The following is a 60,948-nucleotide window of genomic DNA, read 5'->3' as shown; positions in this document are numbered from 1 at the left end:
ACAGATAAATAGTAAACGTGGATGATACACAGATAAGTGGGGAAGGCCCAAGCTTGCTCACATGGAGTGCCGAGTGCCGACTGGCAGGCATGGGGGCACCACCAGAGACTGGCCTCGCAGGAATCGTCAGTGGGTGCCGAGTCCGGAGAGGTGGGGGACGCCCTCCTGGTCTGAAGGTGTCCGTGTAGAGTGCCTGTCAGCTGCACTGGAAAAACAGGAACTACAAGTTGCAAAAGGCTATCTCCCTCCTGGGACACTGAGGTGCTCGGGCCAAGGCCACGCTGTCAGCAACTCACTCTCAAATGGCTCAGAAAAAACAGCCTGTCTTTATGCATGTGTGGGGTATGTGTGCATGTGTGTAGTGTGTGTGCATGGTGTGGGTGCACGTGGTATGTGTGCACGTGTGTGTGGTGTGGGTGCACGTATGTGTGCACACGCGTGTGCGGGTATTGTGCATCCGTGTAGTGTGCATATGTGCGCATGGTGTGGGTGCATGTGGTATGTGTGCATGTGTGGGGGGGTATTGTACATGCATGTAGTATATGTGCATGGTGTGGGTGCACGTGTGCATGGTGTGGGTGCATATGTGTGCGTGTAGTATGTGTGCACGTATGCACGTGCGTGGTGGGTGCACGTGGTAAGTGTGCGTGTGTGTGTGGTGTGGGTGCACGTGGTATGTGTGCGTGTGTGGTGTGGGTGCACATGGTATGTGTGCGTGTGTGCAGCCACACCCAGTTCTCTGCGTCGTCTTCAGTGCCTAGCGGTACTTAATAAATGCTTGCTCAGTAAAGTGTACAAGTGCCAAAATTATCACTTAAAAATAAAGGCAGTCTCTGGAAATATCACACAAGATTGCTAATAAGAAAACATTAAAAAACTTTATTCCCATTCTTTTTTGAACATGTCTGTCTCCTAAAATTTCATCTGAAGTGGAAATGGCCTGCCTGGTACTACAAAGGAGGACGCGTCCGGCAGCTCAGGACGAGGGTGGGGGACGTCGTCCAGCAGAGGCCAAGGTTTACCAAGACCTGATCTTCCCCCAAGGGTCTTCTTTAGGTGCTCCTGAGGACCACGGGCAGCAAACATGGTGTGCCACCCAGAGCAGCTCCGTGGGGCAAGGCCCACCGTCCCCGCTGTTGTGAACAGTGATAAACCATTTTGTCGCCCAGTCACCTTGGCAGTGGTGCTGGGCCCCTCATTCTCAAAGCGGAGTGCAGCATGGACGTGGGCCCGCCCCTGGTGTGTCTGTGGATGGGCCCGGCCTGCTTCCCAGGGGCATGTCTGTGGTTCTTTGATTGTTTCTCTGAACTGTCTCAGTTGTCACAATGTTGGAGGAGCTCCGAGGTTCTTGGAGGGACTGTGGTTCCTTCTCAGGAGGGGAGGAGTCTCTCCAGAAGCACCAGCTTTGTCTGCAGGTTGATGTCAAAGGGAGGCAGTCTGGTCAGGTTCAGACTCACCCCAGTGGTGCCTGCGATGCTGGCCAGGACCCGGTGTGTGTCCCTGTAGAGGGCCAGGTGCCCAGGGGCTGCCTCCATGAGGAGGTGCGTGTAGGCCAGCATGCGCTCTGACCCGGGCTGCAGATCTTCCCTCTTCTCGTACCTGCAGGAGAAGAGCACAGCCGTGCACCTGTGGCCCCTGCGCTAGCCCTTGGCTCCTGGGTGCCCAAGGGAGCCCGCGCACGGCCTCTGGGAGGAGCACTGCCACCTGCCATCACATCATAACAGGAATATACCTCCAGGCGCTGTTGACTTCCAAAAACCGAGACACGCCTGTCTGTGCAGCAGCCACGTCGATGTGCAGAACGACATCTGTGGAAAACCACGTCTGCCTGGTCAGAACCATGAGCCGCGCACCTCTGGCCAAGGCTGCAGCTGGCCCCTGCACGGCCCAAGCACCTACCTGTCCGGGGGGGCACAAGCTCGTGCAGCCTCTGCATCGCCATGCCACCAGGATAGTTGAAGTGGGACACATACAGAGCCGTGGCCGAGTACGTGGCATTCACCACGAGGTGCCCTATCACGAGGAGGGACCCCACTTTATACAGCCAAGACTTCTTATAATTATTCAGCCTGGAAAAAAACCAGTCCATTTCAAGGAAAGGGTATGGCAGCAATAAAGTGGAAAATATATCATTAGGCACATACACCTGTTGCTCACCTTCCCCGAGTCGTAACAATAATTAATCACCAAATAGATCATCATTAGAGAAAGTGGGTAAAATACTACCTTGAGAATTTTCTCCATGAAATTCCACCCAGATGCCAATTTAAAATTTATATTAGACTCTCAAACATCCTGAGTTGTTACTTAGATCAGAACACAGCCTGTGGGACAAACTCCATGCACTGCCCTGTTTGTAAGTGAAGCCAACGGAGCTCAGCTGCCGTCATATCTCAGTGGCAGAGCTGGAAGCTGCAACAGAGACCGTGAGGCTGCAGAGACAATATTTACTATCTGACCCTCACAGGAAGGTTTGCTGGCCCCTGAAAACTCAGGGTGGACCCTCGACCAAACTCTGGGCAGGCCCCGCTGAGCCCTTCTCGACCAGGCCATGGCCTCGGCCTCTGAGGACTGCAGACCCTCAGCACAAAGGATGTCACCCACCCCACACTAAGACACTTGAGGAGGAGCAAACTCCAGCATCTTTCCTTTTTTTTTTTTTGTGAGGAAGATCAGCCCTGAGCGAACATCCATGCTAATCCTCCTCTTTTTGCTGAGGAAGACTGGCTCTGAGCTAACATCTATTGCCAATCCTCCTCCTTTTTCTCCCCAAAGCCCCAGTAGATAGTTGTATGTCATAGCTGCACATCCTTCTAGTTGCTGTATGTGGGACGCGGCCTCAGCATGGCCGGAGAAGCGGTGTGTAGGTGCGCGCCCAGGATCCGAACCCGGGCCGCCAGTAGCGGAGCGCGTGCACTTAACCACTAAGCCACGGGGCCGGCCCCTCCAGCATCTTTTCAAAGCCGCACCCCTAGCGTGGCCGCAGCCCCTAAGTGCCTGCCGGAGAAAGCTCCAGACTGCCAGGAGAATTGACCACACGTTCCCACCAAAACGTGGGGATGGGCAGGTGGCCCTGGACCCCTCAAGAGCAGTGACTTTAGAAAGCTCGCAATTATAATCCTTTCTCTGCCCTTTAAGATGCAAATCTACCACCCAAATGCGTTTCCTCAAGGACCCAGGAGCCATCTCTCTGAAAGGCCAACACTTAGGGAGGAACTCTGCTCCCAGTGCCCACCTGCGGGAGCTAAGGGCCCCTGTGCACCCCTGCTTCCTGCCCTAAAGACACCAATCTGTCTGCTTCTCCGGGGCGGGAGGGGGGGGCGCGGGGGGGGGGGGGCAATGGGCAGGCCCAGGAGGCCATCACACCACCTCCTCCCCGCCCCCAAGCATACCCGGCCTCTGGGGTCTCCTGACTCGGGTTCCAGGGAAGTTGAGTGCAGCTCACGCAGGACCTGCTTCCACTCAACAGTTTATCACTGGATAAAATCTGTCCTTGTTGGTCTCACCAGGGCCCATAGTTTCCACGAACAAGGTCCTTCTCTCTCTCAGGACCCTGAGGTCAGTCTGCCTGCTGCCTTGGATCGGGGTCTGCAGCCCATGGATCCCCAGGCGAGAACACAGCAGCAGTGAGCTGGGGATGAGCTGTGAGCACCTTCACCCAGGTCCTGGGGCGGCATGGGGACAAGCCGCCTCCCACCCTTAACAGGGGTCCCTCGGAAAGAGGTACATGAAGGGGTGACCTGCCCCCTTCCTGGGCTCACAGGGCCGTCCGCAGGGGCTGCCTCTCCCAGCTGTGGCCCTCGCGCCCCCAGCCCAGCCAAGGGGCTGCCATCGGCCTCCTGTTCCCACCACAGGCAGTGACAAAAGTGCTGCTTCAGCCCCAGAGCTCTGCTCCCTGGTGAGCAGCAGCACCGCTCGGACCACCCCCCCACAGCCCAGGGGCCCCCTCCTCAGGGGCTGCCCATGCCCCTTCATTCTGCTGCTGGCCGGTCTCCCTGCCTCGGTAACCCCCACACCACCCGCCCTCGTGCCCCCGAGCCTCAGCCTCCACATGGGGAGCTCCTCTCCTTCACCTGACTGTTCACCTCAGAGCCTCCCCACCCTGCCCCTTGGCTCTCGTAAGGGTCCTTCCCCTGAGTGACCGAGCCCTGAATGGCTAGCACAGCCCTGTGCAGACAGGCCCGAGACACCCATCTAGATTAACTGAAGACGGAGACAGACCAAGCAGAACCATCGGTTGGCATGTGGCCAGTCCCCTCCTGGCCTCAGCCCAGCGGCCGTCTCATCTCCACGGCTGGGCTGGCCACTTCTGACACGGGCGCCCAAGTAGACACGTCTGTTTACTCTCAACATCCTCCCCTCTATGAATCCGTAAGGAGCACCCACAGGGGAGCACTCACACGCAGGCACAGCCCCTGGCAGCCACGACATTGAGCACAGGGAAGGTATAGATGATGAACCGCAGCTCCTTGTGTGGGAGGAGCGAGTACAGAGCCACGAAGCCCAGCGATGGCAGAAGCAGCACCAGGGCCCTTCTGTCCATAAGGCCCAGGGGCACGAAGAGCAGGCTGCAGCCCAGGCCGCGGGGCAGCGCCGAGTAGAAGTACCACAGGAGTGGGGAGGTCTGGAGGCAGGGTTAAGGAGGCCACACGTCAGTGACAGTCAGCCGTCCACTCAGCTGAGCTCAGGCAATGAGACAGCCCTGCGGTGCCCCTGCCTGCAGCCTCATCCCCACGGTGACGCCCTCCACACACGGACAGAGGCCAGGACTCGGGCATCGGCGCCAACACCGCAGCCAGCGGATGGCAAGCAGGCCTGCATCGTGCTTTCCCCTTTCCCTCCTTTTTTCACTGTATAAGGGGTTGTCCTGGGTGAAGGGTGCACTGGGGACTCATCATGCTATTCTTTCTATTTGTGTGTGTGTTTAAATATTCCACAATAAAACGTTTACACAGGCAGACTATCCTGAGGACTGAAGGAGAAGTTGGGGCCACAAAAGCAAGGTGGTGTTTCCACAGGAGGCAGAAGCTGGGGCCTGGGGAAACCTGCCCCGCCCAGCACCACAGCAGCTGCAGCAGCCCACCCCGAGCTTGGGCCACCAGGTGTGCTCCCCCGGTCAGGTGCGACAGCAGGAGGAAAGCAGCCCCTGGAGTCTCGCCCGAGCGAGGCGAGGCCAGGGGCGCCGGCTGTCCTGCCCCGCGGGCCGCCTGAGGGAGACTCCTGAAGGATACTCCCCAGTTGGAACTTCTGTTCAGGATGGTGTTGTACCAAAGCACTTTTCCTTCTGGCCACACGAGATAGCGCCAAAAATAGGAGTCCACGGCGACCGTCAGTCCTGGTAAGATAAAACAGAGCTCCTCAGGAGAGCACACAGCCACCAGAACAGCTCAGACGTCGACGCTGCCGGGTGAACAGCAGCCCCAGAGTCCCGGGTCCCAGGTAAACATCCCCACGAAGCAGCCCCGTTGGCACAGAAGCCACGAGCCAGCAGCAGCTTCACAGGAGGGAGCTGACGCATCGGGGCCTCCGCCCCGAGTGAGCATCTTCACGCCAATTCCCTCGTGCGCTGGTTACAGGGGCTGGCCGACGGAGGCCCCGGGCAGCAGGGGAAGGCCTCGTGGGGGACGCTCGGGCAGAACAGCAAGGAGAACCACATTAAGATGTTTTACTACTGCTGAAAGTTAAGGTAATTTTATTTAATGAAAAAGAAAAAACGAAGAAAACTCCCGAATTTCTCTTCATCTTAGTAAAACAAGACAAAGCCCAGCCTCCAGCCAGAAGAGCCCCCGGCCACCCCGACTCACCCAGGCAGAGAATCCCAGCCGGGATGGCGCAGCGCAGGGCCTTCGCCACTGAGACCCTCCTGGTGCCCAGCAGCAGCAGCAGCACGAGGCCCAGGAACAGGCTCAGCTCGGCTCTGAAGACGAGGATGGCAAACGCCGAGAGCCGGATGAAGCGAGCCCACTTCTGCTGCAGCCAGGCCGTGAGCGCCAGCAGGACTGCAAGACACAGAGGCACGAGATGCCAATTCACTTTCTCGTTACGAAAGCCACACACTCCAGAAGATAGCAAACAGCACTCAGAACCAGATCCCCCAACACAGGGCCCAGGCTCCATCTGTGGACGGCCTGCCCCTGGCCACGGGCCCCGCGTCTTGCACCGCCACACAGCTCAGGGCCACTTCCAGTGGGCCTGACCATGCCAGACCCCAGACACCCGAGTCCAGCAACTTGCTTCGTATCTTCTCCAGAACCTCAGGCTCTGCAAGTCTAGCGCCAACCCTGGCCACCCTCCACTCCTCTCCTGCCGTTTGGTCCCAGGCACTCAGCACATCCTGCTGGTTCCACTCAGGGTTCATTCAGAACGGCACCCTGCTCGTCACCTCCCCTGCCATGTCCCGCAGAGGTCGCCCCCCTGGGCGTGGTGAGGGCCAGGCCACACCTCTGCCCTGGTTGGCACAGACCCCCACGCCCACGCCATCCACAGCCTCCCCTCCTACCCACACTCAGCCTCCCTGTGGCTCCCAGAGTGCGGCGGCTCTCCGTCTGCCTGGGGCACCCCCTGAACACCAGAACAGTTCCCCCATCTGAACCACATGAGGCTTTCTCTCCTCCCAGCACTCGCTGTCCTCAGACCAGGTCCACTCCCTCTCGGCCCAGTCACCTCAGGTCCTGCACAAGACTTGCATCCCCGGGCCATTTGCTGGAGAGCACACCTCCATCCAGCACTGAGAATAGAGACCCTGCTGTCCGTCACAGGCTATCCTGTCGCAGAGCGCTTCTGAGACACCCAGTGGGGAGCAGCTTTCGTCGGGCAGGCACACCTCGGATGGACACCCACTCACCCGTCCCCTGGCGGGCGTGCCCTGAGTCCAGCAAGAGGCCTGGGGGGCCATCGTGGGGTCTGACGACACAGCCCGGCAGCTACGTACCCACGGGCAGGGCCAGCACGTTGGGGAGCGTCCGTGTGCAGTAGAACATCAGGTGGAACTGCGAGGCTGTCACCCAGCAGAACATGGCAGCCACCGTGGTCCCAAACTGCCGTCTCACTTCCTTTTGCAAAGTCCAGAGTCCAAAAATCACGCTGAGTCCGAGAACAGCTCTGACTAAACAAGACAGCAACACGTGTGTGACCAGCAGTGCGACAGGTGCCGGGCAAAGTGGGTCTTCGAAGTGGTTATGTGCAGCGGTCAGTGAATGACCAGGTGACAGAAGAACAGCCCTGAGATAGGGAGTTGTCTTTGGTAGTAAAAATGGACTGGGCATGGGGAATGGACAGCCTGGATCCTGGCACCCTGACCCTAAAGCCTCACTGTGACCACGGGCTCTGGGGGACACGGCCACCGGTAAGGGCAGTGTCCGTACAACAGTGTGACGAGTCCTGCACTAACACCAGAGGCCCCATCACACAGCTGTGACACCTCTGGGGCCACATTTACTGAGGGCCTGATGGCCAGACGTGGCCCAGTCTCTTGTCCGGGGCTCCCTGATGCCCCCACACAACCAGCACAGCCTGTCTAGCTACCCTGTGCGATGGTGGATTTCCATTTCCTAATCTCCCCTTTCAAGAAGCAGAACTGCTTCTTCCCCAGAATCTGTACTTTCTTAAAGCTTCCACACAGGCCAGATCCACGAGCTGTGAGAATGTGTTTCAGTCAGTTTGGGTAATCAGAATACAGTCTACGTAGAGATGCAATAAACATTTATTGAAATGGCAAGATGGTAACTGTTGCCTGAAAAATGAGGTCGCAGAGCAATATGTACAGAATGTTCTAAACGTGTTTTAAAAAAATATTCGTATGGGCACGGAAAAAGGTCCAGAAGGCCGAGCACAAAGGCCTATCAGTGGTGACCCCTGGGTAGTGGGAATCTGTGGCCTCCGACGCAGGTGTGCGGCTCTGTAGTAGTAAAGGGCTGCTCAGAGTATGGGCCCGCCAGGCGGGGCTGGTGGCTCCCCTGCAGCCCAGGCGCGGGCCCCATGGGAGGCACCTCACTCCCACCTCATTTCCTCCTGTGCAGCCTGGGGAGGAAGGCACCATCGAGAAAGCGGAAGCAAGAGGCGCTCAGCTACCTGTCCCAGGTCACAGCCCAGAAAGGGCTGAAGCCTGACCTCGACTTGAGCTCTGAACCGTCAGGCTGAGCGGCCAGGGACAGCCGAGACACCGACAGACGGACGCTCCTGAATGAGGTAGCTCAGCCTGGCTGACTGAGCTCACCAATTATACTATGGTCCTTCGTTTTGTCCTCAGAGGAAGATCCCCTTACCTACTAGCTGAGCGTAAGACTTGGACATTTCTAACAGCGAGAGCACACAAACGGCAGGGCTGGACAGCACCGCGATCAGCACCGGCCCGAGGAACGTCCTGGGGACCACGCCGGGGAACTCAAGATGGTCATACTGCAGGGAGAAGAGGAGGCCAGTCAGAGGGGGCCCAGGAGCCGGGGACAACGCTCAGTCCCAGGCACGGGTCCTCACCTTCTCCACGTCCAGCCTGTGGTAGAGCAGGTCGTGCATGGCCTGCAGGCTGAAGCTCTCCTCCACTTTGGCATAGGGGCAGGCGATGAGGTGGACAGCGGCAACAGCAACCAGCAGGCCCAGCAGCTGGCGCTGCCTGCCAGGGCCCGACGGCCTCTTCCCGGTCATCCTGCACCTCAACTTTACGTGCCCTCATCGACCATCAGCGCCGCCACTCTGTAAGCATTCTGAAAGAATGAAAATGTAGACCCCAAGTTTCAAAAATCACATTTGCGTTAGCGTCTGGGAGATGTGGGTGAAGGGTAAGTGGGAGCTCTCCGAACTACCGTCATAACTTTGTAAATCTGAAAACACATCAAAATAGAAAGTCTGGAGGAAAATCATGCTCGAGAAGCTTTCGTATTTCAACCAGCTATCTTACACTTTAGGTTGTGTGAATATTCCTCCAGGAAGAAAGACCTGAGTTGCAGAACCCTGAGTTTAGTCCGTGCAGCCAGGGCCTGGGCTGGCCTGGTCTCTGGAGGGCAGTAGGGCGGCTCCCGCACCACAGAAGCTCAAATCTGGCAGGAGAGTTGGGTAAAACCTGGGCTCAGCCCCTATGGTACCAGCCGAGAGACGGGACCAGAGGCTGAGAGGTGGGAGGGTGAAAGGGGCGCACCTGGAGGACGACAGAGGGGCAGCCACGGGAGAGCAGGATGCAGGGCTCAGGGCAGCCAGCAAAGCCCCTGGGCCCCAGGGACAGCGACGTGGGGCTGCGAACGCCCACCCTGCTGCATTCTGAACTTCACCCCAGGAGCCACGCAGAGCCCCAGGGTGGCACCACACTGGTCATGAACACGAATACATAGGTGGCAACAAGCACGAGTGTGTCCTTGAGGGGTTCAGATACATGTGCCTGCAATGCATCTCCCAAACACCAACAGGACGATTTGGGGGGACCTATGGCACGAAGCTTCCTGAGAAAACCACAAGAGTGTCCAGTCCAGTTCCTACTCACAAATGACTAGATCTTTCAGTTTGGAGGTGGACGTAAGATGGCAGATTCTTCTTCATGTTTCTGGCTTCTCTTAAGACAGGTTTGACTTCATTTGATCAAAACCAGCAGGGCCAGAAGCAAAACGAGAGAGGCACGGTGCTTACTGCTTATTAAAACCACTTTCTGATTAGAGGGAGGTTTAAGAAGTCTGTCCTCTCCAAAGACGGCAAGTGGGGAGTCAACAAGTGGGGGAGAATCTGTGGGTCAGAAGGAGCAGGTCTTCTGTCCAGACGGTGGTCAGGGGGAGATGGAGGAAACGGCTTTTAAAATTAAGAATTACCAAAATAATATGCAGTTCTCCTTAGAAGTTACCTAACTTTTTCCCTTCCCAAATATAAAAACCACTGGATGGAGACAGGTGCTTCTAGTTTGTCTTCTTCCTTCTAAAACGTAAGCTCCTTGAGGGCGGGAGTTTTCCATTTGTCTGTCTGTGTTTTCCCCACCATTGTAACCTCAGCTAGAGGATGGACTCTGGTCATCACAGGAGGCACTCAAGCATGCTGAAGGAAAGACGCATCTGCCTGTCTCCCGGGCTGGGCTCCCACCCTGAGGGCAGGCCCGCTCCCCACCCGCAGCGGCCTCTGCAGAGCCTGGCGCACAGTAGGTGCTCAGCAAACCAGCTGAAGAAAAAAGTGGGTAAAAGCTCCAGCATGGCTCTCACACTAGCTTATCTTTTCATTCAAAATACGTTAACGCTGTAGTTTCCAGTAAAGCCGAAGAGACCACAGAACGTTCATGCACTACTCTCTGTTCCCCTTACTGACATGAGACAAAAATAAGAGTTTAAACAAATAGGAAGCATGTATGCCGCCAGGCTGCTGAAGCAGCTGCACAAGAGCTGCTTGGCGGGAACCGGACACGGGCTCACAGCTGTCCCTGGTCAGCTAAGAACAGGCTGTCCCCACAGACCCCACTCTACACCTCTGCCCAGGAGTTCCCCTGCAGAAAAATCCACTCTTATCTCGCAAGCCGTGGGGTGAAAATGCATGTGCAGGACGCGGACCCCCCTCCGGGCCCCAGGGGCTTCTCACCCAGAGAAGGGTGTGCTCGCTGCTGATGACAAGGGCAGAGACCGACTGGCAGAGCAGCTTCTCCTGGAAGGCAGGGGCCCCAGCGGGTGCAAGCAGAATGCTCCCCCAGGACGGCGGGAAGACCACAGGACATAAGCAAGAACAGAAACCACGGGCACCCCACCACGGGGCTCCAGGGGGCGCGTGGGCTTTTCTCTGCACCCGGCCATCCCTGCTTGCAGCTGCTGGGGTTGTTAGTCTGAGGTACCAAACAGGCCATGACTGAAAAAACACAGTTTATAGAATGGTGGCATCTCAGATCAGGAACAACCTACAAAGGCCCCTTGTCCCCATCAACTTAGAGTCTACGGTCTCTATGAAACTGGTCAAATCAGACGTCCAAATTATTAATGCCTTGGCTGGAAACAAATGATCTGGTGCAAACTGGGCGGCTAAAGGCCAGAGAAAACCTGGCGTCGTTGTATTTCCTCCTTTGGCAGTTACGTCCTCCTACACTCTAGACGATGCTCCTCTTAGTTCTCCTCGTGCAACCCCGGCTCCCTGCCCATGGCCTCGGGCACGGGGGCAAATGTAGATTCCCGAGCCCCACAGACACTGATCAGCCCCCCGGTGAGGAGCGCGGCCCCCAGGTGAGCAGCCCGAAGGCCGACCCGCGTGGACACGCTCGGCGAGGGCAGAGGAGCGCTGCAGCAGCGCTGGCTCCGCGTCCCCGCTGCCCGCCCCGCAAGCCGGGCTCGCCATCCTCCCGCCGCCCGCCCCGAGAGCCCCGGACTCGGCTGCGCGCGCTGACCTCCCCGCCCGCGACGCCGTCCCTCGGAGCGCGGCCGGCTGGGTGCCCTCGGCCGGAAGCAGGGCAGCGGAAGCCGAGAACGGAGGCGGAGCCCTTGCCCGAACCTAACTTGGCCACCAAACCCAACCACCGCGGCCGGCGCCCCGCTGCCCAGAGTAAAGATGGCCGCCGTGGGCAGCGCGCACGAGAGATGTGCTCGGATCGCCACGCCCCCGGCCCCACCCCCTCGCGGCAGGTCGCTGACCCGGGGCCTTCCTATTGGTCGCTTCTCGTGGCGAGCCCGGATTGGGCCCCGTGGGGACGGGGGTGGTCCCCCTGACCAATAGCGACGCCAGGGCTGGCGGGGGCGGGGCCCCGGCGGACGCCGTCAAGTAGCCCCGGGAACGGCCGGCGCGGCGGAGCCGGTGGGCGCGCGGAGGCCGGATCCTCGGCCGGTTTTCGCTGGGCCTCGGCCCGTGCTCGAGCGGCCGTGTCCTCGCAGCGCTGCCCGCCTCGGCCCGCCATGCGCCCGCCGGCCCCGGCCGCGCTGGGGCTGCTGCTGCTGCTGCTGCCGCCGCCGCCGCCCGTCCAGGCCGCCAAGAAGCCGACGCCCTGCCAGCGCTGCCGGGAGCTGGTGGACAAGTTCAACCAGGTGGGACGGGGGACGGAGGACCGGGGGCGGGGGGTCCAGGGGGCGGAGGGCCGGGGGGGCGGGGAACACGGGGCGGGGGGCCCATGGGGTGGAGGGCCGGGGATCGGGGGACACGGGGCCGGGGGGCCCGGGGGCCGAGGGCCGGGGGCACGGGGGGGTCCAGGGGGCAGAGGGCCGGGGACACGGGGCGGGGGACACAGGGTAGGGGGGCCGGGGGCGCCCCGCGATGGAGGGCGTCACCCCACCGTGGACCAGTTACCCCCGCGATGGATGGGGTTGAGGGCAGCAGCTCTGAGCTCCATGCCCACCGTCTTCCCACAGGGAATGGTGGACACAGCGAAGAAGAACTTCGGCGGCGGGAACACGGCTTGGGAGGAAAAGACGCTGTCCAAGTATGAATTCAGGTGGGTGCCAGCCCCTGCTCTGAGAGCCCAGCGGCCTGACTTTAGTACTTGACGTGTTCCTGTGAATGTTGTCACCACGTTGATGACAGAAGGGTCCCTTTGGTGCAGTCACCTGTTTTGTGGCCTGGGACTAATGCGCTGGCCCCTGACTGACCTTTTGGCTTCCATACTTGTGCCTACATCCACTCTCCACGCAAAAGACACGGTGGTCTTTTAAAAATGCACACTGAAATATTGCTGGCTTCCCCTGTGGGTGGGATAAACCCCCTTCCCCTCTGCCCAGAGCTCCAGCTCCTCCTGCCCTGCTTCAGGGTTTCCCCTGGTGGACCCCACACCTGACCACCCTCGTCTCGCTGAGTTTAATCCTCTGCATAGCACCAGCTACCACCATCCCCAGATGATGTGTTTGTTGAGGGTCTTTTTTCACTAAGTGGCACCAGGTGGGGCCCAGGACATCCCTATAGCATGGGCGCTGACCGCCAGGGCGCGTTCCCCTCGTCGCCTTGTGGTGCTGATGGGCCTTGTGTTTCAGTGAGGTCCGCCTACTGGAGATTATGGAGAGCCTGTGTGGGAGCAGCGACTTCGAGTGCAACAGGCTGCTGGAGGAGCAGGAGGAGCACCTGGAGGCCTGGTGGCTCCGGCTGTGAGTGCCCGCCCCCGCCGCTCTTCCTGAGCGTTCGCTGAAAGCGTCACAAATGATTTCTTGTCTTAACTTATAATTTTGAAATAACTTCAGACTTGGAAAAGTTACAAGAATGGCGCAGGTGTTTCCACATACCTGCCTGCCTTCTTAGCCACGTGGCACCATCTGTTATTAGCATAGTGCCACCGTCAAAGCGAGGCAGTCAGCCAGGAGAGGTTCATACCTGGACTCCTCTAACCCAGCCCTTATAATATGCTGGCACACGTATGATAGTAAACTGCTTTTTATTTTGAAGAAATCTGTCCGGTGAGATTTAATGAACATTTTTTTAAATCCCTAGGAAGAAGGAGCATCCGGACTTATTTGAATGGTTTTGTGTGAAAACACTGAAAGTTTGCTGTTATCCGGGAACTTATGGGCCGGACTGCCTCCGTATGTTTCTCTCCTGACACCCTTGCAGGCTCGCGTGTTCCTCAGATAGAGCCCTACTTGCAGTAGGGGTAAAGTAGAGCTGGGGTTTTAGTGAGAAATCCAGAAGCTGTTTTGGTTGTGAGCGTGCTAGTGAGTGAAGTGACATTTTCTCTGTGTGAAAATGTGCCCCGGCTGCCTCCTGGGGTCCACTCTGAGCAGCACATCTGTGTCCCCCACAGCGTGCCAGGGTGGGTCCGAGAGGCCCTGCAGCGGGAATGGCCACTGCAAGGGAGATGGCAGCCGACAAGGAGACGGGTCCTGCCAGTGCCACATAGGGTACCAGGGAGCTCTGTGCGACGACTGCATGGACGGCTACTTCAGCTCGCTGAGGAATGAGACGCACAGCATCTGCACAGGTACTAAGGACACCAGCATCCAGGGCCGCGTCCTCGGTCCATGAGGCGTACAGAGGCAGCCTTTCCTGGAGCTGCCTGCACAGATGCAGCAGGGGACCTGCCGACTTCTCACCCCAGACGTTCTGGGGGCTTAGGAGGCCCAGAGAATGCTGGCCCTTGTAAAACGTGTAAAGGGAAACAACAGGACCATGGATGGTCTCGCTCCTGTCCCTAAATAACCCCCAGAAAGGCAGAGCGAGTCACTTTTCTCCTCACACCTTCCTGGAGTGTCCTGGCACAAGGCTGCCCCCCGCTGTGGCTCTCCTGGCACAATCGCCGGCCCTCAAGTGCCCCGCCGGTGTCCGTGGGCGCATTCGGTGTGGGGCTCCCTCGGGGTGCGGGCTCGGTGTTTGGGAGCTGCCTTTGCTGGGTTATAAAAACCCCCTCGGAGTCCTCTTTGCTAAGAATTTCATCATGAATGGGCATGGAAAGCCGTGTATTGTGTTTCTTAACTCTGGGAATACGATGAAGCACACAAATGGATTTTTCTGTTGTTGAGCGAATCTTGCTTTGCTGGGATTTTTTGCTTCTTTGCTTTGTTTTTATTTTCACCTGCTGAATGTAAATCCCTAATTTCTGAAATGACCTCCGTGTGACTTTCATTACTGAGAATGGGATGCACACGTTTTGATGGATGTCGCCCCTGCCTTCCAGCCTGTGACGAGTCGTGTAAGATGTGCACTGGCCCTACCAACAAAGACTGCAACCAGTGCGAAGTGGGCTGGGTGCGCGAGGATGGCACCTGCGTGGGTAAGGTGGCGGGTCTGCCCCCCGACCCCAGCGTTTCCTCCTCCCCAACCTCCCCCCATCCTCCTTCTCCTCCCCCTCCCTCCCCTCCTTCCCCCTCTCCCCTCCACTCCCCTGGGGGATCTGCATGGCCCCCAGCCATCCTCAGGCCCCTTCCCGAGCGGGCAGGCTCCCTTCAGCACCCTGTCCACATCTGTGCTCTCTGCCCCATTCTGGACTCGCAGGGAAGGTGACTGTAGTGTTCCAGGTTATGTTTTCACGGGTCACAGCACGGAGGCCTAGATTTAGACCCATGTGATTTCGCCTGTGGGCTGGTTGCTGAGTGCGGCATGCAGATTTCAAGAGGGATCCTGTGTGGTTTCCTTTGTACCCTCTGCAGCCTAAACCCTGTGCTGGGAAGGTGGCCCCCACACCAACTGTCCTTGCCATCAGGTGGCCCAGCGTGGTCCGTTGGCTCAGGCCCCGAGAGGGACACCTGGGATTATGTGCCCAGTCGTATCCTCTTGTGACCTGATTTCATAAAATAGACAGATGGGGAGAGTAGGGGGGCTTCTGGCCAGTAAGCGGGCTGGTGGAGACTGCAGAGAGCGGGCGACCGGTGGGGTGGGCACAGGGACGAGTGGCACAGGCAAGGTGAAAGCAGGTCCTGCTGGTGTGCAGTCAGGGGGGGAAACTGAGGCACAGACCTCCCCTCTACCTGGACAGTCTCACAGGCGAGCCTGGCAGCCATGCTGTCTGCCTGGTCTGGCTCGGCTGCAGAGGAGGCACACCTGCCCTGGGCTCCACACAGCCATGTGGACTTGAGGCCTTGGCCTCGGCACCGTGTCTGCAGCTCTCCCCGTCCATCCCTGCCCGGCAGTCTGGTGGCCACCGCCTGCTTCTGGTGCATCGTTTCCTTTGAGCTCCAGTCTCTGTGAGCTTACAAACCCAGCCCTGCAGCGGCTCAGAGCCCTGGATCCGTGGGCCAACTGGAGCCCGGGCAGGGTCTGGTACCGCTGAGGTGCTTTTCCACAGGCCCAGGTGCTGGCGGGCAGGCAGGAGGGTGGCTGGCGGAGGCCGGGCTGCCCTCCTCCCACCACAGCATCGGTTTTGGTTTCACCCCTCACAGCTGCTTGGCCCTAGGCACATTAGGGCCTCAGCCTCGGGCCTCAGGCCCTGGGCCCCACCTTGAGTGGGGCGGGCAGCAGCCCTCCATGACCTGGACTTGAGGTTTGTGGAGGCCATGTGGAAGCACAGGGTGCTCACATGTCAGCCGTTGGTCCCTCGCAGCGGCCCCTCCCTGGTGGCACTAAGCGTCCCTCGTCCCCAGCCTTGCACACAAGATGCCTTGAAGGGCAACCGTCAAAATGTGTCCTCCACAGAGGGTCACTGTCCTCTGCAGGCCCGCCCTGGCCACGGGTTGTGTCAGGTAGCCAGCTGTCATCTCAGAGGTCCAGGCCACCGCTCATGGCTGTGCTGTTGTGTTCCAGATGTGGACGAGTGTGCGGCGGAGACGCCCCCCTGCAGCGACCAGCAGTACTGCGAGAACGTCAACGGCTCGTTCCTGTGCGAAGGTGTCTGGGCCCGGGCCCCCTGGGGCACCTCCGGAGTCCCACTTGGCTCCTCTTCTCCCCTTTGAACATTTGTTTGTGGTTTGTCAGCATGACTTCTATAAATTCTGCCTACTTAAAATATTTAAGGTGGAGCACAAGTAATGGATATTTGCTGCAGAAAAATCAGAAAATTCAAATAGGGTCGGCCCCGTGGCTTAGTGGTTAAGTGTGCGTGCTCCGCTACTGGCAGCCTGGGTTCGGATCCTGGGTGCGCACCGATGCACCGCCTCCCTGGCCATGCTGAGGCCGCGTCCCACATACAGCAACTAGAAGGTGCAACTATGACATACAACTATCTACTGGGGCTTTAGGGAAAAAAAAAAAAGGGGAGGATTGGCAATAGATGTTAGCTCAGAGCCGGTCCTCCTCAGCAAAAAGAGGAGGATTAGCACGGATGTTAGCTCAGGGCTGGTCTTCCTCACACAAAAAAAAAAAAAAAAAAAAAAGAACATTCAAATAAGTTGAAAAGAAGATAACGAAATCTATCACTTCTACGGAGAGGGAACTTCTGTTCACGTTTTTTTGTGTCTGAGGAAGATCAGCCCTGAGCTAACATCTGCCAATCCTTCTCTTTTTGCTGAGGAGGACTGGCCCTGGACTAACATCTGTGCCCATCTTCCTCCACTTTATATGGGACGCCGCCACAGCATGGCCTGACAAGTGGTGCATAGGTCTGTGCCTGGGCCACAGAATCGGAGTGTGTGAACTTAACTGCTACACCACCGGGCCGGCCCCTGTTCACGTTCTTAACGCACTCCTGTAGACCCCTGAACGCCCATGCCAATTTGACGTGGTGCCTTGTCATCTGTTTTGTTCGTACAACGATGTTGTGACCACCTTGGTATATCACATTTTTCCACATCATGTTAATGATTTTGGAGCATGCCATCATTTCATAATTTTCTTCAACAGTCCATATTGTTGAATATTTAAATTACACCAATTTTTCCACAGTTATAAACTTTGAAGACCCTCATAGGTAAAGCTTTTCACATTCTTCATTATTTTCTTTTATTAGTTTCCAAATTACGGTCAAGAGAACGTGGATTTGAGGGCCACCCCCTTGCCCCCTAGAAAGGTTGCCCGTCCATCATCCCAGCAGCAGTGCGTGGGGCTGCCTTTCCCATGTCTGCGACAACACAGGTGGTCCTCCGTGCTGTTCAAGTTTGCAGCAATATCTTGACAATGAGGTGTCACATTAATTGCATCCCACGTTTCTCCGTCGTTATTTTTTTTTTTTTTTTGTGAGGAGGATTGGCTCTGAGCTAACATCTGCCAATCCTCCTCTTTTTGCTGAGGAAGACTGGCCCTGGGCTAACATCCATGCCCATCTTCCTCTACTTTATATGGGATGCCGCCACAGCATGGCTCCACAAGTGGTGCGTCGGTGCACGCCCAGGATCCAAACCGGTGAATCCCAGGCCGCCGCAGCGGAGCGCGCGCACTTAACCATTTGCGCCACTGGGCCGGCCCCTCTCCCTTGTTATTTTTACCGAGCTCCTCGCAGGCAAATCAAGCAATGTCACCAAGCTCGAGGTGGATTTTGTTTTGAGAAAGGCTGCCGTACCCAATTTTCACTTCCACAAACGGGTTTATAGAAGGATTGCTTTAAATAGTGCTTCTTCCGCTCTGTTGCTGTTTCGCAACTCTAGGAACATGTCTGTTGCATAAATTTAAGCACGTCCGTCCTTCGCGGGGAGACAGAGGTGGGTGTTAAGAACACACTGTTCTCGGCCCCCCGTGATTGGTGTGGGGAACACCCTGGTTTCAGATCCCCTTGTGCTCATGGGAGGATGCTCTGCTGTCGTCATCGTCTTTCCCCTCGTTTCTAGAATGTGATTCCACCTGTGTGGGCTGCACAGGGAAGGGTCCAGGACAGTGTAAAGAGTGCATCCCTGGCTACACTAAAGAAAACGGCCAGTGTACAGGTCAGTGTGCTGTGTCTGTGCTGCACTAAGAACCTTCCGGAGGGAGCAGGACGTGAATGGCCCCCTGAGGAGCTGGTGGGGACAGGGCACTGGGCTCAAATGCTTCCTGCAGACCCCGCTTCTCCAGCACCTGCGGGTCTTGTGAGATGCAGAAGCGGCATGTGGGGGCCGAGGGTCTGCCCCAGCTGGCCCCCAGGTGTGCATGATGCTGGTGATGGCCAAGCAGGCGCCTGTGGCCTCGTGCTCTGGTCCAGCCTGGTGCCCAGGCCTCCCGTCTCCTGCCCACGTTTCCCCGTCAGCTCTTGGGTGACACAGCCCCGGGGCTGGACGTCGGGGCCTCCGTGGTTGAGGCCCGGCTGGAACCTGCTTGGTGGGAGGCAGTGAGTGCACCAACATCCCACTGCGCGAGTGTGCTGGGCTTCCTGCCTTCCCATTTCCTGGACGGTCTTCCCCGCTTCGCTGCCCGTCCAGGGCCTGACCTCGGAGACTTGTGTGAAATTTGTCCTCTCCTTTCTCTGATGTGACGTGTCTGGTCTTTGTGCTGTCTGTATGTGAGTGGTTTGTGACTGAGTGACTCTCACGATCCATGATGTGTGTGTTTGCTAAGTGAGGTGACTTATTACAGTGGAGTATTTTTATCTCAGATGTAGACGAGTGCTCACTCTCAGAAAAAGCATGTGTGAGAAAAAACGAAAACTGCTACAATACTCCCGGGAGTTATGTGTGCGTGTGCCCTGAAGGCTTTGAAGAAACAGAAGACGCTTGTGTGCAGACGCAGACGGCGGGGGACGGTGAGTGGTACGGCTCTCCTGCGTATGGCACAGAGGGAAAAGTCTCGATGCGGCCTGCCCTCCCTCTGCTGTGGGGTTTGCGTGTGCCTGCTGCTTGGTCTGGGAACTCCCGAGTTAAGAAAGTCACACCAAAAGTGGCCTGGGGTGGTGATAGCTGGGGTTCCTGGAAGAGAAGAGGGTAAAACTGCTCTGTGGGGCGAAGCCCTGATGGGGTCCACTGCACAAAGAGAAGGTGGGGAGGTGACAAGTAGTCGCTGAAATGTAAAAGTCAGCCACCCAGATTGCTGCAGAGAAAGGCAGATGTGGAGGGAGGCGAGGGACAGCAAGTGGGTCCACAGATTGTCTCTGCATTAGCTTCCTGGGCGGCCGTAACACAGCGCCGCAGACCAGGCGGCTCCAACAACAGAACTGTGTTGTCTCACAGTCTGGAGACTGGAAGTCTGAGATCAGGGTGTCAGCAGGGCCAGGCTTCCTCCGAAACCTGTAGGGGAGACTCCTTCCCTGCCTCTTCCAGCTTCTGGTGGCCATCAGTCTTAGAGCTCCTTGGCTTACAGCCGCATCCTTCCAGTCTCGGCCTCTGTCATCACGTGGCCTTCTCCCTGGTGTCTGTGTCCAGATTTCCCTCTTCTTAGAAGGACACTGGTCATTGGAGTAGGGCTCACCCCAATGACCTCATCTCAACTTGATCATCTGCAAAGACCCTATTTCCAAATAGGGTCACATTCACAGGCCCTGGGGGTTGGACACCAATGTCTTTTTGGGAGATAATTTTTCCCATGATAGTCTCATAGAAGTTCTAGAAGAATATGGAGGGTGTGAAAGAGGCCATGCACAAAAGGGCAAAGGCTAAGAATCTTCCAGAATGAATAAGAAGATTCCAGAAGCTCCATGAGTCCTGAGCAGGATAAAGAAACAAATCCACATCAAGACATGTAGTAAACTGTGAAGCACCAAGGACAAACGATCAGCAGAGAGCGAGGCCACAGGTCACCTGGCTGCTCCCAGGCCTCTGCCTGCCCTTTGCCCCCCACATTTCCTGGTGTGGCCCCTCCTCGTCCGCCCCCTCGTCACCGCTCAGGCTTGTGTGTCATCTGGGCCCACTCCAGGGGCGCCTCAGCGGCTCCTGACCTCCTGCCTTCCAAACTCGGTGTGGTGTGGCAGCTCTGAAACGCTGTCTGGCCACGTCTCCTGCCTGGACGCCCCCAGTGGGGGGCGTGGGGCCGCAGTGTCTGCAGGGAACCTGGGCGCCGTCCCCAGGGCCCTGGGGGGTAGGCTAGTAGCACGCACTGCTGTTGTCCCAGTGAAAACTTCGTGGCCACGTCCTGAGGGCCTTTCGTACTGGGAATTTACCCAGTGATCTGTGTCTGTTTTCTGACAGAAGTCACAGAAGAAAGCCCAGCAGAGCTTCCCTCCCGAGAAGATTTATAACAGGCGTCCAGAGTCAGAAGCCAGACCTGCCCCTTAAGTTATTGAGACTGACGCCTGGAAACCTGGCTGTGTCCCGCTGTCCCCTGGGAGGGAGAAGCTGCCTTCTTTGAAGCGGTTGATGCTCATTTGGCCCTTAAAAAAGCTGCATTTTGCAGTTGTTCTTAAACAGATTTGTATATTTTGATACTGTTCTTTATAATAAAATTGACAATTGAAGGTAGTCAGGCAGAGAACACGTGTGGGCCATCTCACTGGAAAGTTTGGCTGCTGTAAAATGGAGTTTGCTCATTCAGCTTCACCTGTCGGGAGGTAGCCGGGAGACGCACACCACCCAGGCTTTTCGGGGGACACTGACGACCCTGCTATCCCTGGTGGGGCTCCCGTGCCCGCCCCCCTGGGCAGCCCCACCTCCCTTGCAAGTTCACTCCAAGTCATGACTGACCGTGGGCCCCCTAGAGTGAGTGCTGTCAAGGGGCCCACAAGGAGTGAGGGACCTCGGGTGGGGGACAGCCGTGTTGGGGGTTGAGCTGGAGAAAAAAGTCAGTTGTAAGCCTCAGGGCCGGTTCCCCATCTAGGAATGAAGAAGTTCCAAGAAAACTGCAGGCTGTGGGGTTGAGAGGCCGTGGTGGTTGAGCCACTGGGTGGTGCTGTCTCCCTGTGCACAGCGGGTCACCTGGGCGGCTGCCTCGCCCCCACTGGACCCTGTGGGTGCCAGCACCCCCTCCCCCGCACAGGTGGCTTCAGTAGGTGTCCTGAGGGGCCTGGCAGTCACCTGGCAAGGGGGAGAGAGCGAACCCTGCTGTTTTAGACACCAGGAAGCTGGACCCCAGGCCTGAGCCTTGCAGCTGGCTCCCCTGTGGCCCCCACTGGCCTGGGGGCTCCTCTATTGGGCCCTACTCTGCCCTTCTGCTGTGGGCACCTCCACAGGCACTGCGGGGCCTGGGCAGCCTGGGGAGAGACAAGGTGGGCATCTCTGTGCTGACAGCAGCTGCGGCCACAGGCCCAGGGTGACCCACTGGCCCTCACCTCGTTCTACTCTGGGACCCCCACTCAGGCCCCCCAGGCCCTTCACTGCCCCTCTCCAGGGCAGTGCGAGAGTCAGGCTGACCTGGTTCCTCAGCTGTGCCAGGCTGGTCCCACCTCGAGGCCTGTGCACTGTTGTCCCTTCTGCTGGGAACATCTGCACCTGGCACGCCTGGCTCCGTCCCTCCACTGGGGTCTCTGCTCAGCTGACCCCACCCCTCCTCACAGTGTTTCCGCACTCAGCAGGGGACCCAGGCTCCTCTGAGCCTGGGTTCTGGGGTCAGTGGTCGAGCGCCCCTAGCCTCACTGTTTTCATCTGTAAACGGGCAAACGTTCCCAGCCGAGGGAGCTGGGGCAAAGCGGAGGGGCCACGGCCTGGCCCCGGTCAGGGGCCGGACTGGTGCCGATCAGGCAGGAAGAGTGGGCTGGACCCCAACCGGACCTCGCTAGGCCAGGCGAGGGGTGAGGGGCGCGCCGTGGTCCCTGGGCCCACAGTGGCCTGGGACCTACGTGCTGACGTGTGGGGACATGGGCACTGGGGGCTTGAATGTTGGTGCCCCTGCAGGGGATCTGGCTCTAACCAGTTGGGGGGCAACTAGGCCAAATCCCTCACTTCCAGTGGTGACCCCTGCCCAGGACCTGCGGCCTTCCCTCCAGCCCCGGGCCGGCCAAGCAGATGGACAGCCAGGACCACACCCCTCGAATCCAGCCCCCTTGTTGGAGCGGCCACTGGGCCTGGGCTAGAGCAGCGGGTGCTGCCGGCAGGTGGCGCTGCGGAACCACCCCCCCGGCGGCCCCACTGCCTGGACTGTGAGCCTGCACCAGAATCCTGCGGGGTGCTGGTGGGCGCTGGGCAAGATGCGCCTGGGCTGGGAGGGCCAAGGTCCCAAAGGAGGACGCCCTGTGGCCGGGCCCCAGCCCCCAGGGTTGACAGAGCATTGTACTCCCGGGATCAGAACTGGAACGGCTGGGCAGGAAGGAAGCAGGGCCAGGACCAGCCACCATGACTCGCACGAGGCCTCAGCGGCCCCTTGGGGAGCCTGAACCTGACGACCCTCAGAGTGACCCAGTTCCTGTGTGGGGCCGTGGGTACTCCCTCACCCAGCTTGGGTGCTGTCGGGGAGGGGGCTCAGGGGCAGTGAGTCAGAGTGCCCACCACGGCCCACCCTTTACCACTCAGACCCCTCCTATCTCCTCAGGACCACCGGGTGCAAATGCCGTCCTCCTGCGGGTCGGGGTCAAGGACCCTTGCCCCAAGTGGAGCTTCTGCTCCCCCTCTGGACCCTGGCACAAGGGGCCTGGAGGCCCGGGGACTCTTTGCCACGTCCCTTGGGGGAGCCGGGACCTCGGCTCTGCAGGCCCCGGACTCAGACTCCTGGTGCTGCCCCCCACCCTGGGTTCCTGGACCCAGGTGTCGTCCTTGGGGGACGCAGCCTGATGCAGGTCCTGGGTGGCTGCCATCCCACAGAGGATGGCCTTCCACCTGGCCTTCAGCAGGCCGCTCTCAGGCTAGAATCTTCTGGAAGTGTGGTGTGAATGCCCCGTCGTCACAGCACAACCCTGCCCCGGCTTTGCTGTAAAGTGGGTCCCTCGGTCTGATGCGTCACTATGTGGGATCCTGTGCCGTGTGGGCCCACGTTCTGTAAGCCAGCGGTTCTCCACAGGCAGGCCTGGGGACATGGGGCCATGTCTGGGGACATTTGTCACAAGTGGGTGAGGGGGTGCTACTGGCTCAAGTGGGTAGAGGCCAGGGATGCTGCCTGACACCCTCCAGTGCCCAGGATGCGCCCCCAGAGAATGACCCGGCCCTGAGGATCAGCCATGGCGGAGAGAGGCTGACTGAAGCCCTTGGACTGTGGGCCGGGGCCTGGACCTCTGTCCTCTGGGCAGGACGTCCTGTGAACACAGGTCTGCTCCTGTGAGGATGGGTTGCTGCCCCACCAGCGGTCTCCTCCTGGGCTCCTCTCTGGACGAGCATGTAAGTGGCCTTCGTCTTGGCCATCTCAGCCAACTGTCCGTGCACCTGTGTGCCGCCCAGGGCTGATGACAGGCTGGCTGCTGTCACCTGGCTGAGTCATTCCATCCACCTCTCACATATTGAGTACGTTCTGGTGGGTGTTAACACGGGATTTAAAATTTCGCACCTGTATCCGCCCCACGGTCTCCTGCATGCCTCTCCTTAGACCCCCTTGTCCCTGATAGGGTGGTTTGTTTGTTTTTATTTGGTGACGAAGATTGGCCCTGAGCTAACACCTGTTGCCAATCTTCCTCTTTTTGCTTGAGGAAGATGGTCCCTGAGCTAACATCTTTTGTCCATCTTCCTCTATTTTGTACGTGGGATGCTGCCACGGCGTGGCTTGATGAGTGGTGTAGGTCTGAGCCCAGGATCTGAACCTGCAAACCCTGGGCCGCCAAAGCAGAGTGTGCCAAACTTAACTGCTGCGCCACTGGGCTGGCCACCCCGTCCCTGAAGTTGCCATTTTTCTTCTCCCAGCCCCCTGACCAGCCAGCCAGGCTGCTCGGCCACGGGTCCATTACTCTTTCCACTCAAACAGACGGCCAGGCCCACCACCCGAAGCCCTGCAGCATGGGAGGGTTGCCTGTCGCCCATCTCTCCCAGACACCGTCCACTGCCAGCTTGTACCCACACTCTGCACTGGCCATCCCTGAAGCACGACTGGGCTCCTCCGAGTCCCCAGCCAGTCACAAGAACCCCTGGGAGGCCACAGATGTGAGCGGCGGGACAGGCAACAGTGCAGGGGGGTGGGCGCCACATGGGGGGAGCCCACGCACATCTGGGCCACCTCGCATGCAGTGTGCTGCTGGCCTCTGGCGGGGCTCATGTCGTGGGGCCGACCTGTGTCGTGGTGCAGACGCCCTGCCTGGGGACCCAGCCCCCTCAGTCAGTGGGTTCTGGGTCTGAAACCTGCCTTAGGCCTGGAACCTGGTCAAGGAAGGGGTCACGACCTTTCACTGGGGCCTCCTGGTCATGCATCCTTAATTTCTCCTCTGTGGCCGCCTGTCCTGCGCTGGGAACACCATGTTCTGTTAACCACAACCCAGGGCACCTGAGGCCCTTGGCCTCACCCCAACCTTGCTGCTCACGAGAGAGCCGCATCCACCTGGCCCCTGACCGCCAGGTGCATCACCCCATCCCTGTCAGTCCTGTGACGGCCTCTCCCACTGTCCTCGGGGATCTTCCCGACGACGCTGGTGCCTTTCCCACACGTTCCTGAGGGCCTGGGCCATGTGGTGCACCCACTGGGCCTCCCGGGGAGTGGGCTGCCCTGAGCCTCCCAGCCTCTCCTCTAGGGCCCCCGCGGCTCTTCTGACATTTCACCCTCTTCACCAGCATCTCCATCCTGGGTCCGGGTCCTGCACTTCTTGAAAGGATCTGCAACCAACCAGCTCCCCTGATTGCCCAGGACACACTGCTGGGTCCTGAGGCTCTTCGAGGGGCGCAGTCCCTCCTGTCCTGCGCCGGGCCACATGTCTCACCAGGACACATCTCTACTTAACCCCAGGAAGGAAGGGGGCAGGTCCTGAGGGGCAGGCTCACGCTGTCTTCCAGGAGGGCTTCCCAGGGGGGTGTGGGCCACCTGTGTGGGCCCAAGGACGCAGGGTTTGGCGGTCATCCCGGGTACCCATTCCCTCCAGCCGCATCCTGGCTGGGACACGGCAGCCGCTGGACTGGGGATCTGACGCTCTTGGGAGCTAAGAGCTCTGATCACTAAGTCCTGCTGGTCTCTCTCCCCACCTGTTACCTTCCCCAAAGGGATGGGGGAAGGAAGCAGCCCCCTACAACATCATCATCCCATACCCTTGACCGTCGGACCCTGCCCAGCTCGTGTGGCTCACTCTCAAATCAGCACAGTGAGAACTGTGACAACGGGACTGCCCAGGGGCAGAGCAGGCCAGATCCTTCTATCGCCACCTTCACCGTCCTGGACAACCCTGGGTCTGCTTGTCTCACGTGGTTCTAAGAAGGGAGGTCAGTCCTCAGCTGACCCCCTGGGGAACATGAAGCCAGATGACGCTTCAGAGACGTCCAAGTTGCAGTGAGAGGTCCTGGCCTTTGACCACCCCCCCAAAGGACTATTCATTGGGAAGGGACCTGGTTGTGGCACAGCGGCCTCTGGCCAAGGCCATCCCTGCCAGGACCAAGGGTGAGGTCTCAGCAGCTGGGGACAGGCCCTTCCTTCCCAGCCCCCCAGAGCCAAAATCTGGCCCTGGCCCCACAGCATCGGCCTAGACTCTGGGTCTTTTCTCAAGCCTCACATCCACCTCCTCCCACACCTGCCCCTCCTGCCTGGCTTCCTTCACCACCCGCCCCCGACTGTGCCCACCCACAGCCCCGCCACAGTCTGGTGCTCACCCTGACTCCCACCTGCCAGTGTCTGTGGGAGGGCTCCCAGCGCAAGTGCGGGGACTACCCACCAGCAGCCCTCGACAAAGACTGTCCCTCCCCCACCCCACCCCACTGGGTCCCTCACCCTGCTGTGGGCTGCCCTTTCCTGGGCTCCTCAGTCCCTACCTGTCCGGGTCCTGGAATAGGGCTGGCTCCCGGGGACCCCTCCACAGCCAACGCTCAGCTCACGCATGCTCCCCCCACCACCTTCAGACCCCCACCAGGTCTGCCTCCGGCCCCTCCTACACTGCTGGCCTGGCACTGGGCTCTGCTCTGCCCGTTCATTTCTGACCACCAGCCCATGGGTGCCCAGGCATGGAGGTGGGCAGGCCTGAGAACCGGGGCTCCAGCCCACCACTCACAAGATGGCTGTAAGAAGGGTGACTAGGGTTCGGGCCTGGTGTGCCATTGTTCTGTGACTACGCCTGCAGCCAGCCTTACAGGCCTGGGGTGGGGGGATGTCAGGGGCTGTGGGGAGAGGACACTGGAGTCTGGGCAGAGGATGGGGGCAGGTGGCACAGAAGGCCTTGCTCTTGTGGGCAGCAATGGGGGGCAAAGGCTTGAGCTGTGATTGGGTGGGACCAGCCTTGAGCCTCTGCAGGAACAGCCTGCCAGTCAGGCCACGTGTCCCCCTCCCAGTCCAGGGGTCCCTCAAAGCCGTCATTGCGGCTACGGTCATCCCAGACGCCAGGCGGGCTGGCTGCACAGCAGGGAGGGGCAAGGAGTCCGGCCTGTCCTGGAAGGGCTCAGTGGAGTGTGTGTGCGCACTTTTTCAGAGACCCCTCCGAATCTCTGTGGATGGAAGTCCTTCTGGAGACATCACCATGCCGGGCCGGGCAGTGAGCACGGGCTGTCCTCCTCCAGCCGGGTCACCCCCCGCCTCTCAGCCACCAAACAGCGGTCCAGGGCCAGGCTCTTTGTACGCCCACCCACCTGCCGCAGAGCTCGGCAGAGAGGCCCTCAGACGCCGCGTCGGGAATGAACCGAGAAGCGGGAAAGGGTGTCTGAGCACGTCCTCTACTCACCCCTGAAGGCCGAGGGGTATCGCAGCCGGGTCCAGCGCAGCGCCCCCTAGGCCGACAGGCCACAGAGCGGCCACCCGGCCGCCTCCCCCAAGCCCTGCCCTCGGAGGGATCGCCCCCAAGCCTCAGTGTCCTTGCTCGGGCCGTGGGCGCGTGGCCCGCGTCCCTACGAGACCGCGCCGGGTGTGGCGCGGTCCCTCCGGTAAGCTCGGCCCCTCGGTGACAACCGTGGCGCAGAGGGCGCGAACCCTGGAGCCCCTTCCCCGCCCCCCACCTTGCGCCGGAGCCCCCAGGCCTCCCCTCTCCCGGTCTCCCGCCCCCTTCTCCCCGCCCCTCCTCCCTGCGCCCCGCGCCCCCGCCCCCGGCCGCCCAGGACCGAGCGCGCGCAGCTTCGTCCTCCCGCGGCCGAGGGCGGGCTCGGCCGCCGCGCCTGTTCCGCCTCCGCAGGGCAGGTTTCGGGGGCGGGCGGGGAGCGGCGCAGCCCGCTGGCGGGAAGCCGGGCGCGGCCCTGCCGGGAAGGGGGCGGTGCCGGAAGCGTCGTCCGGGGTTTCCCGGCGGAAGGAGCCGTCGTCCGCTCGTCGCGCCCGCGGTGGGGGCGGGGGGAGCCGCCCGCGTCCCGCGCCCCGCCCCCCGGCGCCCCCGAGCGCGCGTCCGGGCATTGGGGACCCCCCATTCCCGGAGCAACAATAATGCGCGGTGATGACGCTGATGGTAAAGCCCGAGGTTTCGGGGACGTAGGCGCGGCTCGTGCGCGGTTGGTCACCACCTTCTTGTAAAGCACTTGGCGACAGGTGGCCGCGGCCGGGATGCTCGCGTCCCTCGTTACGTCATTGCGGGCAGGGGAAGGAGGAGGTTCCCAAAGGAAACAAGCCCGGCGGAAGCAGGCCGTTGAATGAGATGCAGGTTCAAGAGTGGGGAGCACGGCAGACCCCTGTCGGTGGGGTGGGGCGGCGCCAAATCTCTGCCCGGGAAAGGCCTGCCTCCACCCGCAGGAGTGTGGGGCCCCCAGGACTCCTGCCTGACGTGTGACTGGGGACTCGCCACCCCCAATACCCCCCCCACCCCCGGCCCTGGGTGAAGGTGTTCCTTTGGCGGGGCTCCTCACAGCCTCGGGGGGGCCTGGAGTGCCCATCGCCCAGGCAATGCGCCGGGCGGCATTGCCGGTTCTGGCGCAAGGGTTCAATGCCCATTCCTGCCCGCGCCTCACTGCCCTCTGCGGCCAGGCAAGGAGGGATGTCCACTCTGTCCCATATGTCCTCCAGGACCTCAGGCCTGTGCCTGTGGGCGAGCTGGATAGTTGGGGGGCCGCAGTGCCAGGGCTGGTCTCAGCAGGGCCTGAGCCCCCACAGCTTCCTCTGGTCCTGCTCCTCACCCTCCCCTCCCCGGGGAGGCACGCTGGGCCCCTGGACACAGCCCACCCTAGGGGAGGGCGCTGGGTAGGACCTCTGACTGGGTGATGAGGCTGGCGAGTGGGGACCTAAGCGAAGGCCTGGAGGGGTATTCCCCCCACTTCATGCTGCACTTTCTGTGCGGTTGGGCCTGATCTTGTTACCACCAGCTGGATATCCCTTTGTAGTTTCAAAAAGAGTTAAAGAGAATGAACCTCAGAGCAGGGGGTCACCAGCCAGCCCAGTTGTGGGCAGGCGGGCCCACTCCCCCAGCCACATCCCTTGGTGTGTCCCAAAGGCCCGGCTGAACACCCGTTTACTGACCCGACACCCGGTTGTCCTGCCGGAGGCAGGGAGCAGCCTGCAAGGGCAGCTGGGACCCTGTGTCAAACCCACTTCTCATTGCAGACTAGAAAGGGGGGGCTCCCCAAAGAGCATGCCGTTGGTGTGAGGGCTCAGGGTCCCCCTGTGGACCCCACAAGCCCTTTCCTGCCCCTCCGCCACCCTCTCCTGTGCTGCCATCTGAGAACCAGGTGTGTGGGCTGATCTCAGCGCCCCCCCCCCATTCTGGGTGCCACCTGCTAGTCCTGCCCCCTCGAATCTCATGCCCCCCATCAGCACAACCCTCCTTAGAGTGAAGGGTGGCTGACAAATGGCCCCCTGGGAGAGCGGGGTGGGGGCGTGAGCCTGGAACCCCCCCAGGTGGCTGCCCCAGGTGAACGCAGACCCTGGCTCAGCTGCTCACCAGATAACAGTGGCCCTTGTCTGGCCGCCTGTGTGGGGGCTGCGGTACCAGCCCCGGGTGTCTCGGGCAGAGAACGGCGTCTGCCCCCCACCCCACCCGAAGGGTATTGTCCATTCACCCTCCACCCTCCCTATTAATAGCTCCTCTCGTCAGTGGAGCCGCTATAAATAGCCCCCCCAGCCCCTTACACAGGCCCTTCAGGCGCCTGCTGCCGGTGCACACAATCACCCACACACGCCCGCACACTGGCCCACTCAGAGCTGTGCACGCCTGGGCGCCGAGCCCACTCCTGATCCGCTCCGCGGCCAGGCGCATGGGGGTGCATGCACCACCCCAGCTGCCCTCAGCCGAGGCTGTGCCTGCACCCATCATAGGTCCTCCCATGGCCAGGGCCAGCAAGGGGGTGTTGTTTGCGTCCCCATGTCGGGCACTCCCCGAGGCCACAAGGCCAAGGGGCCTAGAGCAGGCGTTCTGACTGTTCCTCCTCCACCAGGTCTGGCCGGGCTTCCCTTCCTGGGGATGCAGGCATGCTTGGTTTACTCCTGTGGGTCCCACTCAGGGGCTTTGGCATGTCAGAGGCCCTCTCTGACTCTCGAGCTTTTCATCTGTGGAGCAGACACCATAGTGTCCACCTGGCTGAGCATCCAGGGGCAGCTCCCCCAGCCAGCACAGTGACCCCAGCCAGCGGGGAGGGAGATTCACCTGGAGAGCCCCTGTGCCCCCTCCAGGAGACCCAGTCCCTGTGTGGACTCAGCCCTGGCTCTCTGCTCCAGGTGCTGCTGGGTCAGGCCCACCTATGAGGGGCACTAGCTCAGCACAGCCCCCATCCACCCTGACTCTCTCTGGCTCTCGTGGACCCCAGGGCCTCCCACCTGCCTCATGGGACAGGCACCACTGAATTCCTGTCCCCTGTTTGCCTTGGGGGCCTCACTGAAGGTGGCCAAGCCATGACCCCCATTCCCAGGATGGCAGGGTGGCCCCCAGCCCAGGAGAGCCTCCTCTGAGGACCCTGTGGCTGGTGGTCCCCAGGGCCATGATGGGGGGCTTGGAGACCGCCGTTATTGTGCCAAGAGGAGAAAAGGAAAACAACCCTGTTTACGGAAAAGGCGCGTCCGCTGCCACTGGCCAGGCCTTCCTGGGGGGACAGAGGCCCTTTGTTGGGAAAACAGGAAGCGAGGATTTCCAGGACCTGTCGGGCCACCCGCCGGCCGCCCGCCCAGCTTCCGCTGATTCTCAGCAGCTTCTGCTGGCCACAGCTGCCTGTCTGTCCATCTATTTGTCTGCATGTCCTTCTGATCACGAGGTCCAGGCTTCCAGCTTTGGGGCAAAGCTGCTATGGATGCTCACCCCCACAGTGGAGGGCCCCCTGGAGGCTCCTCTCTCCTGCGCGGTGCCCCCGGTCACACAGGGCAAACACTGGAGAAGCACCCGCTGGTGCCTGGCTTCGAGCAGAGCTGGGAGCACGGCGGCCCCGGCCAGGCCCTCTGAGCGTTGCCAGTTGGGAGCAACAGACACAAGCGGAAACACACGGAGGCCAGCCCCGCGCTGTGAGCCAGCCACGGGGCAGGAAACATGGTGGGGGGTTCTCTGTCAGGTCACGACAACCAGGGTGCCCCTGAGGGCACAGAGAAGGGCAGTGCCAGGCGTGGGGAAGGAGGGAAGTAGTGCGGGGCTGAACGGGGAGGCTAACAGCCTGAGGCCCCTCCTGCCCGCTCTCTCTGCCCTCTGCCCTCCCTGCACGGGGCCAGGTAGGGTCTTGGGGTCAGTGATCATTGTGTCGCTGCCACCCAGGCCAACATCTAGCCCATGGCTCACCCGCTCTCACTAGCTGGACCTGCCACGGCATGGGCAAGTGTGCACACATGGACACACACACATCCACTCACACACGAGCACACGTGCACAAGCACACACACGTGCAGTCACACGCACACAGCCACGCTGTCCCCATGTGCAGGGCACGAGCAGCTGCACCCCCCCACCCAGCATCTGCTGGGAGGAGGCACAGGAGGTGCAGCAAGCTCACCCCCGGTCTACCCCCGCTCCGGGCACTGGCCCTAGCTGGCCTGCGTGAGTCGCCCTGCCCGGTGCAGCTGTGAAGTGCCACAGGGTGCCTGGCGCTAGATGGGAGCTGGGCCAGCGCTGAGGTGGGGTGACCACTCCCCAGCCAATACCCAGCCTGAAGTCACCCCTCCTTGCTGCCCAGGGCCTCTGCTTCTTTGAGCCACTCCACCAGCTGTGTGCCCTGTTGGGCCCCCATGGGTCAGAGTCGGTTCCGCTGGTTGTGCCATGACCTCGGTGCTTTGGGGTGGGTGAGGGGTGGGCACAGGCAGGCCTAGGGAGGGGTGTCCAGGGGCAGTCGGGGGAGAAAGTAAGTCAGGTGCACAGGAGGCTGGGCGGGCCCTGGGATCCTGGTCCCCTGGCTGGTGCCTGGCACCAATGTGTAATCCAGCCACCATGCCTCTGCTCGCCTGTCCTCCGCTCTGCAATGCCCGGCTGTGTCCCTGGGTGTGGGCAAGATGTGATGCTATCCAGAGGGGGAGGGCCCTGGGCCAGGGGCTCCCACAAGCCGAGCTCTGCCCAGACCTGGCCAGCTGACCCCTGGAACCCCTGCGTCCTGATACTGCAGCTTCATCACGCCGGTGGAGGGCCAGTGTTTGGACCCCCCTCGAAGCTGTTCCGGGGTTTTTTATTCTTTTTTTTGTTCAGCCGTTTGCTGATGAAAGAAGGGTGCCCAGCCAGTTCATTCCAGGCCCTGGGCTGGGGGGCTGAGGCCTGGAGAGTCACCCTCCCAAGCTCCCAGCCAGCATTGACGTCCAAGGCCCAGACGCCTGGGTCTGCACCATCAGGAACGGCCACTGCAGGGGCTCAGAGGAGTGGGGGGAGGTAAGAGCGCCCCCACACGCCCGACCGGTGGCCCTCAGCCCAGCTTTGGCCCTGGTGCATCGAGGCTGAGGGACAGAGTAGGGGACGCAGAAGACAGCTGGGCCTCCAGGGGTTGAGAGCCCCCCAGGAGACCCCTCCTTCACCTGCCCTCCCTCTGCTGCCCACCTCAGTCTCTGGGGAGTGCTGGGTGCCAGGGAAGCCTTGGAGGGGTGAGAGAGGGGCCACATAGATATGGGACAATGAGCAGGGATGGGGGACGGCCAGTACCAGACCCCATGGCAGGAGCCTGCGTGTTGGAGCCAGGACGGCAGGAGCAGAGCGCGGGAGGAGCAGATGGGAGAGACGTCAGAGAGGAAATGGAGGCAGATCCAGGGAGGACAGAGGACTCGGCCTCTACCCCATGGGGTGGGAGCCCAGGGTGTTCTGCGCAGAGGGGCCTGATCTGACCGAGGCTAGGGGACCCCTCTGCTGCCAAGCCAAGCATAGTGCAAGGGGGGTGTTGCTGTGAAATTCCCAGCCTGGGATGAGGGGGCGTGGAGCGGCGTGGAGGGGTGAGCAGTGGTCGGATTCCGGGCGTATTTTAACGTGGCATTTGCTGAGAGGCTGGGGTGGGGTGTGAGAGAAGGGCGGCGCCAAGGTTTGGGTCAGAGGGCCAGTTCAGGGCGGGGGCTCAGTGTGGATGTGTTCCCCGTGGTCTGGGTCCAGTGTCGTGGTCCCTGTATCCAGGTCTCGCCATGCCGACAGTCTGCCGTGCCAGGCTGCCGTCCGCTAGCTGGGCCCCTTGCAGGGGAGTGACTCCTGTCCTCTCACCAAGGGGACCCAGCAGCCACACTGGGCCAGGCATACAGCAGGTGCTCAGGGCAGCGTGCACACTGACCCTGCCACTGTGTTCGGCTCAGAGGGATGGGACACCTGCATGGGCCCCACCCCTCCTCCAGATCCTTCCTCAGCCCACAGAGCCCACGTGGCGGGCAGGCCCTTCCTACCCCAGGGGAGGCTCACACTCCAGGGGAGAGGGCACAGTGGCTTCCTGAAGACTCAGAAACCTGCAAGAGGCGAGGAAAGGGAGGGAGCAGAGCCATCCTCCATGGTGCCTGCTTGGTGAGGGGACGCTGAGGCCCCCCTGGAGCTGCCACCTTGGCCAGCTGGATGGCTGCATGTGTCTGAGATGAGGGCACCTAGGGCCTGACTTCCAGTGACTGCTTCACAGATGCCTCACCTGGAACCCCAACCAGGGAATCTGTGTGTCTATGTGTCCATCTGTCCATGCGTCCATCTATTCATCTGTTCATGTATCCATCCATCCATCCACCTGTTCATTCGTCCATTCGTCCAGCCATCTGCAGGCGCTGCAGACCCTAGGCTCTCAGAAAGGTTTGTTTAATGGTGAATAAATGAATGAACCCACTTGTCTGTCCAGCAACCGCCCTCCCTTCCTGCAACCTGACTATGGGCCTGGCCCAGTGTGGGCTCTCAAAAGAACTGCTTATTGAATGATGAGTGAGTGAATGATTGATTGAGCCAGTGAATGAGTGAATGAATGATTGATTGAGCCAGTGAATGAATGAATGAGTGAGGGAGTCACTGATTGAATGAGTGAAAGAATGAGTGACTGAGTGGGGGAATGAATGCACATGTGAATGAACCAGCTAGGATGAATTGCTGCCTAGCCCTGGGTCTGCTCACTGCTGACCCTGGATATTCCCAGCCGTCTCACTCTCCTGAGCAAACAGAGGTTGCATGTGGGAAAGGAGAAATGGCCCAAAATGCTGTGCATGTAACTTCTTGAAGCCGCAGGCAGCGCCAGGGTGTCTGGGTGTCTGAGGCCGCCTGCCTCCCGCCTGCCTAGAACACAAAGCCGCAGCTGTTCCCGCCGCAGCGGGCCCCACGCTGGGGGGGCGTCTGACTCGAGTCCTGCCCAGGGCATCCGGGCGCAGGCCGGGCTCCAAGGGGTGCGGGGCAGCCCGCCGGGGGCTCCTCTGCCCTGGACCATGGGGTGGGTGATATGAGGGCCTGTCGTCACTCACCAGAGCCCCCAGACCTGGAGTTGGCCTCACTCGAGTCTGGGCTGGCTGTCACAGGGGGAGGTGAGGCAGGGAGGGGGCGGTCCCTGTGTGAGTGGCGGGCTTCTGCTGCCCACCCAGGTGTAGACCAAGGGGCGCCGGCTCCTCTGCAGTACTGCAGATGCCTGGAGGGGTGCAGGGCAGGGGAACCCCTTCGAACAACCTTGGGAGCTTTGAACACTTTGTCTGAAAATCACTTTCCCTAAAAATCACCCTCAGGTCTTGCCCCCTAAACCCGCACACCCAGAGCAGAGCCCCCGAAGCAGCAGCAGCCCACGGGAGCTGGTGAATGGGTGGTGCTGTGGGGCTGGAGGGGCACATGGCCTGCGGCCAGCCTGACTCTTCAAGCCCTCCCTGCCTGCAGCCCTCAGCCCCAATGCCCAGGTCTTTGGGGAAGGACCCACAGGCCTATCAAGAGGGGAAGGTTTTCTTCATTCATGAGGAGTCCATGACTCCTCCCGGACCCAAGCCTTTGTCCCTGAGGGATCTGGCCTTGGTGGTCATGTCCATTCACAGCCCCGCCGGGGTGTGGGTGAAAGGAGCCCTACCTCCTGCCCGTTGGGGCCGGCCACTCCTGGTGACATGGCCACTCTGCTCACCTGCTGTGCTCAGGCGGCTCAGTTTGTGTTTCACGGACACCTTACTGTGTCCCCTGGTGAAACTGGGCCTCTTTGGGCACCAGGACTGCTGACCTGCAGAGCCCAGAGCTGTGGGGGCGGGAGCACAGGCTCTCTGTGTGGTCACTCCATGGCAAGGGCCACTCCTGCTCCCACCCCTTGGTCCCCGGGCACAGCAAGACCAGGTCCCACCATGGGTGGCAGGGCCGTGCCCCAGAAACCAGGGCCTGTGGTGACTCTCCCCCCGTGAGGTCAGGAGGAGGTTCTGAGGGCTCCAGATCCCGGGCCTTATCGTATGGATGCAGAGACCGCACGCGGCCTGGAACAGAACCATACCGAATACGTGGTCTGTTCTGTGTGAGTGCCGCTTCTGGTCCTCTTTCTTGACTGGGACAGAGAGAATGCACTCACCAAATCAACGGCACATACCCGGTACTGAGGCCTACTGGGGGCTCAGCCACGCTTCCACAGCTCTCCATGGCCGAGCCTGCAGCCATCCGGTCACTCACAGGACCCAGCGGTTCTGCAGGCACCGATGAATTAAATGGGGCTGAGGGGGACCACTCCTGCATCATTCAGAGCTGTCCGTGGCACACGTCTCTGCCGCATCACCACCGGGGGTGTGGCCCTCCCTTTATCTACCATCTTGGCTGGGGTGGGGAAGTTCCTGAAGTTTCTGCTTGGCTGTCTTCACCATGATAACTCTTACCTCGTAGGCTGAGACTGCAGTGCGGGGTCGGCCCCACTGGCCAAGTGCGTCAACCACAGTTAAACATTCGGGGCCCGGAGTCATGACCACGGTGGTCTGTGGACCCGCCCACGATAACTAGGATGCCACTCCTTCCTGACCCCACATTCCCCAGCTCTAACAGGGCTGAGAAGCTGCATCAGGTCTCCGGGTACCGATGCCAGCACAGACCCTGTGTCCTCTCCCCAGGGTACAGTGCTGGGGTGAAGGGTCGTGGCCCCTGTAAGGGCCGGGGAATCATTGAGCATGTAATGACACAGGGCTGCACCGTCCTCCCCCCAGCCCCGGCCACCTCTTCAGTTGGTGGGCTGGGCCATCCACCACCGTGTTGCTCCTTCGCAGGCTGGGAGCTGCCAGGGGCCTCAGCTGGAGGCAGTGCTAACAGCAGCAAGAAGGCCATCCAGAGGAGAGGGGCAGGCAGAGCGGTGGCAGGACAACACTTAGGTCATCTCAGGCCCTCTGGCTGCCCCGCCAGAGGTGGAGGCAGGGAGGTCAGTGGGGAGAGGCAATTCGGTCATCCGGGCAGGACAGGACTGTGACAAGGACCAAGAGTGGGTGGTGAGCACTGGGCAGGTTCTGGATCCCACTTCCTGGTTTCACGCCCTGAGTCGGCCCCTCCCCTCTGGTGTGGACCTGGTGGCTATCTTCTAGGCTCTGATGGAAGCTGCCCCGTGGAGAGGCCACGTGGCACAGAGCTGAGGGAAGCCCCCCCCCCCCCCGTGAGGACCTGAATCCGCCACACCACTCGAGTGAGCCTGGAAGTGATCCCCCCTCGGCTGACTCCTCCGATGAGACGGCATCTTGAAGGAGGGGAAATGGCTAAGCTGCGCCTGAATTCCAGATGCACAGAAACCGTCAGATAATAAGCCTGTGTTGTTTTAAGTCACTAAAGTTTGAGGTAATCTGTTACAGAGCAAAAGATCAGCCACACCATGTTGAAGGTGGAGCTGGCTGTGAGGTGTGAGAAGGAGAAGTCAAGGTCAATTCCAGAGGATCGCCCTGAGTGACTGGCCAGTGGAGCCGGCAGCGCCTGAGACGGGGAGGGCCAAGCTGGGCGCTGGGTTTGCTTGTATTGCTTGGAGCCGCTGGCTGGCATCTCAGCGGGGTGCCACGCGGGTGCTGGGCCCAGGTGTCTGGCTGGATGAGGGTGGCACTGGAAGCCCGGGACCCAGTGAGAATGCCAGGAAGGACCCTCAGAAGGACAGAGGGGGAGAGCAGCCATCTCAGCCCCGAGCCCTGGGCCACACTCATTGGTTAGAAGAGGAGGGAAATCCCACAGAGGAGCCGGTGAGGGAGAGGGTGGGGGCCGAGACGGTGGGGTCTGGAGCCCCAGGAAGGGAGGAGGGCCGGGAAGGAGAAGGACCAGGAAGGAGGCCACAGGGCGAGGTGACAGCCAGCCCGGGGCATTCAGGAGAGGAAGGGGCAGCGACATGGACCACCCTCAAGGAGATGGCCGTAAAGTCCCCGGGCTGGGGAAGGGGGCCCAGAGAGGCTTGTAGGATGAGAGATGATGCCACAAATGCGTCTGTCAGATGCTGTCAGGGGAACTGACAATGGGGAAGGAAGAGGTTGTGAGGGGCTCGCCGAGCAGGTGGGGGTCCAGGGAGGGGACTGCTGGCGGAGGGGAGGGTGAGGAGGACAGGGAGGGGTGTCAGGGTTTGGGGAGGGGGGGATGGAGCAGAAGCAGCAGGCAGCGGGGTGGGTGTTTCTCTAGCCATGTCCAGCTGCCACGAGTCAGGAGGGAGTGGCCACAGGAGGGGCTGAGGAGGAAGGGGGCAGTCGGTGGTGGCCGAGGATCTGGGCTAGGTAAGGAGGAAAGTGTCAGGCAGACACAGGGAGGGCGTGTCAGGCAGAGGAAACCTGAGGGGAATGCAGATGAGACCACCCTGCAATCCCACCTCACACACACCAGGATGGCTATTACCAAAAAAACGAAAAATACCAAGTGTGGCTGGGATGTGCAGAAATCGCACGCTTGTGCACTGCTGATGGGAATGCGAAATGGTGCAGCCGCTGCGGACAGCGGTCTGGCAAGTCCTCCGAATGCTCAACAGGGAGTTGCCATATCACCGAAGATTCCACTCCTGGTATATGCTTAAAGGAATTGAAAGCAGGGACTCAGACAAATATTAGCACCCCTAGGTTCATAGCAGCATTATTCACAGTAGGAAAGGTAGAAGCAACCCAAATGTCCATCAGCTGATGAAGGGATAGAGAAAATGTGGTCCATCCACACAATGGGATATTATTCAGCCTTAAAACAGAAGGAAGTTCTGATACACGCTACAACATGGGTGGAACCTTGAGGACATTATACTAAGTGAAATAAGCCAGTTACAAAAAGACTAGTACTGGGACCGGCCTGGTGGTGTAGCGGTTAATTTCTCGTGCTCTGCTTCAGCGGCCCAGGGTCCGTGGGTTCGGATCCCAGGCAAGGACCGACGTACCGCTTATCAAGCCATGCTGTGGTGGCGTCCCATATAAGTAGAGGAAGATGGGCATGGATGTTAGCCCAGGGCTAATCTTCCTCAGCAAAAAAAGAGGAGGATTGGCAATGGACGTTAGCTCAGGGCTAATCCTCCTCACACACACACACACACACACACACACACACGCAAAAGACAAATATTGATGATTCCACTCATATGAGGTCCCTAGAGTTGTCAAATTCATGAAGACAGAAAGTAAATGGTGGGTTCTAGGGGCTGGGGGCTGGGGGAGGGGGGTGGGGAGTTAGTGTTTAATGGGACAGAGTTTCAGTTTGGGGAGATGAAAAAGTTCTGGAGATGATGGTGGGGATGGTCACACAACAGTGTGAATGTACTCAACACCACTGAACCGTACACCTAAAAATGGTTAACATGGTAAATTTTATGTAATGAATATTTTACCACGATGAAAAATAAAAACAGCTGAGTGAGTTTGGTGCCGTGTTCACTTTTGTGGTCAGAACAAGGTACTCACACCCGCAGGAGCTTGGAAATCCAGATCACATCATCTCAGGGTCTGCAGCGAGTTCAGCGCTCTGAAATTTGCATTCAAAGCTCACTGTGCACAGAGTAAGGATAAATGGTAACACTCATGACAGTGATTTTAAAATTTAGTGTTTTTTTTTTACTTAAAACGACATTAAATAATAAATAAAAAACACCACGACAAGCTGAGAAAGAGACCACGGAAAAAAGGAAAAAGCTTTATATTTTAGTTCCTCCAATGTCACTTCTATCTGCGCGGGGAGGTGGTTCTGGGAAGGGCTGCCGTGGAACCGTCTTGACAGGGCGTGTGAGGACCATTGGGGGGGTGGCTAACAGGACTGCTCTGCAGGAGGGGCTCTTGGGCTGCTGAGGTCCTGCCAGGCCCTGCTGGGTGACCTGGGGGCGGGCAAATGGTGTCGTGTCATTACTGTTGTTTAAACTGCATGACATTCTGTGCTCTTTTCTGTACGTATGTTGCATTTAACAATTTAAATATTAAAATATGTGTGTTTTTAAAAGAGACAGTTCCTGGGCATGTCCCCCACCACCTCCCGAGGCCCCCAGGCTTGGGACTCAAAGGTGCCTGGGTCACCAGGGGCAAACAGTGGGTCTCCGGCCAGTTCTGAGTGTCTAACAGGCTCCAGGGCCCCAGTGAGGGTCCGAGCTGCACTGTCTGAAAGGGCCCCTCCTGGCCTGCCCAAACTGAGCTGCGTGTAGTGTGGGGGGCGCAGGGGACTTAGGCCTCAGGAGGAGAAAACATTAAGCAGCCTCATTGAAGCCCGTTTATAGTGACTGCAGGTTGAAGTCTGGGTTAAATAAGATCGGGTTAAATAAGATCAATTATTAACATTAGTTTCACCTGTTTCTTGCTACTTCTGATTATGGGTGTGGCCTGCATTCGCTTCTGATCGGGCTGTGCTGGTCCGGAGGGCTCCTCTCCACCAGCATGAATCACCATCAGATCTTATTTTTCTTTGGTTAATGTCTTGGAGGGGCCTGCCCAAGAGCAGGGGCTGGCGGGGGGGTGGGCCCTAGTGCCAAGCCCACCCTCTCCAGAAGGCAACAAGGCCTCCACCTTCCCTCCGGTCCCTCAGCCCCGTCTGACCACACCCCCAGGAGCCAGACGCCCCTCCCAGGCCAGTCCAACCCAGGCTCGCCTCCACTTGCCCCTCAGCACCCCACACCAGTTCCCCCTCCAGGCAAGGGTCCTCCCCCCTTGTTCTCCTCAGTTCTTGCCACCCTGCCCACCCACGCTCTCCCCACCTTCCCACGCCCCCATCCCACCTGGCCAGGTCTAGCCACCTGGAGCCCATCCCAGAAGCTGGGGACCGAGATCCTAGGCAGAAGCCCTGGATGTCTGCTCAGAATCCCCCCCAGCTGCCCCACAGCCCTGCAGGCCCACAGGATGGGGCAGTAGTCCTGTGAGGGCAAGGGAGAGAGAAGGCCTGGCCCTGGACAGCAGACACTTCCTGTCCCGCTGACCTGCAGAACCACCACAAGGGTGTAGGGACACGGAGACATTGGGCAGTGACGTCTCTCCGCCTGGATGAGGTCTTCTTAACAGAGGAGGAAAAGTTCTGAGGCCCAACTGGGTCTAGGACCTCAGCTTTGTGGCCCAGAATGGGGCTCTCCCTGTGAGCAGCAGGCTGTCCTCAGCTGGGGGCACAGGCCTGGAAGGGTCTGGCCTGTGAGGACAGCCAAGCTGGGGGTGGCTGTGCAGCCTAACCGGTGCTGTGTGCCCGAGTGAGCATGGTCAGGCCCGGATGCCTGCAGGCGTCAACGTGCACACACGCAGGGCTTCCTGGGCAGAGCAGCCTTCCAGGGAGCCTATTTGTCATGCAAATGCCCCTCCTGTGGCCCTGCCAGCCTCCCTGAGTGGGTTTGAGAGCTTTCACCTGCCCAGGGTGGGGCCTGGACTCAAGACAGGTCCCCTGCTGGGCCCCATTGGGTCATGCAGTCCCCTTCCTCAAAATGGGTGGCAGCTGAGAGACCTCTGCCCACCTTGGCAGAAGGACCCCAGCTGCAGACCCAGACTAGCCTGGGACTTGTCCTCCGCTGCAGCCTCAATGCCCAGGGCACTGCCCAGCCCCACCCTTGGAAGCCCCAGGGCAGCCAGGCTCCCTTCTGGCTTCCTGGAACACCACTGGGGTGGGGGGCAGGAGGGCCAATCTTCTTCTCTTTCCTTGGCTGCCTCCAGGGTCATGAGCCAAGAGGGAGGGGTGCTCAGCCCGATGCCCAACCCATCCCACAGGGTCAGGGTGCAGCCCTGCTGGGGTCCCTCCGCAGCCCGCCAGCCCCCGGAGCTGCGCCTGCCAGGGCTGCTCCTGCTTTCCCCCCTGCCCCTCCAGGGCACAGACCATAGTGTCCAAGTGAGCCAGTGTCCAGCCTGGACTGGACCCCTGTGCTGGGGTCGGTCCGCCTCTGGGTCCAGTAGCCACGTGGGGCCAGGATGGCCAGGTCCTGGGACACTGGCTGAGTGACAGAGCCCATGGCCATCCCCGGAGAGAGGCTCCTGCCAGGGCCGGTGGGCCTCGGAAGCGCCTGGGCCTGGTAGAGCGGCCACAGGGGGCGGGAGCCCAGCGGGGCGCACGAAGTAGACCAGGTCAGCCGCCTGTCAGTGACACGTGCCCCGGCCCTCTCTGCTGGCCCAGCGCCACGGCCGGCGGTCCCAGGTCCCAGGACACGGTGTGCAGCCGGAACAGGGCGTGTGTTTGCTCAGGGCGCCCGGCAGCCGCCCACGTCGCCCCGGGAGCCGCAGCCTTGGGACAAGGGCCCATTGTGTCCCCGGGCCCCGCCCCCCGCTACCCCCGTCAACCTGCCCCCTGCCCCAACGCGGCCCCGCCGCCACCCGCGACCCCGCCTCCAGCCCTCCGTCCCAGCCGAGCAACCTCGTCCACCTCCGCCCCTTGCCCCCTGCTCTCCTGACCACCTTGCCTCTTGCCCCATGCCCCTGCTGCCCCCACAAGGCCTGCTGGCCCTACTGTCCCTGCCCTCGTTCCCCTCGACCTGCGCTGTGACAGACCTGCCACTGCCCCTCCACCACACTCCCGGCCCATGCCTCCCTAGCCTGCCCCCCATCCTTGACCCCCCCTGCTGGCGCCCCTGTCACCCCACTGCCCTCTGGGCCCAGGTTTCCCAGGGTCGTGGAATGGGGATTTCTGGAGCTGATTTCCCTCCGCTACACAGCCTGGCCCGTGCATTCACGCTCTGTGCTCCAGGAGCCAGACCAGATGCCCCCGGGGCCGGACACCCTCCCCACCAACCACCCCAGGTAAAGTGAGAGGGATCTGGAGAGCAGAGGCCCCTCGGGCTGCAGGGGTGGGCTTCCCATTGGAGGGGGCCTGGGAGGAAGGACGGTCCATGGCCAGGGAGGTAGGATGGGTGTTGGGAATCCCTCGGGTGGGTCTGAGGGTCCTGGGGGCAGGTACAGGCCCTGGGGCCCGGCTGTCAGGCCCAGGGCTGGGGCCGTCTGGTCAGTGAGCTGCAAAGCTGCCCAGTGACGGTGGTGGCCCAGCTACACTGGCCCAGAGATGAGGCCTGTGAGTGAGGCCGGTCACAGGCTGTGAGGGCCACAACTGCCCAGGCATCCAAGCTGCTGGACTTCCCAGTGGAGAGCCGGGTTCAGGGAGGGCCAGCTGCACCCTTGTGGGGACACCAGCTCTCAGGCCTGCTGGTCAGGCAGGACATGGGGCACTGGTCGGGGCGCACACACGGGTCCACGTGGGCCCTTCCAGGTCATGACACACACCTATGCGGGCGCACCCAGGTCATGAGACACAGGCCCACAGGCATCCACACACGCCACCCTGCGCTCAGGCACACATGGGCTTGAACGCGTCTCGCCCACACGTGCGCACGCTCATCGCCCCTGCACGGACACACACTCCTCCCCTGTCCACGCAGATGCCCACTCTGGTCCAGCCCCGCAGGGTGGTTCGGGGCTCTCGCAGAGTGCTCTCCCAGGTGTCCCTCGGACACACCCAAACCCCGGGACAGGGAGTTGGAAGAGGTCAGGAAGGGCACCCGTAGGCCGGGATGACCCAACGGGCCACTGACAGCTGGGAGCAGGTGTCACCATGAACCATAGGGGAGCACAGACACAGGGGGACTTGGGGGCTGGTCTGGGCTGTGCTGTTGGTGAAAGAGTCATCTGACCAGCTAACCAGCGATCAGGGACGAACCAGCGCAGGCGCCCCGCTGGGAGCTGCTGTGGCCTGCTCCACGACTCCGTCTCAGGGTCTGCAGAAGCCCCTTGCAGCCCCTCGAGCTGAGAGACAGGATGAGGACAAGGTGGTGGAGACCTCGGGTGCACTGCTGGACCCCACCCAGCTGGAAGGGCCCTGGGCAGGGGGTTGCTACACCTCCACACCCTCTTCCTGCTCCCCACTCTCCCTGGCTGTGAGGCTCTTTCGTGTGCCCAGACTAGCGAGGGCCTCAGGTAGGGGAACCGAGGGTGGCGGCAGGGAGGGTGAGGACAGCCACGGGACAGGCTTGGCCATGCAGAACTGGTTTGACCAGGGGTGTGTGTGTGTGTTTGTGTGTGTGTGTGTGTGTGTGTGTGTGTGTGTGTGTGTGTGTACATGTTCACGTGTGCATGTGGATTGGGACCCGGCCAGGAGGCAGGCGGAACAGAGGCCACAGCCTGCGTCATGGGCAGCACCCTGAGGCACCTGCCCAGCGGCGGGTGGCAGAGCAGGTACCGGTGGCAGAGCCTTGAAGGCCACTGGGCGGGGGACGGGCAGACGGGCGGGCTGCTCCACTCCTCTTCACGGTCAGAGACACAGAGATGGGGACACGGAGGCCAAATTTGGCTTGGGGCCTGGCCACTGGGTGGTGCCAAGACCCAGCTCTGTGGCCCCACCTCTGGGTCTGCCCACCCACCCTCAGCACACGGGCACCTTGGCCAGTGCCCCCCAGAGCCCTTGAGCTTGCCGAAGGCAGGGCTGGTCTTGGTGTGCTGGTCCAACAGGCTCCCTGCTCTAGCACACCCAGGGCCACTGTGGCCAGGCCGGCCTGACGCTGGCCTCCCACCCCTCCTCAGTGAGAGGCTCCACACCCAGGCAGGCAGCTGAGTCACCCCTGCTGGGAGCCCAGGGTCCTAGCAGGTGAGACTTGAAGAGAACAGAGTCTCTGCCAAGGCCCTCTTGCCCCTGCTCAGCCCTGCCTGCCCTCTCCTCTGGTCCCCAATGTGGGCTCCTTCTCTCCTCTGAGACTTAGCTTCCCCAGGCACTCTTGGTCTGGCGGGTGCCATCCCTCTGCCCAGCTTCCCCTCCCCACCTCCTGGATCCAAATCCTCCTCTGACCTCTGTCCAGGTGCCTTACACAGGGAATGGGCACGCCCCTGCCCCTCCTGCCTGGCCTCCCAGCCCTGGACTGAGCCCAGGCCTGGCCTTTGGCTCTGGGCCACCCAGCCCAGGTCCCCTGCCTCCCTGCCCCCACCAGCCTCGGTTTTCTAGCCTGTGAGCTGGGCAGTGCTGCCCAACTTGAGCTGGCAGCTGGGGCCTGGCCAGCCACTTTGCATTCCTGAGCCTCAGTGTCCCCATCTGTAAATGAGAATCAAGAGGAGGACCACAGGCCCCACCCCTGTCCTCAGAGCCCCACGTGGGGGCAGGGGCGGTGGGCAGGTCCTAAGCGTGGGGGTGGGCTCCCTCCCCTCCCTGTCCTCCCTCTGCTCCTCCACGGGACAAGCTGTGGCATTAGGGGGGTTCCAGGACCTGGAACAACGCCCCCCAGGCCTGAGCTAGTTTGTGCAGCTGTCCCCACAGCCAGCGCAGTCCAGCACACATCTCGTCGCTTGCTCAGCCAGCCCTGACCTGGCCCTTGGGCTCTGGGCCTTCGGAAGAGGCACAGACCAGATGAGGCCAAGAGGTGGCATAGAGACCAGCGTGTGTTAACACCTGGAGGTGAAGGGTGATTGGTAGAGGGATTCCAGTGCTGGGAAGGGGTGGGAGAGGCAGGAGCAGGTCATGCTGGGCTTCGAGGCCCCGCCGGGCACCTGTTACCCGCCCAGCATGCACAGGCACCTCCTCGCCACTCACATCTTCCCCCAGAAGTCTGGTGGGGGCAGGCAGTGTCCCCCGGAGACCCCTTTTGGAGCTAAGAGAACTGAGGCCCAGCGGCTCTGCCTTTCCTCCACAGGCAGGAGGGAGCCAGGGGAGGGTTTTGAGCAGTGGATTGGTGTATTTAGAAGCAGGCTCCAGCTGCTGCATCAGAGGGAAGGGCTGCAGAAGGCCCCTGAGGGCATCGAGAAGTAGCAGGGCCTAGGGGGCAGGCGGGATGGATACTAGGGTCATTGCAGCCAGCAGGTGGCCCTGGATGAGCTCAGATCTCCTGCTGCCTGCGGGGCAGCCTCAGCTGTGGACCCAGAGCAGCTGACTCGCCTGCCTGGAAGGGACTCCAGGGCCGGGTTGAAACCTCACTGGTACCTCCCAGAAACTGAGAGTCAGCGTCTCCCCTCCAGCCGAAGGGGAAGGGCCAATGAGGCCACAATGGGAACACCCAGACGGGGTGTGGCAGAGACAGGGACATGGCAGGGGAGGGCAGTGGGCCAGCACAGAGCATTGCCTGGGGCCTGGGGAAAAAGACTGGGTCCCTCCCCGCCCCTCACCCCCACCCCCACCCCCACCTCAGATCCTCCCCGGCAGTGCTGGGGAGTGACTGAGGCCCCATTTCACAGATAGGAAGATGGCTCAGTGGCTCAGTGGGGAATACGCCCACACCCCTCCAGCCCCAGCCCCCAGGGCCCAGCCCCCAAGGGCCTCACTGCTGCGCTGTTGCTCAAGGAGAAACAAGAGTGTCTGAGCCCAGCCCATTCCAGCACAACTCTCTCTGGGCCCCTGTCCTGAGCCCAGCCAGGCCCTGGGAGGCCAGGCCCCCAAAAGGAGGCAGAGTGGGCTGGCACAGGGTCTGCTCTGGGCCAGGTTGGCACTTGGGCTGGCCCTCAGCACCCCAGCAACTGCACACCCCCACCCAGGCCAGCAGGGTCTTCTCTGGGGTCAGATGAAACTGCCTCCCTGGGAACTAGGGCCAGTCAACAGGAGGGTGACCTGTGTTCTGCATCCTCCAGCACCCAGGGCCTGGCCTGGTGGTACCTCAGCGCTCTCCAGTGTCAGAGGTAGAGGTCAGAGGTAGAGGCTAGAGGCAGGAGCCAGGCCTGCCCTGGGCAGTGGGACGCAGAGGGTGGGGAGGTGCTCGTGGCTTGGGAATTTCTTGGGGATGGGGGAGCCTAGCCAGAGAGTAAAAGTGCAGAATTCTTTCCATTCTTCCCATTTCTCTGTGATGACTCAGCGGCTCTATGCTGCACCACAGTCCTGCGGATGGCCCAGGAATGTGCCCGACAGTAGTGTTGGGGGAGCAGATGGCATGGCCTTCCCTGGGCCTCAGGTTCCCTATCTGGACAGCAGACAACTTGGCCCTCGGCCCTCCAGCCCTCAGCCGCACCCAGCGCAGCCTGCTGGTCTCCTTCCACCAGAGGGGGTGGGAAGGCTTCCCCCACACCCCTGGGGGAAGAGGGGGCCAGGGCTGTAAGCCAGGAGACCGTCCCGCCAGGGCTGTGGTGTCTGATCTGGGTGGGACAGCTCTTGGGAGGACAAGGAAGGAGTACCCGAGCAGCGCACGTAGCCGGCAGGGGGTGGGGTGGAGGGTTGGGGGGGTAGTAAGAGTGTGCCTGCCAGGGTGCCCACCGTGTGCATCTGCACACTGCCTGCCCAGCCCGCACAAGCAGCTGGCTGCGTGGCATACACCTGAGTGCGCATACACCTGTTCACAGGTGGGCACACAGGTGTGTTGCTGCCTGGGCTTTGACCCAGCTGACCAGCCACTGGGGAGTTCTGGGATGTCCTCCCAGCCAGATTGGGCCCCTCCCAGCTCCTGGGCCCTAGAGCACCCATGGCACCACCACCTCCTCCAGGAAGCCCCTCGGGAGCACAGTCCCGCTTGGGGGGCCAGTGGGAGCGAGTGTGGGGCATTTAGGGATGAGCTGTGCAAGAGCTGGAGTTTGGCATCTCCTTGCCAAAGGCTCACTCAGCTTCTGGGCTGGCCTGGGCCGTCTCCCCGCTACCCCCACCATCACTTCCTGGGAATAGGGAAGTGGCTTTGAGGTTGGAAACGAGCTTGGCCACTTCTTCTGAACTGGATGCTCTGCCCAGCCCACCTCACAGGTCCAAGGTCAGGACGCCTGGGGAAACCCTGGGCAGAGATCGGGACAGGGCAGAGCCCCTCCCCTGGGCCTCTGTGGCCCTCTCGGCTCCCTCAGTCTGCATTGGAGCCTAGACTCAGGGAGCTGGCCCTGAGCTCCAGCAGCCCCGAACCCCTCCTCCATTAGCCACTATCTATTCCCTCCGCCCCCAGGAGCCTCCAGCCTGGGGTTGTGGCTCAGGGTCACCAGACTCCCCTCTTCCTCCCCCACAGGCCTGGCCTCTGAATATTGACATCCCCTGGCTGGCACTGCTTCCTGGGCTGGAGTCCCTGGAGCCCCCATGCTCTGCCCCTGCTGCATCCTGGAATCTGAATGCCCAGGTACCTCTCAGCAACTGGCCCAGGCTGGTGCTGGGGACGCTCCTGGGGGCCAGACCTGGGTCCTTCCGGCAAAAGCCGCACAGAGGAGAGTCTGGAAGGCCACATGGGCTGGAGGGGAGCCTCGGCCTCCTGGGGCTCATCTGGCAGACTTGCCCCCTGCCCTGGCTTGGCTCCATGTCCAGGCTGTGGCCCCAGGATCTGGCCCCTGCCCACAGGCCTGGGTCCACTCCCAGCAGGCATGGAAATGAGAGGGCTGGCTGAGGCCTGGGGCCAGGGAGCCTCGTGCACCAATGTGCACCTCCAGCATGCTGAGTGTGCTGAGTGCAGATAGGCCTTGGCCAGTGCAGGGCTCGTCCTTTCTCCATGAGCAGAACTTTGGGCCATGTTGGACCTTCCTTGGAACCACTGACACACACACCCCTTCCTGCCTAGGCACGGAGGACTCTCCTCACGGCTGTTTCCGAACCATTAAAGGAGGGGACCCACAGAGACTGGGGCACCCAGGCTTGCGGGCTCTGAGCTGTGTGGGTGCTGCCTGGGGCTGGCAGAGTGGGGCCACTTCAAGCCTGACCTGAAGCCATCCTGCCCTGCTTCTCTCCAAACCTGCCCCTTTCTTGGCAGGGCTCATGCCCTGGCAGCGACACTCTCCTATCTGCCTGGCCAAGCCAGTTGCCACCCATGGGCTCGTCCTTCACCTGAGGCCCCCACGTCCCGTCCGCCCACACTGCCCCCACAGACCATTGCTTTCTCTGTGACATGGTATGAAAGAAATACCCCACTGAAGGCTGAAGTGGAGTTACATGAGTGTGCTGGGCAGGCATGCAGCAAGTGCTCACCAAATGCACATCTCCAAGGCCATTATCGCATCCTGAGCCCAGGTTTGCAGTGACCAGGCCCTCTGGAGGTCCATGCTCTGGAGACCCTGGGGATCCACTTGTAGGGGTGGTTCCTCCATGGCCCAAGTGTGGTCTGAGTGTGGCCTGGGCCAGCCCTAGGACTGAATGAAACTCTCCCAAGACAGCATCATCACTGCTGCAGGCCCTGGGCCCCCAGGCCCCTGAAGCCCCCGGGACTCAGGCCAGCAGCCCCTTCCCCTCTAGAGAGATCTCCTGGCTGGCTCCAAGTGGCACAGCCCTCATCCCCAAACCCTTGGCCCTGCTGTGGCCCCAGCTCGGCCTCTGGAGGTCACAGGTGCTGAGAGGCCCCCCACGGCCTCCCTCATTCTGGTTCTCATGGGACTCACCACCTGCAAGGCTCCTGGGGCCCAGCCTGCAGGAGTTGCATGCAAATTGGAGGCAAACACAGGCCTGCCCAGCTTCCGGCTCCTGGGGATCCCCCTCCTCAGCCCTTTCCACGTCTTGCCCTCATCTGCATGCTGGGGGCTGGAGCAGAGCAGGGTGAGGTGCCTGTCCAGCCTGGGCACCATCCACAGAGGCCGCCTGACTCCCCGGCCAGAGTCTGAGAGGCTGCACCAGCTCCTGGGGTCAGGGTGTCGGACTCCTGCAGAGAAGGCCGATCACCCCAGCCCGCTGTGGACTGGGCCTCCAGGGCATGCAGGAGGGGAGTAATAGGGCAGCCCACCCCAGTCCCATCCAGGCTGGACACCTGGACCTAGAGGGTTGCAGCACGGAGCTGGTGGAGCTGCCAGAGTCTGCTGGGCCCCACCCCAAGCCTCCCTGGCCCAGGGAGCCCCTCAGACTCGATGAAATCTGGTGCCTGTGCCCAGGACAACAGCCAGAGCCTCCACAGCCACGTCTGTGAGGCAGCCACTGTGTGTGGTGAGAAGCACCTCCCAGTTGTCTCGTTGGATCCTGCTCCCGGCCTACGAGGGGCGACCAGAGCCCCCACAGACGGGGAGACCCAGGCTGGGAGAGGTTAGGGATGTGCCCATGGTTCTGGCATGGGTCAGTGGCAGAGCAGGGCCTTGGCGGGGGGCCATGGGGGCCCGAGCTGGGGGTACTGAGGCTGGGTCAGAGGATGGTCCCAAAGGAAGGCGAGAGAAGGCCCTGCAGGGGGAAGGAACGGAGGAGCGGGAGAAGGCAGAGGGGGTGTGAGGCCCTAGCAAAGTGGCTGGGGAGCTCCTCCAGCGCATACGCTGTGCCCACGGCCTGGGCAGCCTGGCCCTGATCTCAGGCCGGAGGCCCTTGGTGAGGTCAGGACCCCTGCAGGCCCAGGCAGATCCCACCACAAGGCTGGGTCTGGGGGCTCCAGTCCAGCGCCTTACTTTGTGGTCAGCTCCACTGGGGACCCAGCCTCTTCCCGGATCAGGTCTGGACACTCCCACGGCATCTTTGGTATTTCAGGGTCTCCTTGGCCAAGAGTCCAGGTGGCCATTGCCAGGCTGCAGGTGGCTCATGGGGTGAAGGCTCTAAAGAGGCAGCAGGTGGGGTGCTGAGAGGGAACAGCAGCTCCCAAACACAGGCTGGCCTCAGCCTCGGGGCAGGCCAGGCTGGAGGACTCCTGGGCAGGGGGGCCAGGGTTTACACAGGTCACTGCCCACCGGCTCCCACTGATTCGCACCCCACCCCAGCCCCAACCCTACCCTGGGTCACCTTCGGGGAACATTGCAAAATCTTGGCCCGATTCTGTTGGCTCCCCTCCCTGGCGGGTGAGAGGCCGAGACAGAGGCCAGTGGAGGTCAGTGGGAAGGCCTCTCCCTGACTTGGCCAGGCTGCAACCCTGCGTAGGCACTGGAGGGGGTGCAGGGGTGCCTGTGCTGGTTGCATGCAGGCTGGGCCAGGGTCGCAGAGCTCCCAGAGCCCAGTGTGGAGTCAGGGCAGGGGTGGGTGCCGGTGCCAACCTGGGCACTGTTTGGGGGACTACAAGGGCTGGGGAGGGGCAGGCCCAGGTGGGCCAGGGGTTCCTGCAGCAGGAACAGAGGCCCAAGGGCGCTCCGGGTGACGGCTGTGACTGTGAGCCCAGTCACTGGGACTGACCCTGATGGCCCAGGGCAGCCCAGGAGGGTCTGAGGCAGGACAGCGACGTGCTGACAGTAGGACCTGGGAAGACCTGGCAGCCTGAGGGAGCACGGAGAGGAGCCGAGATGAGGGTGGGGCGAGGGAGGAGGACAGGTGGGCTGGTGGGGGTCTCCCAGGCACGGCCTAGGTTGAGGTGCATCGACAGGACCAGGACAGGTCAAGCAAACCTTTCCAGCTGCCCCTGAAAAGGGGCCGACTGAAGAGGCCTTGGTTGTTGGTGTGAGGACTAGGGTGGACACGAGGAAGAGGGCCCAGGACAAGCCTGAGGGGGACTGGGCAGGGCAGGCAGAGCTCCAGGAAGCCAGGGGCCTGGGATAGCATGCCCTTGAGTATGTGCCCACCCTTGCTCCCCAGCTGTGATGCCCCAGATCTGTGGGTGTGTCTGTAAGTGTGTGATGGTCTCTGTGTGTGTCTGTGAGAGGTGAGTGTGCATGTGTGTGTGAGTATTGGAGACAGAGTGTGAGTGGCCCAGGCCACCTTCTATCCACTCTCCTCTTCCTCCCTAATCTGGGGAGGCCAGCCTGGCTCCAGTCACCATGGCAACAGTGCACCCCTCCTGCCAGCAGGATGGGGTGACCCAGTGTGGCTGGCTGTGCAGGGCAGGGGCGGGTTGGGGGTGCAGCCCCTCTGGCAGGGTCTGCTCTGCTCCCGGCTTGGGAAACACCTGCCTTGAGAGGACAGGAACTTGAAGAGGCACCTGCCCCAGCATGGCTCTGCCCCTCTCAGCAGGATGGCACCACGCATGGAGGTGCCCGCACCACGCTGGCCTGAGCCTCGGGCACTCCGAGGGATAGTGGAGGCCAAAGGACAGGCATGGCGCTCTGTGGTCAGTGGGGCAGCAGGATAAGGACCTGGCGCCTCAACCCCAGCTGAGCTCTCCTCCTGGTGGCCTCTCCCTGCCGTCCGTGGGAGTGGCCCCAGCTCTGCTGCCCGTGGAGGTACTGACCTGGGCTGGGCCTGCCCGTGTGGCCCAGAGCTATTTTTAAGGTCCACCGGATGGGCCTTCCAGGAACCAGGAAAAAACAGGTGGGGACTGGCATCCTGTACTGCCTGGGACATGGCGGGGATGGGTGGGTCAGACTTGCAGAGAAGGGGTGGCCTGGGGTCACTTACCAAAAGCCATGCCCAGGGCAGAAAGGTGAAAGGCCCTTGGGTCTCAGATTCAGCTTTGTACCCGCCCCCTCTACAAGGAGGGCAGGGGCTCCACAGCCAAGAGGACCCCTCAGAACCTCAGTTTGCCAAGCTGAGAAATGGGGTGGGTCATGCCCACCTACAGGGTAGGGGCAGGGCGAGGTAGGCAGCACCCTGCCTGAGTCCTGTCCACTTGGCAGGGTCATCTGGGGTACTGGGGCCCCCCAATGCCAGAGTGGACACGGGGCCCTGCGTGGCTGCACAAGCAGAGATAGCAGGCCCCCTGCCCAGCCCATCCTTGAGCTGGATGGAGCCTGAAAGAGGCCCCCATGGCAGGACAGCCTCTCACAGAGGAGGACCAGGTCGGTATCTAACCATTGATTGCAGCTAGGTCCCTGGGCCCGTCTGGGGTCGCCTTCAGGTGTGACCCCCCAAGCATGCACACTCACCTGCCTCAAAGGCCTGGGCTGGCCTGCTGGCTCCCTCAGCACACCCAACCCCCCTCCCCCAGGTCACACCTCTTCACTGCCAGCGTCACTGTCCCCGTGGGTGCAGGACATGCACACATACAGAGGCTCACACGACAGCACGGCTACAACACACACACCAGTATCCAGGAGAGACGGACGCTGAGGAAACCCCACCGCAGGAAAGAGGCTGCCTCCTGCTCTGTCCTCCACTCCCAGACCAGGTGGGGGACCCCTCCCCACTGCCAGAGCCCTCAGAGGCCCCTTCCACCTTCAGTTTGGGGAGGAGGAGCTGTCGAGGGTGGGACACACACTGCCACTTTGTGAAGGAGTACGTGCACACTGCTCTGAGTTTGGGGAGACTCAAGGTCTTCAGATCAAGATTCAGGAGCTGGTGGGGTGCAGGGGAGTGCCCTCCCCCCCAGGATGCGGGCCCAAGGCTACTCCTAAGGCCATGGGCAAGCTGGGCACACGGGCCAGGACACCTGAGGAGGACCGGCCTGGAGATTCACACACCTGGCTGGGGGCCCACTGGGGAGGCCACTGAAGACCTCAGCCCCTCTCAGCTGAGTCAGATGTGCCCTCAGAACCACATCTTCATGTGGTCACCATTTAGACCCAGTACACTCTCCAGCACTCCCACCCTCCCCAGCTCCAGGTTCCGGACCATTAACAGCCTGACCCGAGGGCACCCCCCCGAGGGGGCAGCTCTGGGGCACCTCTGCTGGCCTTCTCGATGGACCCACAAGTGGACAATAGCCCCTCCTCCTTTGCAGGTGCTGTGTGGGTTCCACTGAAGGGGCGGGCTCCGGCACCCTACCTTCAATCTGACCCTGTGGGGAGTCCTGCACTGGCCTAGGGCCCATGATTAACCCACCAGACCCGGCCCTGCCCTTATGGACCCACACTGCAGGAGTTGTGGACAGAGCTGCAGTGAGGCAAGAGCCTAAGAGCTTCACCAATGGAAGGTCCACTTTCTGTCCTGGGACAGTGACGGTGGCAGTGAACGGGTGTGACCGGGGGGGCGGGAAGGGGGGTTGGGTGTGCTGAGGGAGCCAGCAGGCCAGCCCAGGCCTCTGAGGCAGGTGAATGTGCATGCTTGGGGGGTCACACCTGAAGGCGACCCCAGACAGGCCCAGGGACCTAGCTGCTGGAGTCAATGGTTAGATACCCACCTGGCCCCCAGGGGCCACCAGGAGCACCTGCAATACCAGAAGGACCAGTACCCTGGCCTCTGGCTCCCCCAACCCTCAACCCTCTCTGGGATTGGTGTGGGAGGCAGTGGACGCCTGGGGCTCAGCCACCGGGGCTGGCAGACAGCTGCTCACACCTCCGAGTCCTGACCTGCTCAAGCCGGTGACCTTGGACTGAGGTCGGGAACCCGTGGGGTTGGATCACGCCACACAGGTGAGTCTGTGTAGTACAGGAGACACAGAACAGTCTTAGGTCCCGACCAGGGCCACGCGGACCCGGGCTAGCTCAGGCCTTGACAGCAGCAGCGAAGGTGGACTCCCGGGTGGAGGTGGACAGGAGCTGGACCTGAAGGGCAGCCAGGTGGGTGGAGAGCAGGGGAGCGTGCTCCAGCACCAGGACGGCAGAGCAAAGGTTCCGGGAGAGGAGGCATGGTTAGGGAGGGACCTCGGGCTGCAGGCTTGAGGTCAATCCCAGTCAGAACGGCGGCCCCGGGATGGGCAGGGTAGGGCCTCTGCCCGCGCCGGGGCTCCGACCCGAGGCGCTGCCGCCGAGCCGGGTCCCCGAGGGGGCGGCGCCGCCTCCCCGCGCCCGGCCACCTGCGCGCAGGGGCGCGGACGGCCGAAGACGCACGCGCACACGCACACCCGGGGTCGCCTCCCGAACTCCCGCCCCTGGGGCTCCGCGCCAGCACCGAGCTCCGGCCGCCCGCGCCGGCCCTGCGGGGAAAGCGCGAGCGTCGCCAGTGACCTTCCCGGAGCTCCCGGGGGCGGGGCCCACGAGTCCCCGCCCCACGCGCGCCGGCACTGGCTGGGCCCCGGCGCCCACTGGAAAGCCCGCGCCCATTGGCTCTCGCGGCCCCGCCCCAACGCCTCGGCCACCGCCCGCGAGGAAGCTGCGCATGCGCGGGGCGTGTGAGCGCGGAGAAGGGCACACGCCACGCCGTGCGCCTCCGCGCCTCCATCACAGCAAACTAGTCCGGGGCGGCTCGCCGCGCCCCCCTGGCCGCCGGCCTCCGCCCACCCCGGCGGCGGCGGCGCCGGTCCTCCCCGCCGCTCCTCGGCCGCACGCGCGTGTTCCGGGGGCCCGCCCGGCCGCGCGAACCCCGGCGGAAGGGGGCGGGGTCTCGGCTCGACCCGCCCCCGCGGAAGGATACGGGCGGCCGCTGCCCAAAACCCCAGGACGAGGCGGTCGCGGCGTGTGAGCGGCTCGTCCTGCGGCGCGTCTACGCCGTTCGCGCGGCCTCGGCCGGGCCTCTGCGCCGCGCCGACGTCCTCGCCCGAGCGCTTTCGGCGCCCCGAGGGCCGGTGCTCCCGGCGCGCCCGCCGCCGCCCCCCGACAGGGCCTCGGGGCTCTGCGCGGCGTGTCCTCCCGTGTCCGCGGCCGCGCGGGGAGCCGGGCGGCGAGAGGCGGCGCAGAGCCCGGAGGCCGAGAGCCCGCGCCCGCCGCCGCCCGCGATGCTGCTCTCCAAGTTCGGCTCCCTGGCGCACCTTTGCGGGCCGGGCGGCGTGGACCACCTCCCGGTGAAGATCCTGCAGCCAGGTGCGCGCAGGCGGGGGCGTCGGGGCTCGGATCTGGGGGCCGGGGGCTGAGATTTGGGGGCTGGGGGCCGCATCGGGGGGGGCCGAGAACTGGGGGTCGGGCATCGTTGGGGGCCAGGGTGCGCCGGGCCGCAACAACCCCGCCCGCGGTCCCCACAGCCAAGGCGGACAAGGAGAGTTTCGAGAAGGTGTACCAAGTGGGCGCCGTGCTGGGCAGCGGCGGCTTCGGCACGGTCTACGCGGGCAGCCGCATCGCTGACGGGCTCCCGGTGAGTCGGCCCGCCGGGCAGATTCGGGATTCTCGCCCACGGCGCGCGTCGTCGCGGCCGGGCGGGTCTTGACCACTCACGTGCCCCCCCAGGTGGCTGTGAAGCACGTGTTGAAGGAGCGGGTGACCGAGTGGGGCAGCATCGTAAGTGCGGGGCGCCGGGCGGGCGGCGGGCACTGTCGGCCGGGGTTGGGGGTCCGCACGCCGGCTTGGGCGCGCTGACCGCAATGTCCCCCAGGGCGGCGTGGCCGTGCCCCTCGAGGTGGTGCTGCTGCGCAAGGTGGGCGCGGCGGGCGGCGCGCGCGGCGTCATCCGCCTGCTGGACTGGTTCGAGCGGCCCGACGGCTTCCTGCTGGTGCTCGAGCGGCCCGAGCCGGCCCAGGACCTCTTCGACTTCATCACGGAGCGCGGCGCCCTCGATGAGCCCCTGGCGCGCCGCTTTTTCGCGCAGGTGCTAGCAGCCGTGCGCCACTGCCACGGCTGCGGGGTCGTGCACCGCGACATAAAGGACGAGAACCTCCTCGTGGATCTGCGCTCTGCCGAGCTCAAGCTCATCGATTTCGGTTCGGGCGCTCTGCTCAAGGACACGGTCTACACCGACTTTGACGGTGAGCACGGGCGGGGTGGCGGAGCGGTCCAGCGGCGGTCAGTAACGCCCGTGGGGAGCGGGGCGGCGCATGGAGGAGCTGGCGACTGTTGGAGGCCACGCGCGTTGTGCGTCGGGCACGCTCGCGTGGGCGGCGCGGGCCACGGGCTACGGTGGGGAGGGCAGAGCCTGCGATCGCGAGCCGGTTCGTGGTGGGTGGAGGCGAGGGGCGGGCTCAAGACTGTTTTCTCCGGCTGTGTTGGGGTCCGACCACGGGCGGGGTTGGGGGGGTCGTGGCCGGGAACGCTTGGACCCCCGCGAAGTCGCACCCGGCGCTGCCGCGGGCCTCCCCGTGGGTGGAGGCGGGCGCTACGTGCGTGCGTGGAGAGCTGGGAGCGCCGCGGTAGAAATCCCCGCATTGCGGAGCGCGGGGAAGCCGGGGCTCCCCGCCCTCGCGCTTCTGTCCTCCTCCCTCTTGCGTGTGTCGTGTCTCCTCCCCGCGTAGCCTCATCTCACATCTGTTTGTTGTGAAATTGGAGCCTTCGCTCATCTGAGGCCGGGCCAGCTGGGGGCGGGGCGGGACGGCGCCCCTGGGGAGGCCACGCCCCGGGCTTTTTCCAGAGTGTTGACGAACAGGATTCCGAGGCAGTTCTCTCTTCCAGCCAGTTCTCTCTTGCAGCGTGGGCTGCAGAGATGATTAGCTGGGAGCACAGGGGATGGGTGCTTGTGTTCGGTGCCAGCTTCGTGGAGCGCTGGTCTTTCGGGTGGGCGTCCTCATCCTCATGTGTCCCCCAGGCACCCGAGTGTACAGCCCCCCGGAGTGGATTCGCTACCACCGCTACCACGGGCGCTCGGCCACCGTGTGGTCTCTGGGCGTGCTGCTCTACGACATGGTGTGCGGCGACATTCCCTTCGAGCGGGACGAGGAGATTCTCCGGGGCCGCCTCTTTTTCCGGAGGAGGGTCTCCCCAGGTGTGTGGGGGTCTGGGCCTGCTGGCACAGGGCGCAGTGGAGTCTGCCCTTCCTGACCCTCTCTTCTTTTCTCCAGAGTGTCAGCAGCTCATTCAGTGGTGTCTGTCCCTGCGGCCTTCGGAGCGGCCCTCACTGGACCAGATTTCTGCCCACCCTTGGATGCTGGCTGCAGACGGGGGCACCCTGGAGAGCTGTGACCTGCGTCTCTGCGCCCTGGACACGGACGATGGGGCCAGCACCACCTCCAGCAGCGAGAGCTTGTGAGGAGGGGCCTGCACCTGGCTTGTGGGACTGTGGGACCCAGAAGGACCACCTGCCCCAACTTGGCCCTGCAAGAGACCACAGACGGACTCTGCTTGGTCGCCTGCTCTTTGCGAAAGCAGTGAACTCTGATCTCTGGTGACCTTTGCCTTTGGCACTGGGCCGTTTCCTTTGCTTTGAGTGCCTTTTCGATCGCTGCTCTCACGGACTTGGTTCCTCAAGCTCTGTCTGCCCAAAGACGCTCCGGTCAGAGCGAGGTTCCCCTTGCCCTGGGCAGGTGCTTGAACCTGAGACTGTCCCTCTCCTGTGCTGCTCTGGGAGGTGGCCAGCCGGCCCTCAGCGTCTCCCTGTGTGACCATGTTGGACCAGGAGCACTCCCATGTCCTGTGGCCTCATCTCACCGGGGACACAGGGTCCCTGTGCCCATCCTCCCGAGCCACCCTCATCTTTCGGTGTTTGTCTGGGCATGTCTGTGCACAAGCAATGCAACCTTCAGGCCTCTGCTGCCCGCGTGCACTGCACGTGTGGACGTCTTATTTATGGTGTGACCCCCGCGGAGGGCTATTTATTGTTTAATTTATTTGTTGAGGTTCCTCCCTCCCAGCAGCCCCACCTCCACTAGGCCTTCGTGGGCGGAGAGGGGTGGCTGTGCTGTGGACCCAGGTCCCCACCCTACCTGTGTCTGTCAGAAGATGGACTTGTACAGTGGCTAATTTAAGGGGAGTTGGTGACGCTGCCATCTCAAGGCTCTGTGCCTCGGGGGTGGGTTTTAAATTATTGACCTTGTACAGTGCTTGTTGGCTCTGGAAGCTGGGGGATGGGGAGACTGAGTCACAAGCCTTTAATTTATTTTAGCAGCTGTGTTTCTGTGATCCAGGTGTGTGTAGGCATCGCGGATGGGGGTTTCAGTTCAAAAGTGAGATGTCTGGAGATCATATTTTTTTATATGGTATTTCAATTAAATTGTTTTGTATATAATGGACTTCTGTAGGTTTATTGGGCTGGGTGGGCTGGGGTGAGAGAAAGGAGTTGTGGGAGAAGGGGCCTCTGAGCCCTGGGTAGCCCCTCCCAGTTTCCTGTGAGGAGGCAGCAGCATAAAGGGCCCAGGCTCTTCCCTCCCAGGCCAGAGAGTCTGGCGTGTGGTGTGGCTCTTGGCCTCCTTGCCACCCCATTCTCTGCCCCTGCTGTACCCAGGGGAGTTGGCAGCAGGCAGTACCATCAGGGGCCTCTGGGAGAGGAGCAGGGAGACAGGGCCCCTGGGTGTCATTGCCACCACTAGTCTGGAGGCCTAGGGGTGGTCTCAGGAGGATTTCTGTGGTCTTATTCTCAGGGAGGCCCAGTCAGGGTGGGAAGAGGAAATGGTCCTCGCTCAGACCACTCAGGCAGAGGTGTGCACACAGAGGGGCCTACGTAGCCCCACAGACAGAAGGGGTCCTGGAGGATGAGGAGTTGGCCAGGTGGAGGGGGTGGGAGAGTATTCCAGGGGCAGAGAACGGAGGCAGTGGCCTCAGGCCATGGGGCTGGAGCTCCGTGGGGGAGCCTTCAGGGAGAGTTGAGGACAAGTTCAGGCCCCTGCATCCCACCCTGGTGACAGTGACCCACAGGTCACCGTGATCCTGGCTCCCCCACTTGCCAGCTGAGGGTGCTGGGCTGGTGCAGTGTTCTCTGAGTGCAGAGGTTCTCCCCTGGGTACAGTGAGGTTGTGGTTGAGAATGCTCTAATGGTCGGCCCTGGCCTGACAGGTGTAGGGCAAGGCGGTAAGTGGAAGCCACAGCCCGGACCAGGTATGGAAAGGTGGGCCAAACCGCCACATGAAGGACAGGCTGGGTGGAGAATCTGGGTGTGGCTTGCTCCCCCATGGGGCCCCTGTACTCAGCAGGTCCCTGTGCTGAGGCAGTGGGGCACCCACTGGGCCTGCAAGGAGGCCGTCCGGGTCCAGTAGGGCCCAGGCACACAGCCCAGAGCCCCCAGAGACCTGTTCCTGTGTCCCATGGCCCAGGTGCCAGGCCGCACGCTTGTCTGCAGAGCACGCAGACCCCTGCCTGCCCATGTGCCTGCTAACAGCCCCTGAGAACACGGAGTCGGACAAAGGAGTGTCCTGAGGCCACAGGCAAGGGCAGAGGCAGGAAGTTTCAGAAAGTGAAGCTGGAGGAAATGAAGTGTGGGCCAGCGGAGGGGCTGAGGGTGCTCCTGGCTCAGTCTTGGCCATTCAGGGAGTCAATGGGCATTTGTGGCCGGCCTGAGCCTGGCACGCCTCTCCTGAGGAACCGCTGCGGAGGCCCAGGAATTCCCGGGGGGCGGCCCCACTCAGTGTAGGCAGATGCCATGGAGGAGTGCGGGTGTGTGTCAGGAGACAGCCCGCCTTTTCCCATGGCCCTGGCCTGGCCAGCCTGCCCAGAGGCCACCCTGGCCCGCCAGGGCTCTCCTTAGGTCACCCCGCCCCCCCAGGAATGGAACTCTCAGGCAGTAGCCTCAGGCCCTGGGTTGGTGCTCAGTGGGGGAGCCCTCAGGGAGGGTTGAGGACAAGTTCAGCCCCCTGCACCCTGCCCTGGTGACAGCGGCCCACATGTCTCCGTGATCCCAGCTCCCCCACTTGCCAGCTGAGGGTGCTGGGCTGGTCTTGTGCACCCCCCATCCACGCATCCACCTGTCCATCCGTCCATCCACCCATCTGTCCATCCATCTGTCCTTCCATCCTTCCACCCACTAGGCCATCTGATAACCACTCACTGAACTTGCCTGTGTGTGGGACCCCGAGTCAGGCCCTGGGAAGGCACAGGGGCTCTTGGAGTGGGGACAGAGGGCAGCGCGTGTGCAAAGTCGGGCGGTGAGCGGTCAGGGCGGGGGGAGAGACTTGCGGCCCTGGTGGACGCGCGCTGTTTTTGGTGCATGCCGACACCGCACGAGGAGTCTGAAGTTCTTGCACTTGTCAACCCCATAAGCTCCACAGATGGGGAAGCAGAGGTACGGAGAGGCTGAGCGGCTCGCCCAAGGCCACCAGCCACCTAACCACAGGCTGAGTGTCCAAGTCTCTAAGAGCCACCCAGAGGACAGCGCTTCCTGAGGTTTGTTCCTGGACAGAGGGCTCGGCCTGCGCTGTTAGCAAAGGGAGTGCCACGTGGGGAGTTTGGGAAATGCTGCCCTCCAGGACCTCCTTGGAGTCACTGCTGGTCAGAGGCTCTGCCAGGCCTGCCCAAGGGCAAGTGGACATGGGCTGGGGCCAGAGGGTGGGCCCTGAGGTCAGGGTCTGGGGGGCCGGTACGTGCTAGCCCACATGGCAGAGGCAAGCCAGTGTGGAGGGCTGAGCCCCTCCACAGAGCCTGCCCTGTGGGGCAAGAGGGAAAAGCGCCAAGGGGAGCAGGTGGCCACCTGAACTTTCTCGACACAGCCCTGTGCCCCTTCTGTCTCTAGCCGGACCGCACAAGCCTGGGCGCCCCACGAGCACCCCTTTCCCCACCCCGTCAGCCAGGGCCAGCCCAGCCTGGGGCTGTTGGGTGCTGCTGCCTGCCTGTCCCGGGCTGGACATGAGCACATCCCCCAGCCCCTGGGCCACCAGGCAAGGGCTCTTGCCCAGGTTGCCCTTGGGGAAACTGAGGCCCCGAGAGGCAGGGACCTTGTGCAGACGCCAGAGTATGACTGCTCTGCCCTACAGATTAGGGAGCTGCTGAGGGCCAGGCTGGACACTCCTCCTGGTGGCCGAGGCCCACAGGGGTGGGGGTGGGGTCCAGGCCTCATCGAGGACCCTGGCTGTGGGCACAGGGTGCAGGCCACAGGAGAGGCCAAGGGCCCCTAGGGCGTCCCCACGGTGAGATTTCGGAGAGTCTCAGTGTCTCAGAGACCCAGGCAGAATTCCAGAACTCCGGCTGTGAGGCCCAAATCCCTGTTGGAACGCCCGCTTGACAGCCCTGCCCTGGCCCAGCTCTGCCTGCTGCCTTTCTGGCTCTGCTGGGCTCTGCTGGGCTGTTTGGCTTGGGGTGCTGGGTGGGAGGAAGGAGGCAGGGCCCTGTCCTCCCCCTGAGGCCACTTGGGCCCCCAGGCTCTCTTCTCTATGTCTGGGTACCCCCACCCCCCGCCCCACAAACCTGGGCTCTGTCTGGATCTGAGTGGGGACCCACCCTGCCAGGTCCCCCAGCCCCATGGGTCTGGCCTCTCCCTGGGAGAGGAAGGCCGGCAGAGTCTACTTTAGTTCCTCAAGGTCCTGTGTCCAAACAAGGTCTTCTCCTGGCTCTGGGATGGGATCTGGCTGCGGGTGCTCAGGCCCCTTCCCCCAGACTGGGCCCCTCCCACCCTGCCTGGGCAGCCTCCAGGACTGCAGCCCCTCCCCAGGCACTCAGGGCCAGGTGGTCATATGTGTGCTGCAGGGCAGGGTGCCCATCCAGACGTGGCACCTGGTGGGCGGCCTCCGAGCCACTGTCCCACTGTCCCATTCCTCAGGGCTGGGAGCTGCTGCAGGCCTCTGCCCCTGGCCCGTGCCAGCCCCAAGGGTCTGTGCCACTTGTGCTGAGCTTTGTGGGTCCCCAGTGTCTGCAGGACCTCCTCTTCTGGGGTAGGATCTGTTCTTGTCGGAACCAGCCCTGTCTGCGGATCCTGGGGGCTGAGGGCTGGGCAAGGGGGCTCCCCTGACCCGGGGCCTCTTGAGGCCAGGATGAGGCTGTTCCCATGGGCAGGACCCCCAACGCCCCTGAGGCTGGCACTGTTGGCTGTGTGGACAGCTTGGGGCTGGAGCAGAGAGATAGGCTGCCCAAGACTCTGTAGAACATGCGACCCCCGAGACCCTGTCCTGGCCTCCTCCAGGCTGC

At 61.7% G+C, this 60,948-nt stretch overlaps 3 protein-coding genes across 8 annotated transcripts; 2 read left to right on the top strand and 1 right to left on the bottom strand.

Annotated features, from left to right (window-relative positions):
- Positions 1-1,151: 1,151 nt before the first annotated feature.
- On the bottom strand, positions 1,152-11,443 carry ALG12 (ALG12 alpha-1,6-mannosyltransferase). 5 transcript variants are annotated; one of them, XM_058568107.1, is made up of 11 exons: positions 11,333-11,443; positions 9,473-10,270; positions 8,476-8,702; positions 8,265-8,397; positions 6,932-7,105; positions 5,805-5,999; positions 5,232-5,335; positions 4,401-4,624; positions 1,900-2,069; positions 1,733-1,808; positions 1,152-1,599 (listed from the first exon to the last, which is right to left on the bottom strand). In XM_058568107.1, exons 3-11 carry the CDS (start codon positions 8,641-8,643, stop codon positions 1,371-1,373), a joined length of 1,473 nt encoding a protein of 490 aa, XP_058424090.1. In that variant the 5' UTR covers positions 8,644-8,702; positions 9,473-10,270; positions 11,333-11,443; the 3' UTR covers positions 1,152-1,370. The 5 variants fall into 5 exon arrangements, with proteins under 5 accessions (XP_058424090.1, XP_058424091.1, XP_058424089.1 ...); XM_058568108.1 differs by lacking the exon at positions 11,333-11,443 and adding an exon at positions 10,543-11,228; XM_058568106.1 differs by lacking the exon at positions 9,473-10,270.
- A 308-nt stretch (positions 11,444-11,751) lies between these two features.
- Positions 11,752-20,582, top strand: CRELD2 (cysteine rich with EGF like domains 2). Its single transcript, XM_058568103.1, has 10 exons — positions 11,752-11,963; positions 12,285-12,367; positions 12,900-13,010; positions 13,351-13,442; positions 13,661-13,837; positions 14,531-14,626; positions 16,093-16,176; positions 18,048-18,143; positions 18,788-18,934; positions 20,313-20,582. The coding sequence occupies exons 1-10, from the start codon at positions 11,835-11,837 to the stop codon at positions 20,360-20,362; spliced, it is 1,065 nt and encodes a 354-aa protein (XP_058424086.1). The 5' UTR covers positions 11,752-11,834; the 3' UTR covers positions 20,363-20,582.
- Positions 20,583-53,617: 33,035 nt separating this feature from the next.
- On the top strand, positions 53,618-57,131 carry PIM3 (Pim-3 proto-oncogene, serine/threonine kinase). 2 transcript variants are annotated; one of them, XM_058568101.1, is made up of 6 exons: positions 53,618-54,063; positions 54,222-54,331; positions 54,424-54,474; positions 54,569-54,938; positions 55,712-55,888; positions 55,965-57,131. In XM_058568101.1, the coding sequence occupies exons 1-6, from the start codon at positions 53,979-53,981 to the stop codon at positions 56,150-56,152; spliced, it is 981 nt and encodes a 326-aa protein (XP_058424084.1). In that variant the 5' UTR covers positions 53,618-53,978; the 3' UTR covers positions 56,153-57,131. The 2 variants fall into 2 exon arrangements, with proteins under 2 accessions (XP_058424084.1, XP_058424085.1); XM_058568102.1 differs by lacking the exon at positions 55,712-55,888 and having other exon boundaries at positions 53,916-54,063.
- The last annotated feature ends 3,817 nt before the right edge of the window (positions 57,132-60,948 follow it).

This window comes from Diceros bicornis, chromosome 25, assembly GCF_020826845.1.
Source record: "Diceros bicornis minor isolate mBicDic1 chromosome 25, mDicBic1.mat.cur, whole genome shotgun sequence".
Taxonomy (NCBI): Eukaryota; Metazoa; Chordata; class Mammalia; order Perissodactyla; family Rhinocerotidae; genus Diceros; species Diceros bicornis.
The sequence above is the reverse complement of the archived record's forward strand: the minus strand, read 5'-3'. Positions and strand labels throughout refer to the sequence as shown.

Coding starts and splice junctions, on each gene's coding strand:
- PIM3 (XM_058568101.1), top strand. CDS start 53,979: ATGCTGCTCTCCAAGTTCGGCTCCCTGGCGCACCTTTGCGGGCCGGGC. Junction 54,064..54,221: donor GGTGAAGATCCTGCAGCCAG/GTGCGCGCAGGC, acceptor CGGTCCCCACAG/CCAAGGCGGACAAGGAGAGT. Junction 54,939..55,711: donor GGTCTACACCGACTTTGACG/GTGAGCACGGGC, acceptor TGTGTCCCCCAG/GCACCCGAGTGTACAGCCCC.
- ALG12 (XM_058568107.1), bottom strand. CDS start 8,643: ATGACCGGGAAGAGGCCGTCGGGCCCTGGCAGGCAGCGCCAGCTGCTG. Junction 8,398..8,475: donor ACAGGCTGGACGTGGAGAAG/GTGAGGACCCGT, acceptor TTCTCCCTGCAG/TATGACCATCTTGAGTTCCC. Junction 1,809..1,899: donor GCTTGTGCCCCCCCGGACAG/GTAGGTGCTTGG, acceptor GGTTTTCCACAG/ATGTCGTTCTGCACATCGAC.
- CRELD2 (XM_058568103.1), top strand. CDS start 11,835: ATGCGCCCGCCGGCCCCGGCCGCGCTGGGGCTGCTGCTGCTGCTGCTG. Junction 12,368..12,899: donor CTGTCCAAGTATGAATTCAG/GTGGGTGCCAGC, acceptor CTTGTGTTTCAG/TGAGGTCCGCCTACTGGAGA. Junction 16,177..18,047: donor CGGCTCGTTCCTGTGCGAAG/GTGTCTGGGCCC, acceptor CCTCGTTTCTAG/AATGTGATTCCACCTGTGTG.